The sequence below is a fragment of the Aulonocara sp. 'chitande type north' Nkhata Bay genome, linkage group LG4 (genome assembly GCF_057382095.1).
Source record: "Aulonocara sp. 'chitande type north' Nkhata Bay isolate Kocher_YH1m ecotype deep benthic linkage group LG4, A_spYH_male_GT1.1, whole genome shotgun sequence".
Classification (NCBI taxonomy): domain Eukaryota; kingdom Metazoa; phylum Chordata; class Actinopteri; order Cichliformes; family Cichlidae; genus Aulonocara; species Aulonocara sp. 'chitande type north' Nkhata Bay.
Window position 1 is genome coordinate 38,036,613 of NC_141347.1, and position 53,199 is coordinate 38,089,811.

Sequence of the window (53,199 nt, forward strand, 5' to 3'; positions counted from 1 at the left end):
GGATAAGAAGGACAGACGCAACAACATTGTCATCCCCTATGTAGCCGGTGTATCAGAGAAACTCAGGAGAGTTTTCTCCAAGCACAACATCCCAGTGTATTTCAGACCCAGCAACACGCTCAGACACAAACTGGTTCACCCGAAAGACAAAACGCCAAAACACAAACTTAACAATGTGGTGTATGCTGTACAGTGCAGCGAGGAATGCTCAGACCTCTACATTGGAGAGACCAAACAGCCACTTCACAAGCGCATGGCACAACACAGAAGAGCCACCTCCACAGGACAAGACTCAGCAGTCCATCTGCATCTTAAGGTCAAAGGTCACTCTTTCGAGGATGCCAATGTTCACATTTTGGACAGAGAGGACAGATGGTTTGAAAGAGGAGTGAAAGAAGCCATCTATGTCCACTGTGAGCGACCATCTTTGAACAGAGGCGGGGCTTACCACACCAACTCCCTGCCATCTATAATCCAGTTTTGAGATCCCTCCCCAGACGCCTTAACGCCCACTCACATCCTGGGCCATCTGACCTCAGGAAATCACATGATAGGGTGGGGCCAGGTTTCACAATGAGCTCATTTAAAATGTCTCACTTTTAATAAATAATTATCTGAATCTTACAACAAACGTATTCATCTGATGTAAAATGTATAGAAATCCATTATTGTACATAGTAATTTTTTTTAGGGTCCCATCATAATTTCGTCAGAAGTAGCTAATTACTGTATATGATGCCAGTATTTCCCACATTTTCTAGATTCTGTACCAGTGCTGTGTGTAAAATGCCATCAAAAAGTCAAGTGAGTTTTATTCTTTCTCACCTGTCTTTCTGTCTCCTTTCACTTTTTAAAGGTTGCCATGTGAGAAAAAATATTTTGCCCTGCCTTGCTGTTTATTGATGTGGCAAATGAATGGTTTATGAAAATATATCTAAATCTGTCATCAGTAATCAGTAATGATCATGTCTCACCTCTTCTCTGTCTTAATTTCAGGTTTTCACCATGTGTTGTAGATAGTTCAGGAGGTTAACTCGACCAAGCAGTCTGCTTCCAGGTACTGTTTAGAATACCAGAATAGGGAGGATGGTGTAGGTTTAAGTTTATTAGACTGATACATATATACCAACAACACAGTGTACATCACTGTGACAACAGCGTTTGTTTTCATTCAAAGGCTTTATGGTTTTTCCTATAATACCTGGTGGGCCGGTCTCTGTCAAAATGCCCGGGCCGATTTTTTTTGTCCCAGTCCAGCCGTGATCGGCACTCGGCCGCCAGCTCACCACGATCAGCTCAGAGAGAAGCGATCGATCAATAATCCATCACAATGAAAAGGTTTCATCCGGTTTCAGTTGTTTTCTATATCACACACACCTGACAAAACACACACACACAGACCCACTGGTGGTTGTTCTCTTTGATTAATCGATTTTTGATCTCTATGTTTGATGGTTTCTTAACCGCCGCCCCCCCCCCCCTCTCTCCCTCTCGCACTATCCTCTGATTGGCTGGAGCTCTACAGCAGCCTCCTTACTGCCAGCACGCGCTCCTCAGTCGGTCAGTGTGGATGAGAGCACCTTGGAGCGGACCGGGACAGAGCCGTGCTAACCCGGACTCCTGGCCCGGCTCGGCTCGGACTGACATGTTCTGGGATCTAAACCGGACCGGAGCGCGCGGGGCACCAATGTGAGCTGCAGGAAGGCGCATGCCAGAGCGCGCGCGTCCGAGTGGATGAATGAGTGACGGAGATGGACCGGAAACTACTGAGTCAGGTAGGGGGCCGTGTGCGTGTGCACAGTTCCGTGCTGCGCGTGCACCCTCTCAACTTTAAAGTGTGTGCCGTATTGTGAACGAACGGCCATAATTCAGAGGGGTTTCAAAATAAAGGTTTCCCCCATTAACGATGTTTTTTTTTAAATTAATTGTGGCTTTCATTTTGAAATTCTGACTATAATTTAGTAGCAGGATATCTTTGGAGCATGCTCAGTGTTAATTCACTGCCTGCAGGAGGTGAGCTGATCCTCCTCACAGCTGTCCAGCTGGAAACATCTGGAAAGTTGGGTGACATCAGATTTACTGATGTCTTTTTGTTTTCATCAAGTTTGAAGTTTTTTTTCCTAAACTCAGAACAAAGTTTATTGAAAGGAGGAATAATCTTTGTCGTGTCTCACACTTGTGTGATGCAAAGGTCAGAAGTAGGTTAAGTCTATGCACCTCCCAAACCCAGCAGCACACATGCGTTTCTGTCTGAGAAACACTGTGACGCTGCTGCAGGAAGTGATGTCAATGATCTGACATCAAGAGCGCAAAGCACTCTGATAGATGAACGCTCCATGTTGTGACTGAAGCTTCTGTGAAACACTGGAATGTGCAGCTCTACTCAAACTTTGGATGAAAACCAAACAGCAATTCAGGTTCCTGATGGGCGGGAACCAGCTGCGTCTGAAAGCGGATCAAACCGCGGCCCAGAGATGAGCCTCAGCGTCACGTCCTCACAGACCGAGTCAGATATTAGGAGTACTCTCACTGGTTGTTGCTTTAGTCAGTCTCATCTTTAATTATGTTGTTTTTGCTCCGCCCACTTCCTCGCTGATTTTCCTTCATATTTAAGAATCGACTTAAACATTTCCAACGATCAGGAGCTTTATTTATGTTTTCAATTTAATAAAACTACAATAATTCAGATAGAGCCAGAACAGTATGCATTTAAATAAAGAACACACAACCACACACACACAACTGAGAGTTGTAAGGACTCTGTGTATAGATGGAGGTGTGGCTTCTCTTCAGTGTACAGCCAGCTGTTTTTGTGTGTGTGACACAGTGTGTGTGTGAGTGTGTGTGTGTGTGTGTGAGAGAGAGAGAGAGAGAGTGTGTATATGAGTGTGTGTGTGTTTGTGTCACAGTGTGAGTGTGTGTGTGTGTATGTGTGTGTGTGTTTGTGTCACAGTGTGTGTGTGTGTTTGTGTCACAGTGTGTGTGTGTGTTCAAAGCAGCAGTAATGACAGTGAAGAGAGAGAGGATGTAGTGAGGGGGCGAGCGTCATGCATCACCTCCTGTCTCCATCTGTGTGCTCCGTCCATCATGCTCCACGCTGAAGGCGGAGGTCAAAGGTCAGATATCAGGTGACAACATGAAAAGTATAGGAAGTAGTTCCAGGCCACAAAGCTGATTTTCTGTCAACCACTGGCGAATGAAGGGTTAAACTTCCCACAGCTGCACTGTGATTGGTCGGCAGCCTGCTCCTTCACAATAAAAGCCTCCTGCTGTGTGTCCACAGTGAAATTTGAAGCTGTGACAGGAGGAGGTGGGCTGGAGGTGATAATCATCACTCCTCCACAGGGACATGAAGGAGGAGAGCGCCGATTAAAGGAGCAGTCTGCTGCTTAATGATGATGAAGGACGCTGAAGCTCTAAGTGGTTAAAGCTCCGTGTGTGTGAACCGTTATCATCACAAAGTCATCATCGGGCCCTCAGCTCAGCTCAGACGGCCGATCCTCAGGCATAGCAGGGAGGAAAACCAGCAGTGACACACAGCAGGACGTTCCAGGGAAAATGTTGTGAGCCCAGATGTGAGGCCGTCCTGTGTAAGAGCTCGGCTCTGTGTGACATTCAGATTCGAAGATGCTGAACTCTGAAATAAACAGATTAACTCACAGCTGGCTACAATGGCGGTCAGACGAGGGGGTCAGGTCTTTGAGCCTAGTGGCTGGCGCCATGCTGTGGGTGCATGTCAGCCTGACATGATTGCTGGGTTTTTCACATTTGTCATCATTTCCATGTTCTCCATGGAGGAGGTTCAAGTACTGGCAGAGCAAACTGAGACGGCAAGGTGCATGCTGGGAGTCGTGTGACGCAGAGCGAGAGACCAGTGTCATTGTGCATTATTGTGCATTACTGTGGTCTGTTAGTGTGTGCTGGTGTGGTCCAGGTTGCTTTATTTACACCTGCAGTTAAATTTGTTTTACAGAGAAATGATGGCGTTTGTCGTCACAAAACACACCTATGTGAACCTGACACACACATGTTTGGTCATCAGACACGATGAGTCTAATACAACAGTTCTTTTTTTTTTTTTTTTTTTTTTTTTTTTCTTTTTTTCTAAATGACATCAGAAACAGCAGTATGCGACATTACGTGATGGCAGAGCTTCAGTTCATCCTTTGTCATTTTTTTTTTTTTTTTTTTTTTTTTTTAATAAATAGGACAGGGGGAATGAATGAGAGAGAGAGGGGGAGAGAAAGAAAGAAAACCAAAGGGGAGAAGAGACGGTGAGAAGGGGGGGGAAGAGAGAGAAAAAAAAAAAACAAAACTCCTGGGTCACCTGTATGGAGAAAAAAAACAAACAAACAAACAAACAAACAAAAACAAACAGAGGAGACAGCAAACAACAAAGAGCAACATAATAATAGAGAAAACAAAGCACCATCACAATAAACTAGCTAGTCATAGATATCAGTATTTACTAAGTAATAAACGATATTGTGCAGCACGCAAGATAGACAGCGCACAGTGTGCTTTGAGGCAGCAGCCAAGAAAGCTTTAGTCCGCGTCTGTGAATACCCATGTGTGCATACCTGTGTGGATCAGCATGCTTGCATTCCAAAGGTTTCTCCATGTAATGATCTGCTAGGGAGTGTGGGGGGGCCACAGCCCCGTCCTCCAGGGTGTGAAGCGGGTATGGAGGAGATCAAAACTCCAGACATCCAGAGGCCCCCAGAACACAAGAGACCATGGAAGACCAACAGAGGGGCAGCCGCGCCACTGTCCCAGTAAGAGCTGAGGAGAGTCCCAGATGAGGGCTCGCCCAGCAGCCGCGGAGCAGAAGTCAGGGGGAGTTGCAGTGACGCGCCCGTGAGCTCCGCCGGCCCCCAGCTGCGCCTGAGTGACCGAGCCCTAGGCCGAGAGGCCGGGGGCACCCCACCTCCAAAGGGGCCCGAGCGAGCCCCAGGCCCCAGGCCCCGACAAGCGGCCGCCAAGGAGTGAGCCGGTGTGTACCCGGACGCCCACCCCCAGACACAAAGAACCACCAACACACCGACACCTGAGGGAGTCCGCCACCGGCAGGGGAAGTGGTGGTGGGTGGAGATAGGCCTCCAAACCTTGGAGGGCCTGAGGTGTCCCCAGAGAGGTGGCGTCTGATACCCAACCTGACATATAGACACAGACATACAGGCACACACAGACACAAACATCCATTCCCACCCTCATGCTCTCATATGCACTCACTCCACACTCAACCAACGTGGAGACAGACATAAAGAGACGCTGTACACACAATCACACTCCCCAAGCGTACTCTACAAACCGGGTCTAGGTACCCTTGCCCCTGGAGGGGGGAATTGCACCCAGACCCAGGTGGTGTTACCCTTTTCCCTGCGGTGGGGAGAGGCAGACCACCCCGACTCCGCAGCAGCAGGGAGGCCCCACACCCCAGACCGCAGTCGGACGGCCAACTCCTCCTACTAGCCCTCCCGCTCCAGCAGGCCGCAGAGAATGGGGGTGGGAGAAGACTCCAAACCTCCCTCCACCCGCTCATTGTAGTGTTGATGCATATGTGTTCTAAGGTGCAATTAAAACCCAGGAGGGCATGGAGCTACCTGCCAAGGAGCAGCAGGTAAGCGCATAGTCCCTCCTGCTAACCCTCAATGACTAAGTGTATTTAAAATTGAGAGGTGGGCAACGACGTCAGGGGTGAGGTATACACCCTGATGGTGCTGCTTTGTCGAGGCTCAGACCTGCAGCAGGAAGTGCTTCCACTGGCTTTTGTTTAAAGGTTGTGCTGTTGTGTGAGTGGGTGGCAGCTTTCCTTTGTGTTTGCCGAGCTCATTACGATCCTCTGATTCTTTTTATGCTGCTCAGTCACGAGGCTCCGTGTCCTCCACACATAATTCATGTCAGAGTGCAGAGAGCGGGATCAAGACTCCAATCAAAGGAGTTTGATCAGACTCACACTCGGCAGAGGAAGCTCGTTACAGACTCATTATTGTCCTGAATGAGTCTCATTTACAGCGGCTTCATTTCTTCTGAAAACTCTGACATGCTCTGACATCTGTTTGATTTTAATCTGTTTTTGTGGCTCATCATTGATCAGTGAGGAGCTGCTATGTTGCCTTCACTGCCTTCTGTTCCTCTGAGCCTCCACAGTTTCAAGTCTCTCAGCTGTTGGCCAGTCTGCTGCTGTCTGTTGTGGACTGACGGAGCTTTGATGTATTTCAGGTTTCAGGTTTTGCAGTAAATTCTGTAAAATTAGAAATATCCTCAGAGTGACGCTGAAAAACTAGTTCATGCATTCTTCCAGGCTGGACGACTGTAATTCATTATTATCAGGAAGTCCTAAAAACTCCCTGAAAATCCTTCAGTGAATCCAAAATGCTGCAGCAAGAGTCCTGACAGGGACTAGAAAGAGAGAGCAGATTTCTCCTGTATTGGCTTCCCTTCACTGGCTTCCTGTTAAATCCAGAATGGAACTTAAAATTTCCTGAAACTCTGAAGTTGTGCCAGTCATAGGGAAGAGCACCGATCCTGCTCCACATCCAGAGGAGCTAGCTAAGGTGGTTCAGGATCCTGAGGAGCTGCAGGTCTGATCAAGTTTCTGGTGAATGATGAATTCAAGTGTGCAGGTTAGACAAGACACAGAGGCTCCATACCAGGAGACATATGGACCAGCAGCACCTCTCAACCAATCAGATCGCACACACACAGTGCACCCCTGTGTGTGTGTGTTCCAACTGATCCGATTTGCGGTGTCGCTTGGGCTGGACGAGCCTCCGGAGGCAGAGCGGGCTCAGATAACGAGGATGGTTTCTGCAGCAGCTGCAGGACGCTGACGTAACTCCTCCCACTGAGCTGCTGAACGCGCTGCCAAGATCCAAACATTCATGGCAAGAAGACGGAGAGTGTGCTGCACTCAGCTAGCGATCTAATTTTAGCTCAGAGACACAACAGTAGATCTCTGCGGCCGACACATTTACTGTGTGTGTACGTGTGTGTGCATGTGTTTGTGGGTATACCTGTTTAGGTTGCTCTGTTGGGACCTAAACTTGAATGTTACCATTCTTGTGGGGACCAACTGCCTGTCCTCAGAGTTTGCAGACATGTTTGAATCTCAAATGTGGTTTTCGTGTCAGGGTTACAGTTAGGCTGAGGGTTAGGGTAAGCATAGATGTCCTTACTAAGATATCAAAACGAGAATGTGTGTGTGTGAGACACACTGCCAGCTGAATATCAAACTGTGAAGTCATGCTGTGTGAATCATGGCGACATTAGTGAGGAATTAACAGAAGACTCCACCTTTTCGCAGACTGAGCAGCTGATTGATGATCAATCACTGAGCTGATTGATCAGTGATCACTGGAGCTGTAGAGGCAGAGATGAGCGACAGGCAGGTGAGAGCTGAATATTTGCTCAGACTGAACGCCCTCTGAGGAAACACCATCTGATCTCACACTCAGATATGAAGGAGTCGGCACATGCATTATTACTGCTGTCCAAACAAACAGAGCACCTCAGAGAAGGTCCTGAGACAGAACATGACCCAGCACATAGCTCCGATGAGAGCGCCACCTTGGTACCAATGTAGCAGGTCCACTGATTTATTTATTTATTTATTTATTTTTTTTTTTTATTTTATTTTTTATTTTTTTCTAAATGACATCAGAAACAGCAGTATGCGACATTACGTGATGGCAGAGCTTCAGTTCATCCTTTGTCATTTTTTTTTTTTTTTTTTTTTTTTTTTTTAATAAATAGGACAGGGGGAATGAATGAGAGAGAGAGGGGGAGAGAAAGAAAGAAAACCAAAGGGGAGAAGAGACGGTGAGAAGGGGGGGGGAAGAGAGACAAAAAAAAACCCAAAAAACTCCTGGGTCACCTGTATGGAGAAAAAAAACAAACAAACAAACAAACAAAAACAAACAGAGGAGACAGCAAACAACAAAGAGCAACATAATAATAGAGAAAACAAAGCACCATCACAATAAACTAGCTAGTCATAGATATCAGTATTTACTAAGTAATAAACGATATTGTGCAGCACGCAAGATAGACAGCGCACAGTGTGCTTTGAGGCAGCAGCCAAGAAAGCTTTAGTCCGCGTCTGTGAATACCCATGTGTGCATACCTGTGTGGATCAGCATGCTTGCATTCCAAAGGTTTCTCCATGTAATGATCTGCTAGGGAGTGTGGGGGGGCCACAGCCCCGTCCTCCAGGGTGTGAAGCGGGTATGGAGGAGATCAAAACTCCAGACATCCAGAGGCCCCCAGAACACAAGAGACCATGGAAGACCAACAGAGGGGCAGCCGCGCCACTGTCCCAGTAAGAGCTGAGGAGAGTCCCAGATGAGGGCTCGCCCAGCAGCCGCGGAGCAGAAGTCAGGGGGAGTTGCAGTGACGCGCCCGTGAGCTCTGCCGGCCCCCAGCTGCGCCTGAGTGACCGAGCCCTAGGCCGAGAGGCCGGGGGCACCCCACCTCCAAAGGGGCCCGAGCGAGCCCCAGGCCCCAGGCCCCGACAAGCGGCCGCCAAGGAGTGAGCTGGTGTGTACCCGGACGCCCACCCCCAGACACAAAGAACCACCAACACACCGACACCTGAGGGAGTCCGCCACCGGCAGGGGAAGTGGTGATGGGTGGAGATAGGCCTCCAAACCTTGGAGGGCCTGAGGTGTCCCCAGAGAGGTGGCGTCTGATACCCAACCTGACATATAGACACAGACATACAGGCACACACAGACACAAACATCCATTCCCACCCTCATGCTCTCATATGCACTCACTCCACATTCAACCAACGTGGAGACAGACATAAAGAGACGCTGTACACACAATCACACTCCCCAAGCGTACTCTACAAACCGGGTCTAGGTACCCTTGCCCCTGGAGGGGGGAATTGCACCCAGACCCAGGTGGTGTTACCCTTTTCCCTGCGGTGGGGAGAGGCAGACCACCCCGACTCCGCAGCAGCAGGGAGGCCCCACACCCCAGACCGCAGTCGGACGGCCAACTCCTCCTACTAGCCCTCCCGCTCCAGCAGGCCGCAGAGAATGGGGGTGGGAGAAGACTCCAAACCTCCCTCCACCCGCTCATTGTAGTGTTGATGCATATGTGTTCTAAGGTGCAATTAAAACCCAGGAGGGCATGGAGCTACCTGCCAAGGAGCAGCAGGTAAGCGCATAGTCCCTCCTGCTAACCCTCAATGACTAAGTGTATTTAAAATTGAGAGGTGGGCAACGACGTCAGGGGTGAGGTATACACCCTGATGTTGATTTGGACTCCGTGATTGTGCCCACCCCCAAGATCCTATATGTATGTGTAATGAGAGTGTGAATAATGTGAATGTCTAAGTTGTGGGATAAAATTGAGGCAGAGGCAGCCAGAAGGGGACAGGGGGGGGGGGGGTAGCCTCCCCTGCACCCTGGTGACATACCCCCACTCCAAGGCCCTGCATGTGTGGGTGGTTGTGGAGGAGCGGGAAGAGGGAGGCAGCTGGAGATGGGGAGGGAAGGAAGGGAGGGGCAGGTAACCCCTCCCTGGGGCCAGCTCCCCCGCTGACCCCAGTAGGCACTCCCACCCTCCGCGACCCGCCAGGGAAGGGGGGCCCAGGCCCATCAGACCGGGGCCCAGTGCAGTAGCGCCCCCCGGCCCCACAGAGCCCTGGACAGTCCACCCAACCCCACCACAGAGAAAACTACACCCACCCCACCAACCACACATCTTCCAGACTACATAAGACTGTAAACGCCCAGGCTGAGATCTTCCTCCACCTCTCCTGTATCTCCCCCTCCTGCAGAGAGTTCCTGAGAGAAGAAAGCTCCTGCAAGATGTGACCATCCCCCCCACCAGTTGAAGAGCCCCCCAGGCGGCTCGATGCACCGGCGGCACCCTGCTCCAGGGCCGGGCCCCCATGCACCCACCCGCCCACAACCCCGGCAACACACCAACCAGGACCCGAGCCCCCGAGGCCCGGCCCGGGCCCCAGCCCAGAGACGGAGCGCCCCCAGAACCTCACGCCCATCCCGGACCCACCCAGGGGCAGCCAGGTTGCCAGGTCAGTAACCCGCGTCCGTCAGCACAGACCCTCCCCTAGCCCCGCTGCACGCAGCCGCGAGGAAACAGTCACCTGAGAGCCAACAGAGCCCTCAACCGGACGTGACCGCTACCCCGGGTTGAGCCCCCCAAGGAAGATGCCTCCGGGGAACCCCCCGACGCCCTAAGCCTGTCCCTACCCCCTCACCAATCACAACAGTGAAGGCGGGACCAAACTATGACCCCCACCCCCACTAGGTGATGGAGCTGATAAAAGGGGCCCAGAGCAATTGATCTAATGTGGTGGCAGAGGCTGTGTCAAGACTAATGTAATCTAATAGATAATTTCTATATTGGTTAGAATTAAGATTATTTTTATTTTTCCAGTTCATGAGGACTGTTTTCTTGGCTATGCATAGGGCAGTGAAGATCATATGGGCTATATTCTTTTCTGAAGTGACATTATCTAAGCTGCCCAACAAACACACTAAGGGGGAGGTTGGAATGTTACATTTCAGACATTTTGATAAGTCTTCACATATCTCGCGCCAAAACTTTTGCACTGGTGGACAGAACCAAAGAGCGTGGATGTAATTGTCTGGTGTATTGCCTTGACAGTGTGAGCAGTTGTTGGAAGATGTAAAGCCCATCTTGAACATCCGATGACCTGTATAGTGCACTCTATGAAGTATTTTGTATTGTATTAATTGCAGACTGGGATTTTTAATTAATTTAAAAGTTTTTAAGCAAATCTGAGACCAGAAGTTTTGGTCTAGGTTGACTGATAAATCTGCTTCCCACTTTGCAGTAGGAAGGGATATTGATTCATCTAATTTAGAAAGTGTTCTGTATATTTTAGATAATAATTTGGGGGATTTAAGAGTAAGAAAATGTGCCGCACTTAGTGGTGTTTGTAATTCAACTTGACTGAGGTTAAATTTCTTTTTTACTATGGATTTAATTTGTTGATATTCTAAAAACCTTGTCTTGTTGATCCCATATTGTTCAACTAGTCTGTCAAATGGAATAAATTCTGTTCCCTCTAATATATGTTCTAAGTATTTAATTCCTTTACAACTCCATTCTGGGAAATTAATCATATTATTGTTTTGTAATATGTCAGGGTTATTCCAGATAGGTGTACGTTTGCATGGGATTAATGAAGACTCCGTTATTTTTAGAAACTCCCACCATGCTGTTAGAGAAAAGCTGATGTTGATACTTTTAAAGCATTCATGTCTTTTGATGTTTGAGCTAATAAATGGTAGGTCTGAAATCTCTAGATCCTTGCATAGTGCCTGTTCAACATCTAGCCAGGGCTCAACTAAGAAGGTATGTTTTAACCATTCTGAGATGAACTGAAGCCTGTTGGCTAAGAAGTATTGGTGAAAATTAGGCAGATCTAATCCTCCTCTATCCTTGGTTCTTTGTAGCGTTTTTAAGCTAATACGCGGGGGTTTATCTTTCCAAAGGAATTTGGAAATATATGAGTCCAGAGATCTGAACCAATCTTGTGATGGTTTGTTAGGGATCATCAAAAATAAGTAATTTATTTTTGGCAAGATCATCATTTTTATAGTGGCGACCCTTCCCATGAGTGATATGGGTAAAGATTTCCATCTAGTCAGATCGCCTTCTACTTTCTTTAGAAGTGGGATGTGGTTTAGTTTAGTTAAGTCTGAAAGCTTAGGAGAGATATTAATACCTAAATATTTAATATTTCCGGATTGCAGTGGGGCAGAGGAAGAATTATGGAAGGAGCAGTTAATGGGGAGAACTGTAGATTTTGGCCAGTTAATTGAATAATCTGAAACTCTTGAAAACCAGTTTATTAAAGTAATTACCTCAGAGAGGTTGGTTTGTGTGTTTTGCAGAAAAAGCAACACATCATCTGCATAGAGACTGATTTTATGTTCTATGTTCTTACATTTTATGCCCTTAATTGTTGTAGCCTGTCTAAATGCTGCTGCTAGAGGTTCGATAAAAATTGCAAAAAGTGAAGGGGAGAGTGGGCATCCCTGTCTGGTGCCCCTCAGGAGACAGAAGCTGGAGGATGTCTGGTCATTTGTTCTGATACGAGCCGTTGGGGAATTGTATAATATTCTTATCCAGTTTATGAAAGAGTTTCCAAAACCAAATTTGTGTAAAGTTGCGAATAAAAATTTCCAATTAACTCTGTCAAATGCTTTTTCTGCATCTAGAGATAATATTATGGCTTCGATGTTTTTATCGTATGAGTAGTCTATTAAATTAAGTAATCTACGAGTGTTTGTTGAGGAGTGCCGACCTTTTATGAAACCAGTTTGGTCAGGATGAATTAAGAGGGGGGTCATTTTCTCTAATCTCTTTGAGAGAGCTTTGCAGATTATTTTAAGGTCTACATTTAAAAGAGAAATTGGACGATAGCTTGAGGGAAATAAAGGGTCTTTGCCTGGTTTTAGCAGGAGACTAATGTTGGCAGAATTCATATTTGGTGGTAGTCTGCCCTTTTCCTCGATTTCCTGCAACATGCCGTGGAATACTGGTGCCAAAATTGTCCAGAATTCTTTGTAGAATTCTGCAGGGAAGCCGTCTGGACCTGGAGCCTTATTATTGGGAATACTTATCAGGGCTTCCTGGAGTTCACTTGGCGTCAGTGGCGAATCCAATTCCATTGCTTGACTGTCTAGTAATTTTGGAAGAGTTACGTTGTCAAGAAACAGATCAATTTCATTTTTAGATGGGTTTATTTGTGGTGAGTATAAAGTTTCATAGAAATCCCTAAAAATGTTGTTTATTCTTCCAGGATCATATATTGTGTTCCCCGATAAATCTTTAGCAGCACATATAGTTGTTTTTTCTTTATTTATTTTTAGCTGGTTAGCTAGAAATCGACCTGATTTGTTACTGTGTTCAAAATTCTGCAAGCGAAGTCTTTGTATAAGGAATTGTGTTTTTTTATTAATAGTTTCATTTAATTCTAGTTTTGTTTTGCATATTTTGTTCAATGTTTCCTGATCTTGGTGGGACGCGTAGGCTTCTTCTAGTGATTTGATGTTTTTTTCTAATTCCTGAATATTTTTGTTTTCTTCTTTCTTTTTGTGTGATGAGAAAGAAATTATTTTACCTCTCATCACAGCTTTCCCTGCTTCCCATAGAACAGAAGCAGATATTCCGGGAGTGTCATTAAAGTCTAAATATGAAGTCCATTCCTTTTTAAAGTATTTAATAAAGTCTTCATCTTTAAGTAGTGATATATTAAATCTCCAGTTTTTACTTGGCGTAGTATTATTCTTGTGCATTAGTGTTAAAGATACAGGAGCATGATCGCTGACAGCTATAGGATGAATCTCAGTGTCTGAAATGTCACACAGCAGTGAGCTGCTGACCAAAAAATAATCCAGACGAGAGTAAGAGTGATGGACATGTGAGAAAAAAGTATATTCCTTACTGGTGGGGTGAAGAGAGCGCCATGCATCGCAAAGACCAAAGTCGTTCATATACTGTTTGATTATATTTGTGGACTGCCAATTACGCTGAGTTCCTGTTGTGTTGAGCCTATCCATTTCTTCATTTAGTCCAAGGTTGAGGTCACCGCCAAGAATGAGTGTGCAATCAAGGTGTTCAGAGAGTGCACTAAAAAAACCGTGGAAGAATGAGGGTTCATCAACATTTGGACCATATATACTAACAATACATAGTTTTTTGTTCAATATTGATAGTTTAATAATTAGAAATCTACCCTCTGGATCTATAACTGTATCGAGTACTGTAAAATTAACATTTTTATGTATTAAAATTGCTACTCCCCGTTGTCTAGAATTATAACCGGCTGCAAACACGTTAGGAAACTCAGGTGTTTTAAGTTCATTTAAACCTGTGACAGGTTTGTGAGTTTCTTGTAATAAAACAACATCTGCCTGTAGTTTTTTAAGCTGGTTAAATATTTTTAACCTCTTTCCTCTGGTGCCAGCTCCATTTACATTCCATGTGATAAACCTCAGCATGCCCTTAATTGTGCGCTGATTTAAACAGGCCTCGCCAATCGCAGTGCATTCTGGGTAGTTGCTGTCATGTTATTGTTCATCCAGAACCAAAACAAAGATGGACACCAACAGGAAATAAGAGGAAAACTCATGTGAATGATCAGCAGTTGATCAGATTCAGAGAGAAACAGCGAGGCGGTCCGATGTTCAGCCCGTCTGTGGTGTTTGTGGGCGTGGGCGAGTCACGGCTCTGTGATACAGGTTTCTGCATCTCTGACTCTGCAGACAAACACTTTAGTTTCACTAAACTTCAACTGTGAATCTGAAAAATGAAAGTCATTCATTGAAGCAGGCTTATGTCTCTTATTTTGGTGCAGTCTTCATTACTTCACTTCCTGTTCTGGTGCTGAAGGTGATCTGCCTCCTTCTTCCAGCTGATACCCAGCCACTTGTCATTGGATGGCTGACCTCAGCTGGTTGTTGCTGTGACCAATCACAGCTCAGCGACCTGACTCGCTGCTGTAATGGACGTCCGCTCCAGGCGTGCATTGCAGCAGCGTTGCATTCCTCCTCTGTGTTCCATTATCGCCGTAGAGGCGATGCAGTGCATTCTGGGACTGCAGCTGCATCATTAACAGGAGGATCCTGAGCTCCGTATCATATAAATGAGACATTATTAGTCAGTTAGAACAAAAACACAGAAAACACGCTGACGAACACTGCGCCGCTCAGCTGGATCATCGCCGACCGCTGGTCATGTGATCGATCTGAACCGAAACTCTGCTTTCAGGTGGTCTTCGTGTGCGTGGCGCTGAGCGGGCCAGTCTCCCCGGCTGAGTTAACCTGCGAAACTTTGATCCTGCTGTCGACCAACTTCACAGGTAACTTCCTGTTTGGGATTTCCTTTGACGTGCTCAGTGAAACCGGAGCGCCAACACCTTCTCTGTGTTCTGCCTCTCAGCAAGGACCTTAGTCCTGCTCAACCAGACATTTACCGTCAGCAACTCCTCAGGTCTGTATCACACACTCACCTTTGACTTTTGACAAGCATCAGCACCAGGATCACCATGAGGTACTCTGCTTTTCGCCATGGCTGTACTCTCAAGGTGTACCTGTGCAGTACTGTTTAAGACTCCAACAGGAAAATTAAGAGGTGCTTCCTGTTTGAGTCATTCTCTAACTTTCATTGTAGACTTCAATAATATTTACCAAAGGTGAGTCTCATGAAGTAAAGTTCCCTACAGGTCCTTCTGCCTCTCACCTATCGCTCTCTCTTTGCAGGTGTGTACTGTGACCTGTCGGTGGATGGGATAGGAACCTGTTGGCCTCGGAGTGCAGCAGGTGAGCTGGTCTCCAGACCGTGTCCTGAGCAGTTCAACGGGATCCACTACAACACCACCAGTAAGTGCCACCTGCTCAGATGTAGAGACTATCATGCTAACACGTTCACAGACAGTTTCTGATGTGTGAATGTGACGACAGCTACACACTTTCTCTCAGACACAGGCAGAGTTTTTTCTCTCATAAATTTAGATTTTTGTTTATTTTTTTACCTTTAGGGGCAACGACGAGCTGTTGACCGTTCTCTCCTAGAGGGGGCATGTTTTTCACAGTATATACTCTGTCTCCATTGTCTTCAACTGATCTTTATCCACAGCCAATCAGAGGCTGCCAATTAAGTGTCAGCCAATCACAGTTTCACACTCTGTGTTCTCAGTGACGTCCAACACCCACTCCGTACCAGGAGGAGCTGACTTCTTCTGTGCCAACTGTCTTCATTATATCCACTGTGTGTGTGGGTGGCATAAATGTCCTGTTTAATTAAAGGTTTAGGTTGCCAATCGAACTTAATAGCATGAGTCATCTGTGTGTGTGTGTGTGTGTGTGTGTGTGTGTGTGTGTGTGTGTGTGTGTGTGTGTGTGTGTGTGTGTGTGAGAGAGAGACCAGCTGGAGCTCATGTTTCACTGGACCTTCATAATTTCTTCACACACAGAAAAAATCTTGCCTCTGATGTAATTTGGCATCTGATCGGGTAACATGTTAATAAAGCGTCTGTCTGTGGGCACTGATGTATTGATCTGATCAGACTGATGTAAATCAAACACAGCGTGCACTGATGAGGTGGGTGATCAGGGGCGTAAGGCCCTGATGACAGCTCAGTAGTTGCCATGGTTACACTGGAGTCGAGTTGGGTTGTGTTGTCTTCAGATTCTGATCAGTTCTCTCTAATAATGATTGATTGAGATATCGATGGATGATGAGGTCCAGTTCTGTTTGTGAGCTGTGAGTCTGAGGACCCAGAACCAGATCCAGAACCTGAGCTGGTTTATCGATGTCAGGGAGCAGACATGTCAGAGGGAATAACTGTGGATGAAATGCTGTTCCTAATTTAAATAAATTCAGATCAAACTGAGGTTATTGTACTTGGCCCTGAAAATCTTAGAAATATGGTCTCTAAGCAGATTCTTACTCTGGATGGCATTACCTTGGTCTCCAGTAACGCTGTGAGGAACCTTGGAGTCATTTTTGACCAGGACATGTCCTTCAACGCACATATTAAACAAATATGTAAGACTGCGTTCTTCCATTTGTGCAACATCTCTAAAGTTAGAAGCGTCACTCTCCTGTCTCAGAGTGACGCTGAAAAACTAGTTCATGCATTTATTACTTCCAGGCTGGACGACTGTAATTCATTATTATCAGGAAGTCCTAAAAACTCCCTGAAAAGTCTTCAGTTAATCCAAAATGCTGCAGCAAGAGTCCTGACAGGGACTAGAAAGAGAGAGCAGATTTCTCCTGTATTGGCTTCCTGTTAAATCCAGAATTCAAAATCCTGCTCCTCACATACAAGGTCTTAAATAATCAGGCCCCATCTTATCTTAATGACCTTATAGGACCATATCGCCTCTGTCAGTGCGCCCCAGGGTGGCTGTGGCTACAGTGTAGCTTGACATCACCAGTGTGTGAATGTGTGTGTGAATGGGTGAATGCGTAAAGCGCTTTGGAGTCCTTAGGGACTAGTAAAGCGCTATACAAATACAGGCCATTTACCATTTTATATCACCGTATTAGAGCACTGCTGGTTTACTTGTCTAACTAGGGTATTTCACTAGCTGAGACCACATCCTCATTTAGATCTGACAACAGATGCTGAAGAATTGTGAACTGATGCTGCAGTTTGGGGAAGGCCTCATAGTGGACTGACAGCAGCTACTCGGCGGATCCCCAAAGAAGGAAACCCCCTAAAAGTAGTAATGAAGTGCCTTGAGGCAATAGAATTGAACTGAATTGAACTTTACAAAGGTCTTGGAGATTCTTGCAAATATACAATTGGTAGGTTTGTAATGACCGGCCAATTACAAGCCTACCCATGGTCAGAGATTCCTTTGCTAGAAGCGGGTGTTGCTGCACTGATGCAGAAGGAATGGCCAGAGAAAAGATTAGGAGAAACTCCAGACAATGAGAGAACTTGATGAAAGTGTGAAAGAAACCAGGATCTGGTAGAAACGTGGATAAACACAATGATAAACAGTTTTTGAAGGTGAGGTGTGCTGGAATTTTCTAAGGTTGAGGTAATTGGTCAGCGGACCATGGGGGCTTAGACATGAGCTGATTTTGAAGAGAACCACCTTCTGCCATAATAACCACCAATGCAGATAGATGAAGGAGCAACATCTGTTTAGAGCTGAATGTGGTCAGGGTGGGACAACTGATCATCAAAACGAAAGTGATGCCATTCCTGTGAGCGAGACGTTGCCAGAGTGATTATGGCAAGGACTGATGGTTTAGATGCCGCAATTATGCACAGAGCAAAGTTTAGGTGTCCAACAGGAAGAGCAGCAGTCCTTTAGCACAAGAGGGAACAAGGAGAAAGTTTTGAAGGACGAGATTGATACAATTAATGTGACATTAATACTTCTCTGAACAAAGAAGCCTGGAACTAAATGTTGTCAAGGGTTACGCCAAAAAAAACCTCCTGTTTCTCTTCTGACAATGGAACGCCAAGTTCAGTGAAAATTGACTTCAGGGTGGATACCTCAAGAGCTGGAGAGGTGATATGACCAGGAAATCGTTGAGAAGATGGACCAGATATGGAACTTTATGGTTGTTAGAGACATTCCAAAGTAAGTCTCCAAATGTTGATTCTGTTCATCTGGACGTAGCGTTTTGTGGGAGAAACATTTCATCACTCATCCAGGTGACTTCTTCAGTCTCAGCTGACTGCAGGTTTCAATCTTATAAACAGTACGTTTGCATAATGACTGAAACCAGCCCACTCAAGGAACAATGGGCTGGGAGGTCAGTTCCAGGATCTAAATCAAGGATTTATACATCGCGGAAAACTAAACAACCAAACAGAAGAGCCACCTCGTCAGGCCAGGGCCCTGCAGTCTACGCTGGTTTGAGGGCAGAGTCAAGGAGGCCATTTACATGAAATGGGAAAGACCATCTCTGAATCGAGGAGGGGGCCCAAGGGTACATCTGTCACGATCGTACAATGCTGTGATTGCAGCCATTCTCCACCTCTCTGTGAATGGGTTAGCAGCAGCTTTCCTCTGGTTCACCTGATGCTCCACCTCACGAGGCACGTGATCAATAGTGGGACAGGACAAGGACAAGTCCCAATAGGGCTTAATATCTGGGTCTCTCCACTGGCTGGTACTAGAACTGAAGAAGTTTCTCGGATGAAATGTCTCCAAGAAACTTAAAGAGGTCCAGACGCTTTTCTTTCCGAGCTCCTTACACCGTCTCACTGCATTCAATCATTACTTATTATTAACCTTTTCATGCATGAATTATAACAACCTCAATCAGGTTTTTTGTTCATCTTTAGGCATGAAAAAAAGATGAAAAAAAGATTTTTCAACTTCATTTTTTATTAAACACAATATTTACATTACTGCAAAGCAGAATACCAGGAACCTAAGGCTGGAGGGTTGTCTGCTCACTCATCCAGGTAAGGAATCCCAAAAGTTAATTCTGTTCGTCTGGGAGAAACTTTTCATCATCATCAGGTGGCTTCTCCAGTCTCAGGTGAACAGAAGCAACCTTTTGGGACTAAGTAGGGTTAATTCAAAAATTACTATTACTTCTATTACTAATTGGTTTTGTCTCGTGGGAGTGTCTTTATTTCCACAGTATTAACTCCAGTTTTCGGGCCCTGTTACATACATTTCAGGGTAATATTACTCAACTGTTAACATATTTGCTACTTCTATAGCACATTTGATTACAACAGCAACGATGACCAAAGTGCTGTACAAAAATGCAAAAATGCAAAACAACTAGTACCAAATAACTTTGGTACTAGTACTAATTTGATAGTAAATTACAAAATACCACAGTATTACGTTCTTGTTTAGCCCTCGTTAGCCTGCTATTACCACTTTATTACGAGCTGTAATGGAAAAAAGAAAACTTTGTTTATGACTTTACAGCTGAATAAAGTCATCATTTGTTTGACATCAGGACGTGTTGTTTTAGTTAAGCGCTTCATAAGAGAGCAGCTGGATTCTGTGGTTCACATCTGTCAGAAAACTGTTTAACTCGACTGAAGGCTTCACGGCTCAGGTCATTACTTGGACAGGCTGACAGAAAAAACAGACTTTGTGAGCACGGGTGGGATCAGCTTTTTTAACCTGTAGCTCTGTGACTCGCGTGTCATGTGACTCGTATTTTACCTGTACTGACAGTAACGCGTTGATGTTTGTGTTCAGATCGGGTCTACAGAGAGTGTCAGGTGAACGGCAGCTGGGCGGCTCGAGGAAACTACAGCCAGTGCACCGAGATCATCGTCCTGGTGAGAAGCACCAACGCCAATCACTGATCAATATGCCCTGACCGTGTTTCTATTACTGATGAGCTCGTAAACCCGAACAGAGCCTTAACTAACACGATGTTTGGTAGTAATGCACAAGTCCTTTTAAAGGAGGAAATCATGATCAGTGTGTGGCAGTTTAAAAGGAGTTAGTGCAGGTTTCACTCGTATGTTTGTTATTGGGCCCAAAATGAGGGTAACGATGTGACATCACTAAAGCTCCGCCCACCCTCTGTCATTACTCTGACAGACCAAGGACGACTACGTCCCCAGATGATACATGGGACAGGAAAACACTTTCAGTGTGTGTGTGTCTTTGTGTGTGTTCACACGTCTGCTGGGTGATAATGGTCTTCTCTGATATTCTCATCAATATTGGATTTAGATTCACTCTGAGTGTTGTCTGATGACATCAGAATGCTCATACCACCCGCCCGTCTGTCTGTCTGCCTCAGGCTTATATACTGGTGTCATCAGAGCATGACACACATACCTACACACACACACACACACACACACACACACACACACACACACATATATATGTTGGGTCTGTGTTTCCACATGCCCCGCTAGTTTAGAGACTTATTCCTCATGAAGAACGGAAAACAAGACAGAACATCTTCAACCGGCTTTTTACCCGCTAACAAGGGAAGTTTGGTCAGAACCAGCTCCTCACCTGTCTCTAGCCCAAATCCTTCAAAGAGTAGCTTCCCTCGCAGCTATTTATTCCCATGATAGTTACAGTACACAATACAACACAACACAAGTACCTCCCACCGTAAAACCCCCCAATGGTTACAAAGACAAGGCACTGTGTGTGTGTGCACGTGTATGCATGTGCAAGAATGTGTGTGTGTGTGTGTGTGTGTGTGTGTCTGTGTGCGTGACTTCCTGATCACAACATCCTTGGTCATAAAGGGGGTAATCTCCCCCACACCCAATATATGGTTCAATTCCTGTATTGGTTCTAGGGCTGCCACGATTAGCTTAACTAGTCACGATTACGTCGACTATCAAAATCGTCGACGACTAATTTAATAGTCGATGCGTCGTTTAAAGCTTTGTAAGAACACAAAAGACGCAGGAATAAGTAGCAGGATTTAAGAGTGTAATAACGGACTGAAACAGAAGATGGCAGCACTGCATGTACAAGGATGCCAGCTGCCGTTAAACCCCGAAGAAGAAGAAGAAGCTGTGTCCCAGAATTCATAGCGCGGCCCAGCTCAGTTTCCAACAATGGCGGCAGCTAGTTAGTTTTAATGTTACTCTTATTATTCTTTCTGGGTCACAAAATAAACGTTTAACATATTTTCAGGCTGGAATGTAGCTGTGTAAACCTCAAATATCTGCTCAGTTTATCAAGACACCGCATATTTTCAAAAGCGCTCCGACGTTTTCGGAGACGTCTGTTACCCACTAGCTCGATAGCTAGCCGGGGGCTAGGCTCACTAGCGCCGTGAGAACACCGGACTCCCGGCAAATCGTTTTCAAACCCACCGCTGTCTTTCGCTACTCAGGTTAAACATGATATATAAGTTACTTAGATAACTTAACAATGTTATTGTTTGTCTTTTTTTAGTATTTTATTTGTTCCTGAGTAAATCAGTTTGTCTGAGATTAAAGTTATAGTTTTTACACAGCGGAATAAACGTCAAGCAGACAGCTGATTATCAGAAGTGTGAGATGCTCCAGAATTTACTCCGGTGTCCTGTTATATTTTAGATAGCAAGGAGTTTATTAAACTTCACCGAAACAATCTGCAAATTTCATTCAAATTTACTAAACTATCATCTTGTCTTTATTTTTAGTTAGCACCTTAAACACTTAAAGATGTAAGCTAATGATAGTTATATAAGAGCAGATGCATGCTTGTGCAATAAGCTGTACGTTTTACGTCCAACGGATGCATGATCTGATTAGTCGACTAACCGCAAAAATAATTGGTGAGTAGTTGACTATCAAAATAATTGTTTGTGGCAGCCCTAATTGGTTCACCATATGCACAACACAGTGAAACCATAAAAAGGGCAGGAAGGTTAGCAAACATCAAACAGAATCTTCACATGGGATGAGCTTGTGATAAAACACTGCAGCCTCCCCCCAGAACCTCGAGAGGCTGGGGGGGAGGGCCTTTGAACACAGAGTTTGAAACAATGTAGAGGTGGTAAGCATAAAACATTTAACAATTCACTTTAACAATATATATATAGGTACATATTTAAGAGAAACAGGAAAAAGTTTGGAAACACCTTCTCATTTAGTGGTTTAAACTGGATCTGCTGGGATCAGTATAACCGGTTTCTGCATCACCCCGCTGCAACAGTTCGGCCCAAACCAACTCCTCGACTCTGCTTTGTGTTTTTAAGAAGACAAGGAGTCTCTGATCGATCGTTGCCACTTTATTTCCTGAATGGAAACAACGGTGTTTTATCAGTGCAAAAGCTCGCCACACACCACTCCGCACAGCACACTCTCGTATGGCTACGGCAGACTGGCAGCGATTACTGCAGCAATAACAAATGATGTACCTGAATGGAAACAACGGTGTTTTATCAGTGCACAGGCTCGCCACACACCACTCCGCACAGAAACACTACAGCAGAACATCCCATTAGCATTCTGCTTTAGCACACAGTTTTACACAGTAATAAACAAATGAAAAGTACATAAACTGGTGTTGGACATGTGTCCACTAAGCACTTATTACACTTGGTGCCCATCAGCTAATCAAACATGTTTTATGTTTTATGTGTACTACTTAGCTATATCGTGTGCCGAACAATACAACTCACCTCTCGTATGGCTACGGCAGACTGGCAGCGATTACTGCAGCCAGCCTCACCTAACCAGCCACACTGAGGGGGGGGGGGGGCTGTTTCCCCATTACACTGACATTTGTGGCAAGTGGAATAATACCACATAAACACTGTTACATCAGCACCTCACTGTGAAACTGGCTGCTGGATTTCCTGACAGGAAGACAGCAGACAGTACGGGTCAGCAGCATCACCTCCAGCACAATAACACTGAGTACATGGGCTCCCCAATGATGTGTGCTGAGCCCCCTGCTCTTTACTCTGCTGACCCACGCCTGCACACCATCACACAGCTCCAACCGTTTCATCAAGTTTGCAGACGACACAACTGTGGTAGGTCACATCAGCAACAACGATAGGGCCTGCTACAGGAGTGAAGTTAAACATCTGGCTGAGTGGTGCAGCAACAACAACCTGTCCCTGAATGTGGAGAAGACCAAGGAGATCATCACAGAAATCAGGAGAGCTCACACCCTGCACACCCCACTAACCATCAATGGTGCTCCTGTGAGGGTAAGCAGCACCAAGTTCCTGGCTGTGCACATCTCAGAAGATCTCTCCTGGTCAAGAACACAGCATCACTGGTCAGCGAAGCCCAACAGCTACTCTACTTCCTCTGCAAACTGAGGACAACGAGAGATTCAACCCCCATTATGAGCACCTTCTACAGAGGCGCCGTGGAGAGCATCCTCACCGCTGCATCACTGTGTGGTATGACTCCTGCACTGGGCCCTGCTGGAAAAGTTACAACAGGTAGTGAAAGCAACAGAGAGGATTGTGGGTACCTCTCTTCCCTCCCTCCAGGACATCTGCTGCACCCGCCTCATCTGGAAAAGCCTCTGCATCACAGTGACTCCACCCATCTGTCCAACAGCTTCTTCAGTTTGCTGCCACCAGGAAGGCGACTGAAGAGCCTCGGGGCCAGAACCAGCAGACTGAGAGACAGCTTCATCCAATTTTTATTTTTATAAAATTGGATCGTTGCACCCCTAGTATTTATGTATATGTATTAGAGGTGCAACGATACACAAAATTCACGGTTCGGTTCGGTTCGATACTTTGGTGTCACGGTTCGATATTTTTTCGATACAAAAAAATGTTCATGCCTTTTTAATTTGTCATTTATTAAAATTATAAATATATATTTTAACTCAAGTACAGTTTTTAAATTTAATGTTGCTGAAACAACAAAATAATAGTAATAATAAAAAAATCTATCTGATGGAGAAATCACTCATCTTTGGAAAAGAGAGTTTATTACAGAGAAATGTCTCTTTCCAAAATAAAAGCTATACTATACGCTTCTTCTGGGCTATATTCTCAGCAGCATATTAAACATATCAGGTCCCCATAAGGAGAATCACGTGCTAACGGCTGTCTAAATGACTCGGGTAAAGCAGGCGTGCTTGTTGTTTTTGTCTGCTTCCACTTGTCTTTGCACGAGGATGATGTCGGCGTAAATGTGCAGTCATATTCGTTGTGTTCCCACTAGTGCTGTCAGCGTTAATCTCATTAATATGACATTAACGCCATAACCAGTGATGGGAATAACGCCGTTACAAGTAACGTTTTTTTGGCCTGTCCCATTTGGTTCTTTAGCCGTCAGAATTGTTGTCTGAAGACCAACAAGGATACCCAATGGATTTACTTTGCCAAGTGGATCATCACGGCCTTGCCGTATTGGTATTTGATCGACCTTTGTTGTTATTGTTTATAATATTTTATTTTCAGTTGTTACAGATGGGACAGACATGACTAGAGGATAGGAAAGGGAGAAAGAAAGATGAAGGAAAAGAAAAACAGAAGGGAAGAGGGACAGTGAGAAAGGGCACTAAAAAGAGAAAGAAGAGAAAAAAATCTCCTGGATCACCTGTTGAGAGAAAAAGAAGAGAAAACAAGCAAAAAAACCAGAGCAACATACTAAACACAACACCATCACGTTAATCTAGCCAAGTGTAAACTGCAGTAAATACTAAATATTGAATGTTGTTGTGCAGCACGCAGGACCGACAGCGCACAATGTGCTTTGAGGTAGCAGCCAAGAAAGGTGTAGTTTATGTCTATGAACAGTGAACACCTGTGTGCACACCTGTGTGGATCAGCGCGCTTGTATTCAAAAAGTTTCCCCATGTAATCGTCTGCAAGAGGGTGTAGAGAGCCATAGCCCCGCCCCCAGGGCATGAAGCTGGCATGGAGGAGATCCAGACATGTAGAGGCCCCAGAGTGCGAGAGCCCAAGGAGGAGCACCAGGGGGGCATCCGTGCCACCCTCCTGGGAAGAGCTGAGGAGAGCCCCAGACAAGGGGTCACCCAGTAGCCACGGAGCAGAAACCAGAGGGGGCTGCACTGGCGTGCCCGCCAGCTGTGCCAGAGTGAGCCGAGCCGCAGGCCCAGAGGCCGGAGGCCCGAGGGCCCCCTTTGCCCCGGAAGAGGCACCAGGACCTGCCAAGTAGCCACCGGGAGTGAGCTGGTACATACCAACGCACCGACCCCTGAGGGCATCAGTTACCGGCAGGGAGTAAGGTGTTACTAACGGCGTTACTTTTTTCAGTAACGAGTAATCTAACTAATTACTATTCCTGTCGTTACAACGCTGTTACAGTTACTAACAAGTAAATGCGGTCCATTACTATTTTTCAACAAACAGACGGTTGAAGCTCTGTTCAGCTTACCGCATCTTATATCAGTTGAACGGATTAGCTGACTACGTAAGTAATCTGGACGCTACAGCTGTTAAGAGATATACTCTAAAGCACTTCTTCAGTAGAGACTCAGAGAAGAGAAACACACAGAACTTCTTGCTAGCAAGGGCAGTCTCCAGAACTGGGACTCGCACTGAGAAACTGCCCCGGTCTTTATTTATACTTCAGTGGGTGCTTGTGTGTGTGTGTGTGTGTGTGTGTGTGTGTGTGTGTGTGTGTGTGTGTGTGTGTGTGTGCCTAGACTAGAACAGATATAGCTACGTTAATCCTACCGTAAAACAATAAGACAAGGTACGACCTCTCCCATACTCCTAGGATGTGGGGGTGAAGCCAGAACACCCTGGAATGTCACAGACCTCCTAGGATGAGACATTCTTTCAATATGCCACCAACTATATACTTCTAAACACAAATGATTACATGCAGTATTCTACCATATGCAAACTTACACCATTAAAAGATTATACTGACTACTAAGTACAATTTTCCTACTGACAACAGCCCACTCACATCCTGGGTCATTTCACCTGAGGAAATCACATGATAGGGTGGGGCAAGGTCTCACAACCTCGGCTGGTAGTGACCCACACCTGTTTTCCCACCCACTCCATGACATGTTGGTCAGTCACAGGAGCTCGTTCAGTGAGAGACTGAGATTACCGAAAAGCACCACTGAACGACACAGGAAATCATTCCTGCCTGTGGCCATCTCCCTGTACAACACATCCACTTAACACACTGTTTGCTGCTACAACTACACATGTTTCTTTTCTAAATATTTATTTATAAGTGACTTATGTATGTATGTATGTATATATATGTATATATTGTACTATTCTTAGTTAGTGTATTGTCTGTCTTGTCTTAATGTTGGTTTAAAATGGAGCACTGTAACAAAAAATAATTTCCCCCAGGGATCAATAAAGTATTCTGATTCTGATTCTGATTCTGATTTTCACACCTTGGCTCATGTGATTAGATAGATTCATTCATTTATTTGTTCATTTCAGGCACAACAGAAATACATATATTGAACATAAAGTGCACAAAACAAAAACAAAAATTACCTGAAAAGGAGTGGGACGAAGAAAACTTATTAAATCCCACCCCTATACTCACTGATCAATAGTGGGTCAGCGACCCCCTTAGTGACTCTGCATCATTTGCTCTTAGAACTGAAGAAGCTTCTTGGATGAAACACCTTCAAGAAACTTAAAGTCCAGACCTTTTTTTACCAAGCTCCTCATATCACCATGAACCTTCAGCAGACCTACTGATCTCTAATCTAGCACATGACCTATACCAGGTTACTTCTGCAGCTTTAGTTACCATGGAGATGAGAACCGATGAGTTAAGCTGGAATGTACTCTGCTTAATACAGAGCTCAGGTGTTTGCAGGTGGCAGGAAGTCACTGAAGCATGATTTCTGCCCTCTCAGCCACACAGCATCGATTTGTAACCTTTGTTTGATTTTAACAAGTTTTCTGCATTCTCCTGATCCACACACCCTCTCACACACACAGAATAAACTGAAACAGTCAGTGACAAGTGTGAGAACATGAGTGATCAAACGTCAGTGTGAATGAGTCCTCAGAGAGCGAGAACCATCTGGAGCCTCTGTGTGTGTGAGCACTAAGGGGGCGGATCCCTTTGAGGTCCAGGTGGGAAGCTGGTCCATTTGCTGTGGGCAGCGTTTCCCTGGGGTCCTCACAAAGGCACAAAGAACAACGTGTGTGTGTCTATAAGTCCATATGTAATGTCATGTGGTCTGCTTTGTGTGTGTGTGTGTGTGTGTGTGTGTGTGTGTGTGTGTGTGTGTGTGTGTGTGTGTGTGTGTGTGTGTGTGTGTGTGATAGAGAAAGAGAGAGAGAGAGAGGAGAGAGCATCTCCCACTGAGACAATCTGTCACCCATTTCCTGCTCTCCTGTGATTGGCCAGAAGAGCTGGCTGCTGGTCAATCACAGACCGTAATTAACAAGCAAGGTGTGCGTGTGTGTTTACAGTGCAACGAGGCTGAGCATGAAAGGAAAGTTGCATAACTGTTCATTATTATTACGGCACAAACACATAGTTGTTTTGATTACACGTTTGGCATAATTTTTAATCATCTAAATGAAAACAACATGTTGCTATGGAAACATGCACACAGAGAAAGGATGTGATTGTAAACTGATTATTGGATAGATTTTGTAAAGGGCATGACCCCCCTTACACCTCAGCATCTCATGTGAAAGCTGCGACTCTGAACAGAAACATAACCTAAACTAACCTCGTATTGTGGCGATACGGTCTCTCAATCACACCACCACACAGTACTGACCCACACATACAGTTCTTACACACACACTGGACTTTCTGGACTTTGGTTTTGCACAACACTGGTCACTATATTCTTCATTTCCGGTTAATACTTGTACAGCTGCTGTTATTGTGTATATATTTATTTATATTTCTTCATACATTCTTATATAGTTCTATATTGTGTATTGTGTATTTTGTTGTACAGTTATTTTATTTTCAACTTTAATTTATATATTTTATCTTATTCTTCCCAGTTAAATTTACCCTTCATTCTAATTTGTGTTGTACAGTTATTTCATTTTTAACCTTAATTTATATTTTATTCCTTCCTAGTTAAATTTACCCTTTTTAATTTTTCATATTTATTTCCTATCTTATTCATAGCCTTTTCCTTTTTTGTTTTCTTTAGGTCACGAGCAGTTGTCCAAGCATTTCACTACATATCGTACTGTGTATGACTGTGTACGTGACAAATAAAAATTTGAATTTGAATTGGGTTATCTCAATTGTTCAGTTGTTCTCCTGACTGAAGTTTGGTCCGTGTACAGCGTCCTGCCATGCAATTGCATTTGTTCCTAACCCATCCAAACTTCAGTAACCCTACAAACGTCACTGCTGTTTAGTTTTCTGTCTTCATTTCATCTTAAATCCCTCACTCAGAACATGGTATTGTATATTATTTAATCTTAAAAAATTTTTTGGAGACCTCCCACATACCACTAGAGGGAGCCCACATACCACCAGTGTGGTATGAGTTTGAGAACCACTGCTACAGAGGTCTTAGAGAACATGAGCTCCTTCACCAGCTCCAGATAAAAACCTTCACCAACCAGGTGGGAATTATTTTTTTATAGGTCAAGACTATAGGATCCAAGGAGAGATCAAAGGTCAAAGACATGACCTCAGATATGCTGTGGTCGAGTCTCAGGGAGCTGTTTATGAAGAATGTTTACTAGTTGATGGATTGGCTGATTGATTTCATTCCAGCACATATTGAAGAAATATCCCATTTACACATATTAGAACATGATACTTGTGCTGGTGGATTATGGGAGGGTGGGGCCTTTGCTGGGTCACCTGACTGTGGGTGGGACTTCTTTGAAGCTCTTTCCTCCTTTGTTTCACTGATTAAGATAAACCTTCAGCTTTGTACCTTCATCTAGAGGAGCAGGAAAAATGTGAGCTCAGTGGGCGGGGCCTTTTCTCCATGACCTTTGAACCTGTTCTAGTTTTACTCTTTCAGACATTTTCATGATGGGGGGAGACTGAGCTCAGAATTTTATAATAAAGATGAAAACATGAAACTGTTGAACTGCTTGGTTGTTTCTGGAGTCATGGGTCAGATCTGACAGGTTGTCCTTTCTCGCTCTACTTCCTGTTTCAGAGGAAGAGTAAAGTTCACTATCAGGTGGCTGTCATCATCAACTATTTGGGCCACTGCATCTCTCTGGGAGCGCTGCTGCTTGCCTTCACGCTTTTCATGAGGCTCAGGTAATGCACCTGTTTGTCTGTGTGTACACCTGTCTGAAGACATGTCGCACGCTTGCTGTGAGGACAGCTGAAGGGTTAAGCTTCAGTTCCTGGTTCAGGTTAAAGGATCAGTTATGCGCATCCTCACAAAGAAAGGAGCACAGGTCCAGCCCCCTTGTGGACGGTGAGGGTAATGCAGGTGACTGTACCATGAAGAAGATTAAACAAACCCATGATATCCTTCCATCATCTGGACTCACCTTTACAATGACGCTCACACAAAGCTAGTTATCAACTCACTAATCCTGCACATTCACATGGAGGGCATCTGACCAATCACAAAGGGGCATTTCGTGGGTCACATGACTCTTCTTCCACAGAAAATAATCCCTGTGAGCGCAACCTGATGTTACAACATGGTGATAAAAAAAATCTCTAAAGAACAGCGAAGTATGCAAATAAAATGCAACATTGTAGTAAAAAGGGTGAGATACGTGCCACAGAAAATTCTTAATCAATTTAGTGCACGCAAACATTTGAATTCCAGGTGATAGTTTATTACTGAGCACGCTCAGTGCTGCTGTTTGTTTCCAAGGTGATGGCTGGAACCACTGAAACATTGTAGCTTCCTGTCCCACAGCCCGATGAAGGAGGCGTGGAAATCAGATCAGAGTGAATGAATATGATTGGCCGATCAGGTGTTCAGGTGTGTGTTCCATGTTTCCAGCAGAGTGGCGAGACTCAGCATCATGTCTGAATGAAGCAGAACACCACATGCACATCCTGTGACAACACCATTATCGACCATAAATCGACAGTGCGTCTTAAGTATGAATTCTGGTTGTGCTTACTGACCTCAAACCAATTTTATGTGGTACACGGCGCTCAAAAATCTGTCAAGAAATGTTTTAATATGACTTTGGTAAGCTACAAAGCCGCACCGCTTGATGGATTGTCGGAGCATCACGGCTACCATAGTCAGGAGCCTCGTGGAGTGATACGTACTGTGCTTCAACGTAATATTATGGTGTGTGTATAAGGACCTGGCACACCTGGAACACCTAGCTGTTAGGATGCTACATGCTTATGAAGTAGATTTCAGACTTAAGGCTATCAGTCACTTTTTGTTTCGCTTAATGCACCTTATGTATGAAAATAGATCCGTTCATTGATACTGCACCTTATAGTCTGAAAAATATGGAAACTGAGAACATTACCTGCTCTGGACACTTTGAGTTTTTATTGCTGCTGTTCAAGGTTTGAAGCTAGATGTGATGACTGAATTCAGACCTCAGGTCAGCAGGTACAGTGCACTGGTCCTGTTTAAGGATAGGATATTAGAGAGAAAAAAACTGTTGTAAATTTGTTTGCTGACAACAGACAAAAACCTATAGAATAAAAATCAATATGTTTATTATTTACTGATCATCAGGGAAGCACAAAGACAGTGCACTGTAATGAGGGGTTTTCCAGGAATGATGATGCTATTTTCTGGCGATCTGATTGGTCTATAGGTGGCGATGTCATACCAATTGATCTGTAATCTGGAACCTAAGCAGGTCTAGAGAAGGTTGGAGTCACAGCACATGTTACCATGGCAGTTTTTCCCAGTAAGTAATAAACTACCTACAGAAAGCCCAGGTTAACCCTGAAGTTATCTGGATAAGCCAAAACCCAGCTTATCTGTATCTATATATCTATATCTGTAATACAGACCTCTGAAGCTGTGATCCAGTAATTAATTACTAAGTAAAACAAGATCAGAATTAATCTGTGCGAACGAAGATGTATAAATCCTGGCAATCCCTCCTGCACTTAACAGCGTACACTATGTTACTCTGTGTCGGGGGACCCGATCCTTTGGGTGGTCTAATGTTTTGGCGCAGCGTGTTTTGGGGTTTAAAAGCCACAGAGACCCAGTGTTTAGAGAAAATGTGTCTCAGCTGCTCCGATACTCCTGACACGTACGGGATCACTACAGGTTTTCGATTAGGCAGCGGTTGTCCTTCTCTCCTGGAGCTTTCTTTAGGAGCCTTCCCAGCTTTGACAAAAATCCAGCTGGGATAACCACATTTACTCAGGGCCTTCTTGATGTGCTGTCCTTCTGCTTCCCTGGCCGCTGTGTCTGTGGGGATGGTGTTCGCTCTGCGTTAGGCGATATGTAAAACGGCAATCGTCAGTCCAATAATTGTCGATGTAATGTAATAATAATGTGTATGTTTTAGTCCCCATAGGGAAATAGTTCCTCTGCATTTAACCCATTCACCCAGTGAAGCAGTGGGCAGCCACTAATGCAGCGCCCGGGGAGCAGTGTGTAGGGACGGTACCTTGCTCAGGGGTACCTCAGGGTAGCCGTTCAGTGGAGTCGAACCCCCGACCTTCCGATCATGGGGCCACCACTCTACCTACTGAGCTATCCCTGCCCCATCCCTGTGGTGACTTTTTGATGGGCGGAGCAATGTAATCATACATGTTTACAACACAGAAGTTCAAACATGGACGAACTAATTTCCCCCAAGAAATTAGGGCTGTCAGCGTTAATGCGGTCATCACGATTAACGCGATTAAAATTTGTAACGCTCTCAACCCATCTGAAGCGCAGAATGAACAAACTTTGGACAAACTGCCTGGAATACGTTGGCAGAGACATTTCAGGGATTGTAGCTCAGTCCGGTCCTGATAGGTTAGTTGTTAATCGTCTTTGTCATAATGACGGCGCGTTAACGCTGACAGCACTAAAAGAATATTCACATTCACTAACCACTCCCTTGGTAACGATGAGCAATGAGGGATGAGGAAGTGTGATTAGTGCTGCGGTTTGGGGAAGGCCTTGAAGGGGGACTGGCGATGGCTCTCGGGCCGGGCTGAACCCCCTGTACTAACGAGAAATAAAGGGAGGCAAGGAAGAGAGGAGAGGACAGGAGAAGAGAGAAAAAAAGGGGGGGCAGGGTGGGGCATGAAAATGAGATCAGCGTTTCTTCTCTTCACATTGGAGAAGGGAGGCTTTTATAGGCTGAGGCCAGAGGGGGCGTGAAGGAGGAGTGGTCCCGCTCATGAAATTCAGATGATATCTCCACTAAAGTCGCTTATTTTGGATGAAAGAGGTAAACCTAAGGATGTAACCAAAGCAGTGTGCCACTTGTGCAGACGTATAGTGCGAGCAAAGTTCTCAAAGGCGGCTAACTGGCATGAGCATGTACGTGTTCACCATCCGGCTGAGTATCAGCAGCTTCTGCAGCTCTGTCAACAAGCGTTTGGGCGCTCTCTGAGGAGGGGGCTGTTACAACAGCGCTATCATTGTTTTTTCTGTTGACTGGATCTATTATCGCCATCATTCTTAGCAAACGTACTCATGGGCAAATAAACAAATGAATCGCTGATGGGCTCAGCCTTTTGACGATAGTTGATATAGTCATCCTATCGCCCAACCCTACTCTGCATTGTAGCGTCCTGGTGACACCCAGTTTGTGCTCCAGTAGATGATTATTAATAACAAAGTGATTCTGTTCCCATTCAGACCGCGCAATATCACCCAACAGTTTTTCATCACGTTCGTTTCATCTCCCCGTCATATGCTACTACTCTCTTTTATTCATTGGCACAATACTATGCCACTTTTAGAATCACCTGCACTGATAGCTAAGCTGTTTATTTTTCAGGATATAGTTATATTGTTACTTCATTAGAGTTATTTAATATTATATTTGCACTACCCTACAGTATATTACTGTATACTAGTATTGTATATATTGTATATCTTATTCCTCCGTTCCTCTGTCTCTCTTGCTGCATTGAGCATGTGTATGACATAAAAATTTCCCTCGGGATAAAGAAAGTTCTTCTTATATTATGATGAGAGTCAAACCTTAAATACTGATCTGTATGTGTCGGTTTACGGTACACATCAGCTTTTAGATGTCCCCCATTACTGATGGAGATCTCACAGTCTAAGAAGGCTAACCTGCCACTTTGATGTGTCGGTCCACTGAGTGAATGTGATCCGTGAAATGTGAAACGTCCTGAGATTTGATTTTCACCCAGGTGTCATCCATATACCTGAACCAATGACTTGTTCCAGAGTAGGATAGCAAAGCCCTCTTTTCCACTTCTTCCATGTACTAGTTGGCCACTCTTGATAGTCCAGGGTCTATCGAGCAGTTTCAGTAGAATGAGCTTGTGAAATGAATGGACCCCACGCAGCCTCAGGTGACAGTTTTGTCATGTTTTGTTTGCACAACACGTCCTTTCTTTTTCCTTAGGTTGGGAAGTTGGCTTTTCAGCTGCTTCTCCACTCCACACTCAGCTCCTCTCTCGAGCCCCAGCATCACTGAAATAGTCTGATTACTGAGTGGCAGCAGCTGTCCTGCCAGCCACCCTGGCACTGCATCGGAGCCAGATACCACAGCCCTGCCACAGAGCTCTGCAAAAGCCAGGCTGGAAGATAGAGGCACATTATAAGACAGTTGTAAATAACTAGTTTCCTCCACCTGTGTTTGGTGTGCAGCACACCTGCACCGTCGTGTATGCTCCCAGCGTCATGTAGCTTTGACATGATTCAGGTCCTCGCAGACGGGAGAGTTTTTCAACGTTAGAAATAAGATAAGATAAGATAGAACTTTATTAATCCCTCGGGTGGGTTCCTCTGGGAAATTCGATTTCCAAAAAAGCACAGCACCGACAGAAGTTACAGAGTTATACACACACACATATATATAAATACAGAGACAATATAAATAAAATATACGAAGGGGATAAATAGAATAAATAGGAATAAAAATAAAAATAAAAAATGACACCCTCAGGATGTGATTGATGTTCAGACCCTGATCTTCAGCCTGACCTATTAAACTGAACCATTTCAGCCGTTTTCCTTCTCAGCCTCTGATTGGCAAGCTCAGTTTACCTGATGGTCTTTCAGACTTCAGTTTGAACCCCCTGTGGCGAACCTGAACAATGAGCCGAAGCTTGCTGTTCTCGGCCATCGCCCTTCCTCCACTATGTCTACACTTCACGTTGGTGCTTCAGACCCTTCTTCGTCTTCTCTTCTGCATCACACAGGTTGGTTTTGTTTTCATGGGTCCACCGTTCCAGAGCTTGCTGCCTGGTCTACTTTGTCAAGTCTGATTTTTCTGTTCCTGAGCCTGATTGATGCTTTGAAGCTTCTGGATTTTCTCTGTGATTCTTAACTTGGTGAACAGCTGGGAAACACGGCATCTTCCTCCAGGAGAGTCTTCCTCACTTGACTGAATGTTGTCCTTGACAAACTGCTCAGCATTCTCGCTGATATGCTCGTTTCTTCAGCCCAATGATGACCTCCTTCACACAGCTCCTCTCCTCTTTGAAGCCGGTCACGATTTCTGATGAACGAAATGCTAATTTAACACTTGACTCTAAATTAGTCCTGAGAGTAATGAGAAAGCAGGCTGACTTGGACTCGCAAGTGCTTATTGGCTGATAGTTCTTTATTTATCAAAATGATGCGAATGAAAACAAGCTTTAAAACAAACTGAAAGCTCTCCAATTAAAACATGAGAGGGTGATGCAGGGATGGTGATTGCTGTTAAATATTCCGTCATAATGTTTAAATAAAACAAATTGAAGCCTGTTAAAATGTAATGTACTAAAACCACCAGAAGGTGGCAGCAATGATCTGAAAGGTGTTTCCTGATGCTGCTCTGAAAAAGTCTGATGTTGTGAGATTAGCTGCTCACAAACAGGACAAATGCACAAACACAAAGGTGACCAAAAAGGCGAACATGATGAAATCCAGTTTAAACGACTGAGCGCAGCAGGAACAAGCTGCGGAAAGTTCAGTCCTGAAAAGCTCACCTGACTGTATAGTGTGGAGGTGTTTAAGGAGGAGGCAATCAGTTCAAGTCTGTGTGTTTCAGGAGCATTCGCTGTTTGAGGAACATCATCCACTGGAACCTGATCTCCGCCTTCATCCTGAGGAACGCCACCTGGTTCATCGTCCAGCTAACAATGAATCCCGCTGTTACCGAGAGAAACCAGGTGCTCACGCATTCACACGCACAGACACATACTGACAAACACACTGATGCTGACCGTGACGCTGACTCTGGCCTCTGCAGGTGTGGTGCAGGCTGGTGACGGCAGGTTATAACTACTTCCATGTGACCAACTTCTTCTGGATGTTTGGTGAAGGCTGTTACCTCCACACTGCCGTCGTTCTCACCTACTCAACCGATAAACTCAGGAAGTGGATGTTCATCTGCATCGGGTGGGGTCAGTCCATCTGTCCCCCTTTCTGTCTGTCTACCTGTCCTCCTGTCCCTCTCTCTGCTCACCCGTCTCCCTCTCTGTCTGTCTGCAGGTATTCCATTCCCCATCATCGTGGCGTGGGCTTTTGGGAAGCTGTACTACGACAATGAGAAGTAGGTCATGTGACCAGATAAGACTTCTGCTAAATATAATGTGTTGCAATATTGAACGTGAGGAGTCATGTGACTGTGTTTTGATTGACAGGTGCTGGTTTGGAAAGAGGGCGGGAGTTTATACAGACTACATTTACCAAGGCCCCATGATCCTGGTCCTGCTGGTAGGAGCACAGCCAGTCCACCTTAAAAACACTACAGTCCTCCTTAAACACAGCCAGTCCATCTTAAATTCTGTCAGAGACTGATGCTGATGTTTTGGAGATTCCTTTGACCAGCAAGTGGTGCCGAAGCCTCCATCAGACAGTAGAAACCAGTAAAATCCCATAAAGTCTATAAATATCAGATTTGTTACAGACAGCTGAGAGGATGATTTATCGAGAGAGGAAGAGGAGTGAGATGGTCTGGTTTAACGTGAGAAGACACGTCAGCTGACAAGCTGTCATGTGATGTGGTCTCTGAAACCTGCTAACCTGATCAGACTCAGAGATGTACACACACTGTGAAGTCACATGTGTGTGAGAAACACCTGCACAGGTAACTTGGCTCATAGTCCAGCTGTGTATAAACCTGGAAGTCTTCTTCTCCTCAGATTAACTTCGTCTTCCTGTTCAACATCGTCCGGATCCTGATGACCAAACTCAGGGCATCAACAACCTCAGAAACCATTCAATACAGGTAGAAACACACCTGTAAATAGGAAGAGCGTGACAGCTGAGCTGGGTTTGTGATTGATTGATCAGAAATAAGTCATTGGTTTGGTCTTACAGACAGATGAGAGCAGGTGTGATGTACAGGTGATAGTTAGCTGTCGCCTCACCTTTGCATGTCTCTTTGGAGGTCATCAAACACTCACACTGGCCGTGTCTTTACGGTCTGTCTTCACTGATGTTTATGCAGCTCCTCACATAAACCAGCTTATTTTCCCCTCTTGCTGCATGAGCCTGTTTGCTGAAGGTAAAGAATGCCTGTGTGGGTTAATGTGCTTCTCTGGTGCTGCAGGAAGGCGGTGAAGGCGACGCTGGTGCTGCTGCCTCTGTTAGGAATCACCTACATGCTTTTCTTTGTGAACCCCGGAGGAGAGGACGAGGTCGCTCGGATCGTCTTCATCTACTTCAACTCCATCCTTGAGTCCTTCCAGGTTCAGACTGCCACCCACACCAGAGGGAGCCTAACACAGTTTAATCGATTATCAGAGAGCCTCGGTGTGGTCACTGAGCACTAATACATGAGCTGTTGCTGTCAGACCAGGTTCAGCTTACTAAATCCAGTTTACTATGCTGGTCTCAGTCCAAGACTAAATTGGCCGAGCTTTCTTAGCTCAGTTTACACAGACTGATCTAAAAAGAATCATAAACCTTTAGCTTAGCTATTAGCCAGAACGTTGATGGACACATCCTTTGATGATGTCACTTCTAGGCTGGACTCTTGTAGCTCCTCCGCCCATCAGTCGCTGTTGGCTAACTTGTCGACTCTCTGTGTCCCTGCAGGGCTTTTTCGTCTCTGTGTTTTACTGCTTCCTGAATAGCGAGGTTTGTCATGTTAATCAGGATTCCTCTTGGTTTCACATCATGTATGAATCGTATTTACATGACCGTTCTGATGTCTCTGTTTACCCGTTTACATATCTAGGTGCGCTCCGCGGTCAGGAAGCGTTGGATTCGTTGGCAGGACCGTCACTCCATCCGGAGCCGTGTCATACGTGCCACGTCACTGCCCACCTCACCGAGCAGAGTGTCCTTCCACAGCATCAAACAGTCCTCAAACCTCTGACAGACCTGAACTCACCCAATGGCGGTCTGAGATGTGATTCTCGTTGGCCAATCTGAGCTCTTATGATGCATGAGGACCAGACAGTTAGAGGGGGGGGGGCTCTGTGTGGCCCCGCCTCTCTTCACCCTCACTAGACTCTCTGTCTCTGGACTCAACCAATCAGCTGCTTCATATGTTGCACTGAGCAGTAGGGATGGGTATTGATAAGATTTTCACGATTCCGATTCCATTTTCGATTCTGTTTAACGATTCGATTCTTTATCGATTCTTTTTAAAAAAGGAGAACACTAAGGTCAACTAGCTTAGAACTTTGTTTTATATCTTCTCTTTGAACAAGATAGAAATTTAGGAGTAACATGGCCTTACAAACCCAACAGTGAGATCTTAGATCCAGCCTACGGCTCTTCAATGGGGTGTCACAGGGTCCCCAGGAAAAAAATTGTAAATGTAAAATAATAAAATAAATATTCTTCTGTAGCAATAACAAAGTGTAACATAAATTATTCTGTAGCAATTACACAAGAATATCCAGTAATGTCCCTGCCTACAATTAAACACATTCACTTACTGAAAATCATCTGCTGTGGCAAACGGGCCTTTCAAGCCTTTGACCACAAACTGAGTCTCTGCTCGGTGACATTCGTCTATCCTGGCCTGAAAGGAGACGCTGCCGCTAGACTGCAGCGAGAACTGCCAGCATCTGAGCCAGACTCTGTCTGCCTCTCTCATCATGGTCACTAAATGCACAGTAATGGCAGGTTTTGTAATAAGGCAGATCACGCTAACATAATATGCACTGTTAGTTGATTATTTACCTGCCGCATTAACGGGAGAGGACGTGCAAACGTTACCGCTGCTGCTGGGTTGAGATTCACGAGTCCGGAGCGGAATTAAAAACACGACATTCATTTAAGGTCATCGTGTGTTTTGTGAGCAAATGCTTTTGCATATTCGTAGTGTTTCCTCCCTTAAATGAAATATCTACTTTGCAAATATTGCAAGTTGCCCTGTTGTCATCCGTTCTCGTAAAGTATAATCAAACTTTTGAGCGTTTAAGCTGCCGTGTTTCCTGCCAGGTAAATGACGCTCCGCAACGTGGTGACGTCATTCGGGGCGACTGGAATCAATAAGGGAATCGTTTGCAAAAATGGCAAACAATTCCAAGGAACTGAAACAGGGGGAACCGGTTCTCAACAAGAACCGGGTTTCGATACCCATCCCTACTGAGCAGCCAGACTGCATTTTATAATCGGTTTAGTGGTTTATTGATCAGTGTTTTATTTATCAGCTATTACTGTATGTATTACTGATCACCAGCTTTCTGCTCTTCACACACACGCACACTGATCATCACAGATTCAGAGGTGTGTGGTGAGAAACCTAACCCTAACTTAGACTGTCTGATAACCCTGACCCAGTACTCACTCTTTACTGCCTGGACGTCAGCTTCCTGCTCTACTTCCTCTGGTGAACATTTATTCAGATTAAATCTTCGGGCAAGTGGATTAAGGATTTGTACCATTTCCACCAGTGGCAGGAAAGTAAAGCTGGATTATCAGCAGGTTTTATTTTGCATCAGATGGAGTCGTTATAGCCACAAGAACGTCTGCTTGATGTTTGGTGTGAGTGCTCCGCCACAGAGACACTGCTGAAGACACACAGCAGCAGATCCAGGAGTGTGTGTGTGTGTGTGCACGTGTGTGTACGTGTGTTTGTGCATGCAGTTTAATAAATTAACCCAAGCTTAACTTGCTGTGAAAGGGGCGGAGTTTACATCATGTGACCAATCAGAAACATGGACAGATCAGCAAACTGATCTCTGTTTATTTCCTTCATGAACAAATGGAAAAGAGGCCGTTTATACAATGATTTCCACCTGCAATCCCTGGCCAGGTAAAAATACGTGACACACACAAGTTGACACACAAGCCACCACGGCGAGTGGACTATGGAACGCCAGGACTGCCATAATGAATTAATTAAATACACCATTAAATAATTAATTAAATGTGTCAATAATTAATTAAAATTGGAATTAATTAATTAAATAAATAGTTATGACACATGTAATTAATTAATTATTGACACATTTAATTAATTATTGACACATTTAATTAATTATTGACACATTTAATTAATTATTGACACATTTAATTAATGATTTATGTATTTCACATGTTAATTAATTATTGACACATTTAATTAATGATTTATGTATTTCACATGTTAATTAATTATTGACACATTTAATTAATTATTGACACATTTAATTAATTATTTAATGATATATTTATTTATTTCATTTTGGCAGTCCTGGTGCCTGGTTCTCATCATGAAATAATTTTATCTGTCAGCCTCACCCATCAAACTCAGGGGGCGGGGTTAACGCTGCCCATGCAGCTTCTCTAACATTTGATTGGTTGCCGTGCAAAGTAAGTCAAAACAGGTCGATCCTAGATAATCGATTGCTTGTGTAGACTTGGGGCAGCCAGGTATCCCAGAATGCAGATCAAATCACAGGCAGCAATGGTGGTGGTGTAGTTTTAAAATACCCCGTTTTTCTGTCACCAGCTACACTTTTAACAGTGTTTTAGCCGCGAATGTCGCGCCGTATGTCTGGTCAGGTTGTCAACATAGAACATGTTTGCAAAAGTGCTCAGATGTTGTCAGAGATTTCACTAGCTCTGCTAACAGTTAGCATGCAGAGCGCACCGAGGGGGTTACGTTAACCGGTTTGTTTACATATTCCACTCTCCGTGTTCCACATGTTGCATTCGCAGATTCTCATTTTCACCGAACGATCGTCTCTTTCCGCCTGGTCTTGTGTCTCTGTGCTTCTGTAACATAAAGAACGAGCTGACATTTTTCTCACGAAACCAGCGATCAGCTCAACAGACCCTCAGTTTACCTGCATGCATCCTCCTCCTCATCTGTCAGCTGTTTAACACCTGCTGCTAATTCAAGAAACACGCCTACGTTACCTGGTGATAGTCACAGTTTAACTGGGCAGCCGGTGCTCGATATAAAGCAATGTCAGCGCATTTTTCTGCACAAGATAAGTAAATATAGTGTTTTCCCCGAGCGCAGAGCTGCTGGAGCTTGTTTCCTTACAGAGCACTTTATAGGCGAACAGCTTCATCAGCGGCTGATGTCCAATCACCGGCACACAGCTTTGAAACCTCAGCTGAGTTTTAGCTCTCAGTGGTTAAACGCTGGACTTCATTCACTCAGGTTCTGTCTGTCGGGTCACGTTTACTTCGCTGTTTTATTTACAACTGAGCAAATCGGTTTGGCTGAGGTTAAAGTTACGTTTCATAACTGCATAGTTTCACAGACGTTTAATGGTTCACTGGCACATGTGTTAGACTGAACTATCATCTAAATATCATCTGTTTTTTAATAGTTATTCATCTGTATTCTAAGCACCAGCTGTCTGTTAGAATGTGATTTTTTTCTCTCTCTGTTGGCAGAGGTATAAAAATGCGCAGGAAAATCTGACGAGCGTGGCAAACTTCAGCGACGATATTTAGGGAGGAATAAACACACATCAAACATAAATGAACCATTTGTCTGTCTCCATAATTGAGAGCATTTTCTCTTCTTATGTCAACTCTCTCTCTCTTTTTTTTTTGCTTTTTCGGTCATGTTATGTTTACCTGTCAAAGGCTTGTTACAAACTATGAAACACATCGTGCAGACTTCTGGATGTTAGAAGAAAACTAATACTGCTCATGAATGAGACTAAAGGCAGGAAGGTGTCCTGTAAAACTAAACATGTTAATAGGACCTCCCTATTTATATCATAGTTTATGATATAGCACGTGTATTTCAGTAATAGCCTGCTGATTTCAGTGTGGTGAACAGTCTCACAGCTCACGTAGGCGTTATCTGTGATACTCCTTAACTATAATTTATCCAAGTTAACTTCAGTTAACCATTCAGACAGTTCTTTTGCAATGACAAACATAAACACCCATGCTGCCGGGAGGTTTCCTCAGTGCCAGCTGTTAACATTATAGCTGCTTATGCAGTAACCATGGTAACCACGGACTCTGAGCGGCTGGATCGACGGAGGTCAGACAACAATTTTACATGTATGATCTTAAAACAGGACACAGCCACTATACGTGCTGGCCTCATATCAAATGTGAAGGCGTTTTTTATATCTAATCTTCCTTTTCAAACATTTAAACAGCAGCGAGTCTGCAGCTGAGGGAATACAAACTCAAACTGTCGGAACAGGTTTGCTTGTTTCTTGGATTCATTTGGTGATTCATTAAATGTATAACTGTTATTCTAATCTGCTGCTGAGTCTCTTACACTTTTCTTTATGCTGTATATTTTCACGTCTCTGGAATAGTTGGAAGTTAGATAATCAGCTGGGAAACTTTGTGTTAACTCATGGAGCTGAGGATATCGTGGATATCGTGGATATGCTGACCTCGCTGTGTGGTGTACAGAGCGAGGTCAGCATGATTAATATTCACAATAAAAATATTAGCCGAACATCATGAAGTCTGTATGTGTTTCATAGTGTGGAACAACCTTTGTACAGTTAAAGCCAGCAGTTACTACATGACGGAAACACCAACGTTATCTCTTTTATGTGTTTATACACAGGTCACGCTGATTACTGAACAAAAACCCAAAGATCAGATGTTAAACAGATTTATTTGCTCTCTCTCCTCCTTAAACATGTTTTTAATGTTAGTTATAATTCAGAATTGGCGACTGAAACACTTAGGACACATAAGAACATCAGGAAATAAAACACCGATAAATATAACCTCAGTAAAAGAAGTCAGCGGGGGTTACTACAGCTGTGTACCGGGGCCTGCGCTTTGTCGGTGGGATTGCTTGCGAGGCGAGCGGGTCTATCCCACGCTTTGCCGTGAGACTGGGCAGACATCTCCGAAATCATCGAAGCACTTTTGCAAAGAGGCTGTATCTTGACAAACCGACCAGACACATGAAGATTAAACCACTACATTCTCGGCTAAAAAAATATTAAAACGGTATTTGGTGACACACAAACAGGGTTTTTCAAAGCTCAGTTCTGTTAGCTTCCACATGCCGGTTGTTGTGTGCTAGAAACAATGGCCACCAGGCCTAAGCAATGGTTTTGACTCGATCAGCGTTAACCCCGCCCCCTGAGTTTGATGGGTGAGGCTGACAGATAAAATTATTTCATGATGAGAGCCAGGCGTCAGGACTGCCAAAATGAAATAACTAAATATATCATTAAATGATTAATTAAATGTGTCAATAATTAATTAAATGTGTCAATAATTAATTAAATGTGTCAATAATTAATTAAATGTGTCAATAATTAATTAAATGTGTCAATAATTTAATTACATGTGTCATAACTATTTATTTAATTAATTAATTCCAATTTTAATTAATTATTGACACATTTAATTAATTATTTAATGGTGTATTTAATTAATTCATTATGGCAGTCCTGGCGTTCCATAGTCCACTCGCCGTGGTAGCTTGTGTGTCAACTTGTGTGTGTCACGTATTTTTACCTGGCCAGGGATTGCAGGTAAATGGTAAAAATGGTAAATGGCCTGTATTTACTTTACTAGTCCCTAAGGACCCCAAAGCGCTTTCATATCCAGTCATCCACACATTCACACACACATTCACACACTGGTGATGGCAAGCTACATTGTAGCCACAGCCACCCTGGGGCGCACTGACAGAGGCGAGGCTGCCGGACGCTGGCGCCACCGGGCCCTCTGACCACCACCAGTAGGCAACGGGTGAAGTGTCTTGCCCAAGGACACAACGACCAAGGCTGTCCAAGCCGGGGTTCGAACCGGCAACCTTCCGATTACAAGGCGAACTCCCAACTCTTGAGCCACAATCGTCCCCCCGTGGAAATCATTGTATAAACGGCCTCTTTTCCATTTGTTCATGAATATATATAAATATATAAATATAAATATAAATACAGGCCATTTACCATTTACCATTTATTTAAGTAAAATTTCAAATCTACAGTAACAAAAATCATGCAGCCATTTTCTTCTGCTTGTCTGAAGTCGGGTTTGGGGGCAGCAGCAGGAAAGCCCCTGCCCCTTTCACCTCATCCTCCAGGAAAACAGAGACATTCCCTGGCCAGCCGATCAATCTGATCTCTCCAGCATATCCCGGGCCTCCTCACCCTAGGACATGCCTGGCTGAAACACCTTACCCCGGAGGCGACAGCGTTAGCCATCTCCTTTCGATGTGGAGGAGTTCCCCTCCTGAATGGCTGAAGTCCTCACCCTAACCCTAAGGGAGAGCCCATCCACCTTCTGGAGAAAACTCATTTCTGCTGCTTCAATCTGCATCTCGTTTTACAGTGTTCACAAAATGATATGTGCGAGATTAACAGATTTATGGCGTTTCTCAACAACAAAGTGCATTTGGTGCCAGATGGCTGCTTAGGACACTCTAACTGGGCATGAATTAAAAATATAATTCCATTAAAGCAGTAGTCCCCAACCACCGGGCCACTGACCAGTACTGGTCCGTGAGAGCTGAGACTCTGGTTGAAATTTATGGTTTTCAGGGTTTTTATTGTTAGCTCGGTTTTCCTGGGTCTTTTCCTGTGTTGTAGTTATACGTCTTATTTTGAAAGAAATATTTACACGTTACCATAGCGACCAGAGAGCATTAAGGGGCAGAGAGGAGGATGTTACTCTCAATGCTGTTGATGCATTTCAGGAGGATGCTAATAAAGTTACACAATTACAGAGTGATTTTGCATTTATTATTATATTTACAAAATCCCTCAGTTTTTGTCTCTGTCGTATTGTTTTATTTGTTGTATTTATCCGCCACACCGTGAAAATATTGTCTGACATCAAACCGGTCTGTGGAGCAAAAAGCTTTGGGGACCGCTGGATTAAAGCACTAGTAAGTCTGTTACTGACAACAATGATGAAGGGGAGGGAGAGCATGGTCCCCTGAGGGGCCACTGTGCTGCCTCACACATACGGTACAGAAGCCTCACATACTGTGGTTGAGGTGGTAGATCGTCTATGCAGTCAGGTGACTGAAAATCAATATGATATCAGCATTAGGAAGCGTTGCATTCTTCAAGTAAAGCCCTGGCTCATCTCTTCGCTTTCATTAAATAAATTTAGAGTTCTGATTAGACGTTGACAGGTGTGTCATCCAGGTCATGGCAGCTATCCTGTGGACTATCCTGTGCTGGTAGATGTTCTGCAGAGAGGCCACTGGACTCCTAACGATCTTTTTGGCAGCCTTCACCACTTTCCAGGCATTTGCAGTCCATAGGATTGGTGTTGCCGTATCACGATGCAGAAGGTCAGGATGCTCTCAGCTGCTGCAGCTGTAGAAGTTTCTACATATGAAACTCATCGTCCTCAGGAATCACAGCCACTGCTGAGCCCTCCTAACCAGTTCTGTGGGGTTAAATGTCCCACTGAGGCCCTCACTGATGTAGACACTGTTGGGATTTGTTTTTATCTTTAAGACTAATATCTCACAATTAGAATCATATATTTGTCTTTTACTACACACACTGTATTGTAGAAGAGTTTTGGATTCACTCTGATAAAACAGACCATGTTTCCTCGTCATCTCCACACAGGAATGTGGCCTCGGGCGTAAATCAGGTGCTGCTGGAATGCACTCCACAGCTCTTCTTTAACTCTACAGGCCTGGCCGGAGGACCAGAGATGGTTGTCATGGTAATGGGAGCATCGCCATAGGAAGGGTCATATCCAAATAAGGAGATGCCAAGAAAGCTGCAGAAGAAGAAACGTGAACTGGATCTCAGCCAGATAAGCCAATGACCTTAGTATCCTGTTATTACACATAATGAAAAGTGCTGCTGCCTGTGCGCGATGCATCCTATCACTGCAGTGTCATCTGCAAACTTTAGAATAGAATAGAATTCAATACAATAATACATACAGAGAAAAACCCAACAATCATATGACCCCCTATGAGCAAGCACTTTGGCGACAGTGGGAAGGAAAAACTCCCTTTTAACAGGAAGAAACCTCCAGCAGAACCAGGCTCAGGGAGGGGCGGGGCCATCTGCTGTGATTGGTTGGGGTGAGAGAAGGAAGACAGGATAAAGACATGCTGTGGAAGAGAGACAGAGGTTAATAACAGATATGATTCAATGCAGAGAGGTCTATTAACACATAGTGAGTGAGAAAGGTGACTGGAAAGGAAAAACTCAATGCATCATGGGAGTCCACGGCAGCCTACATCTATTGCAGCATAACTAAGGGAGGATTCAGGGTCACCTGGTCCAGCCCTAACTATATGCTTTAGCAAAAAGGAAAGTTTGAAGCCTAATCTTGAAAGTAGAGATAGTGTCTGTCTCCTGAATCCAAACTGGAAGCTGGTTCCACAGAAGAGGGGCCTGAATGACTCATCGACTATCGCCCTGTAGCCCTCACCTCAGTAGTGATGAAGTGCTTTGAACGCCTGGTCAGAGACTTCATCATTTCTTCACTACCAGACACACTGGACCCACTACAGTTCGCTTACCGTCCAAATCGTTCCACAGACGATGCCATCTCTCATCTCCTCCACACATCACTCACTCACTTGGACACTAGAAGGGGGAATTATGTTAAAATGCTCTTCATAGACTACAGCTCTGCATTTAACACCATAATTCCCTCCACACTCACCACCAAGCTGGAGCATCTGGGACTCAGCTCATCTATGTGTCAGTGGATCTCCAACTTCCTAACTGGCAGACCACAGGCAGTAAGGATGGGCGGACATGTCTCAGCCTCCACCACTCTCCGCACTGGAGCCCCCCAGGGGTGTGTTCTGAGCCCCCTGCTGTACTCTTTGTACACATATGACTGTGTGGCCACTACCAGCTCCACCACCATCATCAAGTTTGCTGACGACACCGTCGTGGTGGGCCTGATCTCTGATAACAACGAGACGGCCTACCTGAAGGAGATTAGGAATCTGGAGAACTGGTGCCAGAGGAACAACCTCCTTCTAAACGTCAGTAAGACAAAGGAGCTGATAGTGGACTTCAGCACTAAGCAGGAGAGGAACTACCAGACCCCCGTCATCAACGAGTGCCCAGTGGAGAGAGTGGACAGCTTCAAATACCTCGGAGTTCACATCACGCAGGACCTGTCATGGTCCTGTCACATCAACACCGTGGTGAAAAAGGCCCGTCGGCGTCTCTACCACCTCAGACGCTTGAGAGACTTCCAACTGCCCTCCAAGGTGCTCAGGAACTTTTACTCCTGCACCATAGAGGGCATCCTGACGGGAAACACCTTAACCTGGTTCGGGAACAGCACCATGCAGGACAGACGAGCTCTACAGAGGGTTGTGCGGTCAGCTGAGCGCACCATCCGCTCCGAGCTCCCTGACCTGCACTCAATCTACAGCAGGCGGTGCTGGACCAAGGCCAGGAAGATCGTGAAGGACCTCAGCCATCCCAACAACAGACTGTTCTCTCTGCTGAGGTCAGGAAAGCGATTCCGCTCCCTGAAGACCAACACAGAGAGACTGAGGAGGAGCTTCTTCCCGCAGGCGATACGGTCTCTCAATCACACCACCACACAGTACTGACCCACACATACAGTCTTACACACACTGGACATTGTTTTCACTTCATTACTTAAATCACGCTGCTGTTATTGTGTATATATTTATTTATATTTCTTCATACATTCTTATATAGTTCTATATTGTGTATTTTGTTGTACAGTTATTTTATTTTCAACTTTAATTTATATATTTTATCTTATTCTTTCCCAGTTAAATTTACCCTTCATTCTAATTTGTGTTGTATAGTTATTTCCTTTTTAACCTTAATTTATATTTTATTCCTTCCTAGTAAAATTTACCCTTTTTAATTTTTCATATTTAGTTCCTATCTTATTCATAGCCTTTTCCTTTTTTGTTTTCTTTAGGTCACGAGCAGTTGTCCAAGCATTTCACTGCATATCGTACTGTGTATGACTGTGTACGTGACAAATAAAATTTGAATTTGAATTTGAAAACTGAAGGCTCTGCCTCCCATTCTACTTTTAAATACTCTAGGAACAACAAGTAGGCCTGCAGAGCGAGAGCGAAGTGCTCTAATAGGGTGATATGGTACTACAAGGTCATTAAGATAAGATGGGGCCTGATTATTTAAGACCTTGTATGTGAGGAACAGGATTTTGAATTCTGGATTTAACAGGAAGCCAATACAGGAGAAATCTGCTCTCTCTTTCTAGTCCCTGTCAGGACTCTTGCTGCAGCATTTTGGATTAACTGAAGGCTTTTCAGGGAGTTTTTAGGACTTCCTGATAATAATGAATTACAGTCGTCCAGCCTGGAAGTAATAAATGTATGAACTAGTTTGAACAGCTCTCTATTGTCATTGTACATGTACAATGAAATTGTGGGTGCTCCACACCAGCTGTGCCAGAATAAAATATAAATAGTAGGCAGCAGGGATAAATAACAAACAGGAGACATATGTCCAATCAAGAGGCACAAATACAAATCAAAAGGCACACATTATCGATAAGTTGCAGAGTGCTTGGAGGAAATGCAAAGACATAAAGAGTGGTCTGAGTGATGAGGATCACTCAGACCATGGCTCAGATTGGTGGGTGGGGTGTGGGGATACAGTGTTTGCTAACAGTCTGAATGGCCCAGGGGAAGAAGCTGTTGCTGAGTCTGGAGGTGTGGGACCTGATTGGCCTGAGGTGCCGACCAGAGGGCAGCAGGTCAAACAGGTGGTGGGAGTTTACCTGAGACAGGAAGATCTGGTGATGGCCTCCAGGAGTGTCAGAGGGCAGCCAGTGTTAATTATCCTCTGCGCAGACTTCCTGTTCTCAGTCGTGGCCCCTCAGTTATTCCTCCTCAGCACACTGTTAAATATCCCAATTCTTTGATCTTTGGGCTGAAGGAAGAACAACACTGTGTATAAATGCTCAATCAACAATCTCTTTATTCCATACAACACTATGAGCATTAAAAAACGTCCAGACAGGAGAAGTGGACAGGAAGATGTCCGCCAGATCTCCAAGTGTCTGACTGTTTCTGACATTCTTATAGCTTCAGCCGCCCTCCAAAGTCATAAAACCTAAACATCCACATTCTTTCGCGCTTTCATTATGACCTTGGCCTCCTGTGCCGTATGTTCTGTTCTTTCTAATCAGACAAATATGGCCATGCTTCTCTGAAAACAACATTTCTTATAAATCAGCAGTATAATGCATCATAACACAATGTCATTCATTCGCTAGCAGTCTAATGTAATACAAATCAGTCTAATAAATCTAATAATTATCACCTTCTTCTAAGTCAGGAGTATAATGCAAACTAAAACTACATAATGATTTCACAATCTTTAATTAGAGGTATAACGTGCCATAAGATAATATAATAATTTCACAACACGGAGAAAGTGCAGCAGCTGCTGGGCCTTCTTTACCATGGCTATGGTGTCGTGGGTCCAGGTGAAATTGGCGGAGCCTTGATCTGTCAGCAAATCAGTGAGACACTGAGACACATCTTCTAGAAACACTTAATGACGACAGACGTGAGGACTATAGGTCAGTAGTCACTGGGGTGTCCACGCCAGTGTTTGGGGGGATGGGAAAATGGTGGCGGCTTTCAGACATGTGAGAACGGTGGCACGAGTCAGGGAGATGCTGCACAGCCTGGTGAGGATCCCTGCCAGTTGGCCCGTGCAGGCCTTGACCGCAGCTGCTGGGACACTGTCGGGACCGGCAGCTCTCCTGGGGTTCACTGCTCTCAGTGACCTCCTGACCTCATGCTCTTGCAGGGAGAATGAGGGGGAGGTGTGGAGCAGGGGGAGTGGTCTAGGGTGTGGTCTCAAACTAAGCAAAAAAGGAATTGAGCTTCTTGATGCATGCCCAATCATCCAGGTAAGTAAATCCCCAAAAGTTGATTCTGTTGATCTGGACGTTTTCAGTGGGAGAAACATTTCGTCACTCATCCAAGTAACTCCATTTGCATTTGATCCAATGCAAATGTCCTGTTTATAAGTTTGGGGAAACCTGCAGTCAGCTGAGACTGAAGAAGTCACCTGGATGAAGAACGAAATATTTCTCTCACTGAAGATGTGCAGATGAACAAAATCAGGTTTGGGGGAATTGAGCTCCTCTTTGAGTTTGAGGCTGCTGTTGGGGTTGGGGGCTCTGGCCTTTGTAGTTGGTGAGGGCTTTGTGGGGGTTGAGAAAACCCTCTATCCTCTTCCTGTCGGCCTCCTTGGCCTGTTTGAGGCTCTCCCCAGGTTTGCTCTGGCAGTGCTGTGCAGAGAACTGTCCCTCAGCCTGAGTTACGAGTTGTGATCAGAGGATGATAATAATAATAATAATAATAATAATAATAATAATAATAATAATAATAATAATAGTCAAAGGAGCTTGCAAAGAAAAGCGTCTGGACTTCTATAAGTTGCTTGAAGACGTTTCACCTCTCATCCGAGAAGCTTCTTCAGTTCTAAGGTCAAATGGTGGAGAGTCCCAGATATAAACCTAGTGGGAGTTTCCCCCCACAGAGGGACAAAAGGACCCCCTGATGATCCTCTAATCGCCTGAGCCAAGGTGTGAAACTGGGCGTGGGTCCCAATCAGCCAGAGTTTCGGGTGAGCTCATTGTGAAACCTGGCCCCACCTTATCATGCGAATTCCTGAGGTCATGATGGGCCTGGGCCCCCCTTCCCTGGCGGGTCGCGAAGGGTGGGAGTGCCTACTGGGGTCAGTGGGGGAGCTGGCCCCAGGGAGGGGTCACTTGCCCCTCCCTTCCTTCCCTCCCCATCTCCAGCTGCCTCCCTCTTCCCGCTCCTCCACAACCACCCACACATGCAGGGCCTTGGAGTGGGGGTATGTCACCAGGGTGCAGAGGAGGCTACCCCCCCCCCCCCCCCCCTGTCCCCTTCTGGCTGCCTCTGCCTCAATTTTATCCCACAACTTAGACATTCACATTATTCACACTCTCATTACACATACATATAGGATCTTGGGGGTGGGCACAATCACGGAGTCCAAATTACCATCAGGGTGTATACCTCACCCCTGACGTCGTTGCCCACCTCTCAATTTTAAATACACTTAGTCATTGAGGGCTAACAGGAGGGACTATGCGCTTACCTGCTGCTCCTTGGCAGGTAGCTCCATGCCCTCCTGGGTTTTAATTGCACCTTAGAACACATATGCATCAACACTACAATGAGCGGGTGGAGGGAGGTTTGGAGTCTTCTCCCACCCCCATTCTCTGCGGCCTGCTGGAGCGGGAGGGCTAGTAGGAGGAGTTGGCCGTCCGACTGCGGTCTGGGGTGTGAGGCCTCCCTGCTGCTGCGGAGTCGGGGTGGTCTGCCTCTCCCCACCGCAGGGAAAAGGGTAACACCACCTGGGTCTGGGTGCAATTCCCCCCTCCAGGGGCAAGGGCACCTAGACCCGGTTTGTAGAGTACGCTTGGGGAGTGTGATTGTGTGTACAGCGTCTCTTTATGTCTGTCTCCACGTTGGTTGAGTGTGGAGTGAGTGCATATGAGAGCATGAGGGTGGGAATGGATGTTTGTGTCTGTGTGTGCCTGTATGTCTGTGTCTATATGTCAGGTTGGGTATCAGACGCCACCTCTCTGGGGACACCTCAGGCCCTCCAAGGTTTGGAGGCCTATCTCCACCCACCACCACTTCCCCTGCCGGTGGCGGACTCCCTCAGGTGTCGGTGTGTTGGTGGTTCTTTGTGTCTGGGGGTGGGCGTCCGGGTACACACCGGCTCACTCCTTGGCGGCCGCTTGTCGGGGCCTGGGGCCTGGGGCTCGCTCGGGCCCCTTTGGAGGTGGGGTGCCCCCGGCCTCTCGGCCTGGGGCTCGGTCACTCAGGCGCAGCTGGGGGCCGGCGGAGCTCACGGGCGCGTCACTGCAACTCCCCCTGACTTCTGCTCCGCGGCTGCTGGGCGAGCCCTCATCTGGGACTCTCCTCAGCTCTTACTGGAACAGTGGCGCGGCTGCCCCTCTGTTGGTCTTCCATGGTCTCTTGTGTTCTGGGGGCCTCTGGATGTCTGGAATTTTGATCTCCTCCATACCCACTTCACACCCTGGAGGACGGGGCTGTGGCCCCCCCACACTCCCTAGCAGATCATTACATGGAGAAACCTTTGGAATGCAAGCATGCTGATCCACACAGGTGTGCACACAGGTGTACACACGGGTGTTCACAGACGCGGACCACAGCTTTCTTGGCTGCTGCCTCAAAGCACACTGTGCGCTGTCTATCTTGCGTGCTGCACAATATCGTTTATTATTTAGTAAATATTGATATCTATGACTAGCTAGTTTATTGTGATGGTGCTTTGTTTTCTCTATTATTATGTTGCTCTTTGTTGTTTGCTGTCTCCTCTGTTTGTTTTTTTTGTTTGTTTTTTTTTTTTCTCCATACAGGTGACCCAGGAGTTCTTTTTTTTTTTTCTCTCTCTTCCCCCCCCCTCTCACCGTCTCTTCTCCCCTTTGGTTTTCTTTCTTTCTCTCCCCCTCTTTCTCTCATTCATTCCCCCTGTCCTATTTATTAAAAAAAAAAAAAAAAAAAAAAAAAAATGACAAAGGATGAACTGAAGCTCTGCCATCACATAATGTCGCATACTGCTGTTTCTGATGTCATTTAAGAAAAAAAAAAAAAAAAAAAAAAAAAAGAAGAAAAAAAAAAAAAAAAAGAAAAGAAGGGAAGCTGAAGAAGAGCGGAGTGTACGAGGGGGCGAGTACATATGAAGATCAGATAAATATGGAGGAACGAGGTTATGAAGCAGGATAATGTTGCACCGCAGGGGTTTGGTATGTGGTTTTAAAGGTGGGCAGCACCGCTCTCTCTCAAAACACTTCCTACTGGTTACAGTGAGTGCTGCTAGCCTGTCCTGCTGCCTCCAGTGCTTTATTTACCTGACCCGATGAAGCCGTTAGGGGAGGGCAGGAGGGGCAGGTGGACTGGGTCGGGCCTACTCCCTGTGTTACAAAAGTATCCAAATGTTAATCACATATAAACAAAAACACCATGTCATGATGAATTGGATTACATGGACGCTTTAACGGTTTTATAGGCTGATCGTACAAAGCCATGCTTCACTTCAGTACACTAGAGCGCCCCCTTGTGGTGGACCTGCTAACTTCTTATCTGCTAAGGGGAGCTGGAACACCATTATGTTTAAACTTATACCTGAACATGTTTAGATTATTAAAGCTAAAAGTATATGCCACTATACATTATAATTTATGGATGGATGGCTGAACTGTGCTGGACTCCCATGCTTCTGAAGATTAAATGTATTTATTTATTTTTACTTTTCTATTTATTTGATTTTAATCAGGTCATTTAACTTAACTTGTTATAACTTCTTCTCGTTGTGTTGCGTTTCTTCATGGTGAGTGACAATAAAGAACCCTGAACATTGTTCTTTATTGCATCCTCTTTTTTAAGTCTGCTGTTTCTGATGCTCCTCGGAAAGTTTCCAAAACCTACAAACAGCAGCGGATAACACAGCTCACCTGTGCTGAGTCACACAGCTATGCTGAGCTGATGGACACAGCGAGAGCCTAAGATTTGTTAGTTTCCTCCTGCACTGATTTTAACGGTGCGTCTTCAGAGCATCAGGTGCACCTTCTTGTCCGCCACAGGTGAGAAACTGAAGAAAATACAGGAACCACGGCGCTTCAACAGTCATTCGCTGTTCTTCACCTTCTGCTTCTCGCATGCAGAGAATGAGAAACGCACATCTGTACCTCAGGTGTGGCTCAAAGTTTCAGGACATTACAGACAGGAAACACCACCAACTACATGCAGCTCTACTGCACTCACACTTGAGGACTGCAGAGCAACCGCTGCAACACCTGTGACAGGTGTTCAGTCTTTACGTTACAGTCTTGTCAACACAAAGTTCTTTATTTGGAGCACATTTCTACA

The 53,199-nt window shown here is 45.0% G+C and overlaps 1 protein-coding gene across 1 annotated transcript; it reads left to right on the forward strand.

Moving 5' to 3' along the window:
- The first annotated feature begins 1,562 nt into the window (after positions 1-1,562).
- On the forward strand, positions 1,563-37,757 carry crhr1 (corticotropin releasing hormone receptor 1). Its single transcript, XM_086290425.1, has 14 exons — positions 1,563-1,775; positions 14,782-14,872; positions 14,953-15,003; positions 15,273-15,392; positions 19,710-19,792; positions 29,016-29,122; positions 34,993-35,113; positions 35,194-35,347; positions 35,436-35,496; positions 35,588-35,660; positions 36,089-36,174; positions 36,499-36,637; positions 36,987-37,028; positions 37,129-37,757. Exons 1-14 carry the CDS (start codon positions 1,752-1,754, stop codon positions 37,267-37,269), a joined length of 1,293 nt encoding a protein of 430 aa, XP_086146551.1. The 5' UTR covers positions 1,563-1,751; the 3' UTR covers positions 37,270-37,757.
- Positions 37,758-53,199: the final 15,442 nt, after the last annotated feature.

Excerpts from the sequence above, each read along its gene's own strand:
- crhr1 (XM_086290425.1), top strand. The coding sequence starts at position 1,752 with ATGGACCGGAAACTACTGAGTCAG. Across the intron at positions 14,873-14,952 it reads GCTGTCGACCAACTTCACAG|CAAGGACCTTAGTCCTGCTC; the intron begins GTAACTTCCTGT and ends TCTGCCTCTCAG. Across the intron at positions 36,638-36,986 it reads CCATCCTTGAGTCCTTCCAG|GGCTTTTTCGTCTCTGTGTT; the intron begins GTTCAGACTGCC and ends GTGTCCCTGCAG.